At 40.8% G+C, this 72,089-nt stretch overlaps 4 protein-coding genes and 1 pseudogene across 4 annotated transcripts in view; 3 read left to right on the forward strand and 2 right to left on the reverse strand.

Annotated features, from left to right (window-relative positions):
* Positions 1-1,334, forward strand: part of LOC104425597 (subtilisin-like protease SBT2.3) — an 8,005-nt gene extending 6,671 nt beyond the window's left edge. The window contains 1 exon segment of the mRNA XM_039313154.1: positions 722-1,334. Within this exon segment, the coding sequence (XP_039169088.1) occupies positions 722-1,149 (428 nt within the window). The 3' untranslated portion in view covers positions 1,150-1,334.
* Positions 1,335-20,706: 19,372 nt separating this feature from the next.
* LOC120293813 lies at positions 20,707-21,579 on the reverse strand. Its single transcript, XM_039313569.1, has 2 exons — positions 21,348-21,579; positions 20,707-21,263 (listed from the first exon to the last, which is right to left on the reverse strand). The coding sequence occupies exons 1-2, from the start codon at positions 21,577-21,579 to the stop codon at positions 20,707-20,709; spliced, it is 789 nt and encodes a 262-aa protein (XP_039169503.1).
* Positions 21,580-32,269: 10,690 nt separating this feature from the next.
* On the forward strand, positions 32,270-35,161 carry LOC104429221 (annotated as a pseudogene).
* A 7,051-nt stretch (positions 35,162-42,212) lies between these two features.
* LOC104429220 (disease resistance protein RPP5-like) lies at positions 42,213-58,403 on the reverse strand. The gene is made up of 5 exons (XM_039313570.1): positions 57,637-58,403; positions 44,587-45,355; positions 44,240-44,386; positions 43,838-44,125; positions 42,213-43,010 (listed from the first exon to the last, which is right to left on the reverse strand). Exons 1-5 carry the CDS (start codon positions 58,401-58,403, stop codon positions 42,213-42,215), a joined length of 2,769 nt encoding a protein of 922 aa, XP_039169504.1.
* Positions 58,404-63,212: 4,809 nt separating this feature from the next.
* LOC120293814 (subtilisin-like protease SBT2.2) overlaps positions 63,213-72,089 on the forward strand; it is a gene marked incomplete at its 5' end in the record, with an annotated part of 13,728 nt that continues 4,851 nt past the window's right edge. Inside the window, one exon of the mRNA XM_039313571.1 lies at positions 63,213-63,341. Within this exon, the coding sequence (XP_039169505.1) occupies positions 63,213-63,341 (129 nt within the window). The remainder of the gene's footprint in view (positions 63,342-72,089) is intronic.

Consider the following 72,089-nt stretch of genomic DNA (forward strand, 5'->3'; position numbering starts at 1 on the left):
AATGACTATTAATTAGTTTGTCATTTTGAGAAATTTATTCAACGGAAGGATATCCTCAAGGACAGTAATCAAATGTTTAATTATAGTCAACAGTTAATGTACGAGAAAAAGTCCTTAAAGAATAGATTACATTTTTATAAGTTTCTGTTGTGAACAGATTTCTTTCAACACTAAAAGGATGGCTTTCTTGAATAAGCAACTGATATTATACTCAGAATACAGAAACAATGTGCCTGATTTGAGTATCTTTTCCTTGTCTGGTAAGGAACCAAACAATGTGCTTCGTGTTATGACATATTTTCTCGAGTTACTTTTACCTCTAGAATAAAATCTGCTGTGTCTGTTCTACCGAAAGATTGACATCACGAAAATGTCCACATTGTCTATGTAAAATCTCTAGATAAATCGATTTTTATACATCCAACTCATCAATTTGGTGACCCGGTATTGACCCAAGACCATAGAGTTTTCTTTCTTTTCTTGATTTTTAAGTTCTGTCAATTCCTCTGAAACAACATAACATCAACTTATGTTTTCAATTAATGAAGAGCCTTCACCAGATTTTCAAGCTGTACATGTGATAGGTATCCTGGTTCTCTCTAATTGACAAGTAGCAGAGTAATGGACCGTTACATCATCTCTCTTTTGCGGGTTCTTTGTTCTGTTCGATGCTTGCTTACGTAGGGGGCTAACATGAGCCTGTCTGATGCTGTTCTTGTAGGTTATGATGATTACATGTCATTTCTCTGTGGCATTAACGGTTCGGCTCCCATTGTTTGGAACTACACCGGCCAAAGTTGTTGGGCTTACAACAACACTATTAGCGGTGCCGACCTGAATTTGCCCTCTATCACAATCGTCACGCTCAACAGTTCTAGGACAGTTCAACGTACAGTCACCAATATTGCCGGAAATGAAACTTACAGTGTTGGTTGGAGCGCCCCTTACGGGGTCTCCATGAAGGTAGCTCCAACTCGCTTCACCATTGCCAACGGCCAGAGGCAGGTACTGAGTGTCTCCTTTAACGCGACAGTCAATAGTTCCTCGGCCACCTTTGGGAGAATCGGGCTGTTTGGAACTCAAGGCCATGCTGCAAACATACCATTGTCGGTCATCGTAAAGATCTTTTATAACTCTACTAACAGCTGAGTGTAGAGATTTTTTTTTTTTTCCTTTCATCTATCTTGTCTGTAACCTTTTGTGCTTCCAGGTTTTGATTTTTTTGCTCCTCCGATTTGTGGCAAGATCTGTAATGTAAGTCGAATGTTTGTTCATAGTCGTGTAAATGCTTAGCAGATCATGTAACAGTGTTCAAGTACGCTGCTTCACTTCAATGCTTCTCTTTCTTGTCCATTGCCTACATTGGCAGGAAAAGGGGCGGGTCGTGACCGGGAATCTCAGTGAATCGGGATGTGGGTAGAAAAGATGAGACCATGGATAAAAATTAACAATCTCTCTAGGCAAAAAGACAAACTGATGAAGGGTAAGACGATATCTTGTCGGAAGTAGTTTGTGGTATTAATATTGTGAAACTGATGATAGAGACCGCAAAAACAATATTAACTTTTCTTGGTTAGCATGATTGAAAAAAAAAAGAAAAAAAAAGAAGACATATCAAAGAGAGGGGAATTTCAGACACTTAATTCTGCAATTCTTGGAGGAATACCAGCGTTTAACCTCCCGGAGGCCAGCCTCTGTATGGAATGGAAGGTGGGGAGAGTGCATGCAGAAGCTTATGAAGGAACTCAATTCTCTTAATGTAATCTAAACTTGATTAATGTAGACTTAAATGACTGCTTTTGATGATAGAATTTTCCTTTTTACCTTGCACTTTTTATTTTTTCTTTTTTTGGGAAACTCCGCTGATAATTTGTTTGTAAAACAAACAAAGAGATACCTTATCTCGTTTCAGAAATATGAGTGTGCGGGGCTAATATATAAGTGTGGAAGTCTTCTAACATTATAATTGAGAAAATTATGGGCTAAGTGGGCTGGACCTTACAATACCCATGTGCACGACATTCATGCAAATGATTTTGCATCTTCTGGATCCTGAGTTGTGCACGACGTTTATATAGATGATATGTCTGCGATGTGCCATAAAGAAGCAAGTGCTCTTTTTTTTTTTCCCTACGCTTCACGGATAACTGGAGGAAACTCATTGTTGCTGAACAGTGAAATATTTGCTTTGCAAATATTGTCAATATTTGACGACCTATAGGTGTTTATAAATCCGACACAAATAAAACATAGAAGTATGATGAGGATAAAAATGTCTTCCAAGCTTTCTCTTATATATAGAGACGCACTTCTTTGTAGTTCCTACCCCATGCACGATTGATGATGGTCACGTTGAAACAGGCCGTTGGGGTTTTCATTTCAAATTTTTAAAGCCAATTTTCCATCGAATTGGGCTGTGCTTGGGCCCTCATTCGGTTTGGGCCTAGCCCTGTTAGGCCCATAGGCCCTAATGTGCTAGCCTCGGCCCGATAGATTGTTTTTTTCTTTAATGGAATATGGCCGAATCCAATTGTCGGACACAACATGAAATGTGACCCCAAAAACTCGTCAATTGCTGGCGATCATCCCTAACTGGCAACAGCTGGCCATTGGGCTTAAAATATATATGTAGATCGAATAGTCACTTACCAATGATCATTGAACACCCTACAATTGACCGTTGTGGTTTCAATACATTAGATCCATCCTATACAGGCTTCAAGAGTTGGAAGTCCTATGCATAATATAGAGAAGGCGAGTTGAGAAATTCTCTCCGGACATAAGAATGAGGTGGAATCCAACGTTAAAAATTGCTAAAGAAGGAATGCAAGGAGATGGGTGTGCTGACCCCTCTATTCCAACATTGCTAGTAGAAGTGTTGGTTACTCAACGTTGACGTGATAAAATTGGAGGGTTGGTGAAGTTTTTAAAGAATTCTTGCGTGATTATAATGATGGGATAGATAATTTGTCGGTCAACGATTATTTAGTGAGCAATTTGCCATATCATTCTATAGGTGATGTTTGTTGAATAGATGAATAAAGATGGCAAATTCTTCTTCAACGAAGCAATCCTTGCCATGAAAGCGAAATTCCTCAAACATTACAAAGACACTTTGCCTGTATTTTGTTTGTTTTAATTCGTTGTCTTGGATCCGAGGTGTTGGAGGAGCTCAAAACCCTCCCTGTTCCATATGACGAAAATTTAGGACCGGAGAAGGAGGTCCGATTGGAGCAAATATTGGAGAAGGTAAGGATTGGCTTCATAAAATATATACCGCATATGCTAGTCGGTTCAATATATTCCAAAAACGCAAGCAGGCTCAGAACTCTGTGTGTTCTTTGCTTCATAAGAACCCCCAATAATCTTCTGCTAGCTTTTTCTTCATCTATCAATGAGGCGGAGATGTACTTAAGAGTAAACTGCTCCAGATGCATAGAAAGAGATGTCAAAGAGAACGCTGACGTTTTGAAAAGATGGAAAAGCAGAATTTAGCTTTTGTCAATTCTTTTCAACATGGATCGTGACTTACTAATCTCACTGGCATTTACAATTCCATCCAATTCTATGTTCATTGGCATTTACAATCCCATCCAAGTCTATGTTCATTGCTAGCCAATGGATCATGGAAAACAATAGGTGTAACTTGACTGTGAAAAATATGGAAATAATGATTCCAGCTGATGGTACCTGACATGAACAAGATGACAACCACAACACTTTATCATCCGAATCACGGTAAGGGACATGACATCTAACGACATTATATTATTAGACATTTTTTTGGGTGTAATTTGTATTTAAGCATTGTTACGGCACTAATACGTGTAATATTTTCTACAAATCATTTGGAGATGTACTTTTACTCAATGCATGTTTAATTGAATGAGTTCTGCTCATTAATTGTCCTCAGTAATTTTTTTGTATTGTTCTTAAGATTTCGATACTAAGAAGAACCCGGCTCGGGCCAACCACTCCTGGACATGGCACGTGGGCCTGGCTAGCCGTGCCTAGCCCAGCTTAGCCCGGTGGCCACCTCTAGTCCCACTAGACATTTTCTAGGCAAGACAAGAATCGTCAATCCCCACCCTCCCTCAGTGACGAAAACTACATGCCTAAGCATGGCCAATTCGAAGCGAAAGATCAGTCGGTTTGGATAAGTCCTTCCCTTTTTGGCCTAGCTTGTCCAATTGTATGGCCGTCAAAGCTGTCTAGACCGATTCAATTATAGTATTTTCAGGACAAAAGTACGCCTTACATGTGAGGGGAGTGCGTATCATCGGAATTCAATCTCGCATGTTTGATCCATTTCATGGCAATTTAATTTTTTCAGGTCAAATTGTATGCTTTTGTTGCACTCTACAAGTTTGTAAAACGTCCTAGCAACTTGAAAAGTGAGTCTAACATTTGATTGTTAAGGGCACGTATGTTTATTTTTATTCAAGAATTATTTTTCTATTCCAAAGTTGTTTTCAAACAAAATCCGTTTAGTAAAACTAGTTCACTTTTCCATTTTTGGAATAGATTTTTACTTAAGAAATAGTTTGAAATAGAAATAAGAAGTGAAAATTTTTTACTTCTCTATTTATGAAACAAAAATGAGAAATAAAAACTCTTCTCATCTTCGTCCTCGCTAGTAGTCGGCCGCCACCTTGTGTACACCCGACCGTCGCCCACTACCCATTGCTCACTGTCAATCGTCGCCGCCACTCGCAGTTTGCCTAGCCACCATTCGCCACTACCCACCACCACCGGTCACCATTTGTCGATCACCATCCACTGCCCGTTGTACGCCAATTGCTGCCCATTGTCCGTCATCTCTTAGAAGAGAAAAATTTTGTGTTGTTATCAAATGAATTTCTATTTTGAAAGTTGAAATTTTGTATCATTATCAAATGCGAATTTTGCTTAAAAACTCATCTAAGAATAGAAATAGAAAAATGTATTCCTCTTCTAGATATTAATTTTTAGCCAGAATGATTATCATTCACGCCTTAAGTCATACTTGTACTTTTCAGAGAAAATTATCCAAAAATCCTAAACCTATTGTATAACGATCGGTTCAATTGTAAACTTTTCAATTTTATCATAAACTTTTTGACAATTCATTTCGGCCAATTTTCACCCAAAATCGTTGATTCAATGATCAAAATGATTATTGGAAAATTGTCAAAAGGTCTAACACTAAATTATCCAAATTGAAAAGTTTAGAATTCAATTAATGGTTGTATAAAAAAATACCAAAAAAGTCTTAAATCTATTGCACTATTGTCAATTTAGTCATAAATATTTTAATTATTTCAATTAAATCCTTAACATTTTTCACGTTTTATCAATTGAATTCATTCGGTTAATTTTGAATGGAAATCATTAATGTAGATGTCAGCTATCATACATGACACAGTTGATGCTGATGTGGAAAATATTTAATTATATTTTAATTTTAAAAAATTGTACTAATTTCTTCCTTTCTTTTCTTTCCTTTTCCTTGATTTTTTTTTCAACTCTGGTTGATGAGGGTTGGCAGACCTCGCCTGGGCTGGGCAAGGGCCGACGCCCTTGCCTATTGATTGGTGGTGGTCAGCCAACCCATAGTTGGGGAAAGAAAAGGAAGAAAAGAAAAGAAGAAAAAAAAATAAAAAATAATAAACTAATAAAAATATTTCAAAAATACTTAAAAATTATTCAAATTTCTAGTCAAAATTTCTCGGATGAACTCAATTAGCAAAACATAAAATATTAAGAACTCAATTGATATAATTACAAAATTTATGACTTTTATGACAATTTTCTCGCTATCATACAATAGATTTAAGATCTTTTGGACAATAGAACAAGTAGTATTGTCTAGACTCTTTCTACGAAACCAGGCCAAGCATACGTCTAGAGCACGTGGATGCTCGTTTCAATCACTAGACTGTCTAAGCCAACATGTGTACTTGACTTTGCTAAGTTCCTCACCGAATCTACTGTCGTCACGAACTATTTTTACATTTGTTGCTGCTTTAAAATCCCTTTGAATTCGAAAACGATGTGTCAAGGCTGCTCCTGAATATGATCCGTCCTTATCAGGCAAATTCAATGTCGGGCACAACCATCAAGAGGAGTCCGAACTTCAACACAAGCAATTCCTCTATAAATCCTATGCACAACACACCAAAATTGTCTTGCAAAATTACAAGCAAAGCTCGAAACCCCTCTTCTCCTCAAATCTCATTATTCATGGCTCGTCTAGCTCCCGTGGCATCGCCAATCGGTCGTCTTCTGGTCCTCCTAATTCTGATCGCCCCAGCTCGGGGCATCATCACCAGCCGCCGCATGCTGCAGACACCGCAGCTGAGCCCGCTAGGCGCGACAAAAGGCACGGCTCGAAATGCCGGAGATGATGATCGAGTGAACATGGTGAAGAATGATCACAACAATGAGGTGCATGGCGATCGCTCGGGCTTGGGAGAGAGGAAGGATTTGCTTCCGTTTCCGAATTGGCCGTTCGCACCCCCGATTCCGGCATACTTACTCCCCACCGATCCCTCAACTGCCGTTTGCGCCTCCTTTCAAATCCCACCAATTCCTAGTGTTCCTTCGTGGCCCCAGTTTCCATTCCCTCCTCTCCAAATGCCTCCCTTCCCTTTGTTAATCCTTCTCCTCCAGCTTGAGCCTCTATCTGCTGCTGTTCTTCTTCTTTCTTCTTCACCTTTGCTAATGGAGGGAGAGTGGCGTAGGGTTTGTAACGCACGTGAGTTATTTTCGCGTTAAAATAACGGCCATGGCCGCATCGATGGAAGTACTGTTATCCTAAGAAGATCTGTACATATTTAAAAGAAGCAGTCGTGTTATCGGAATTGAATGTCGTGTATGTTCTTCGTTCAATATTTCTCCGCCCTCATTTAGATTGGATGTGATATAAACCTTAATATTCGTGAGTCTTAATCTCCTTTCTTTTATCTTTTAACTATAATTGGTTTAATATTCTACGAAAGCAATTCATAGCGACTTATAATTGATAATATATACAACAATTTATGACCATCCAATTTGAATGCTCCTTAAGAAATAGTGTCTGTGTATCATCCTCGCCTTTAGGCTCAGGCCGTGGAAAATGCAGGTTGCATGGGCATTGTATTCCAACGATTTCTGTACATCAATGATCTCCTGAATTCACTTCAAGGGAAATTACCTAAAAAGTTTGAAACATACCGTAATTGTATCAATTTAATCCTAAACATTTTAATTTGATCAAATTAGTCATATATCTTTTGCCACTTTAGTCTATCAAGTCAATTTTGGCCAAAAATTGTCGACGCGGATGCTGGTCGTCCTATATGGTGTTGCTAATGCTGACATTGATAATTTTTATAATATTTTAAATATTAATTATTTTATGATTTTTTTAATTTTCCTTTTCTAATTTTGTTCTTTCATTGTCGTCGGCAACCCTCGCCGTCATTGGACAAGGTCAACGAGACTCAACCCTCGTAGCACAACCGGTGGTGAGGTCGACCTTGCCTAGCAACAGCAAGGCCAACCCTTGTTGGCCACAATGAAGAAACAAAAAATAAAAAGGAAAAAAAGATAAAATAAAAAAAATTGTCAACGTTAAAACCAGTAGCATCACGTAGAATTATTAGTGTCCACTTCAGGGATTTCTAGCTAAATTTGGCCAGATTGATTGAATTAATAAATTGTCAAAAGATATAATACCAAATTGACCAAATTAAAATGTTTATGATTGAATTGGCATAATTGCAATAAATTTAAACCTTTATATATATATATATATATATATATATATATATAATTTCCTCATCCATTTTGACAATGATATGTCCATTTTTTTCTATTAATTAGTCAGTGTGGAGAATAAAAACAAGACAAATTCACTCACTAAGGCCTATTTAATTCAGATTTAACCTCACAAATAACTGCAGTTGAATTTCCCGTTAAAATAAAATTATTATCTTATTTGTAAAAAGTTATTAAAAAAAAAAAAAAAGAATTTGGGTCGACTGAAAATGCTAAGATTTAGGTATTTTCACCTAGTAAACCACCATTAAATTGGCTAAAAACATTGTGGTGTTGGAGGCCGAATTTCGAGGGTAGTCCCAAATATGTTGGGGAAAAGTACCCGCTTCATGACCCTATTTACCCGCTCTCAGGCCTGATCCTCGCGTTGAATTCAACGTTATTGTCTTAGGAAGAAGAAACCTTCACCGCCCAAACAAGATGCACAAATACTTTTTCACATCATCACCTCATGGGGCGATTGAAGGCCTTTGTGAAAATGGTACTAATCACAAAATCCTATAGAGCCACATCAAAATTGGCTACGTCAAAACTATCATTAATATAATATTCTATGCAAAATAAGTTCAGTAAAGTCACTAAAACTTTCTTGAACTTCCCACAACAAATTGTAAATTAACATACTAATTTACAACAATAAATAACATTGAACTTTTAATAATTAAACATATATATTACACTAAGTAATATATTCAGAGGAAAAAATATCAACATAGAAAGAAATATTTACACCTAAAACATCTCAAACTAATCTAAAAAATAAGGGAAAAAGCCACAAAAAACCCTGAATTTTGCCCAAAGTGACACATTTACCCCAAACTTCTTTTTGTGGCGTGAAAAACCCCAAACTTTTCAAACCGTGACACATTTACCCCATCAAGGGCATTTTTATCTTTTTATTCTTTTTTCCTTTTTTTATTCTTTTTTTCTTCTTCTTCCTCTCGCCGGCCATGGCGGAGCTGGCGGAGGGAAGTCGGCATCGGGGAGGGTCGCCCTTGCCGGCGTTGGGCGAGACCTCCCTCGCCGGCGTCGGGCAAGGACGGCCCTCCCCGAGATCTCGGCGAGGGGGACACCCTTGCCCGACACGGCGAGGGTGTCCCCGCCGTCCTCGCTCGTCGCCGGCGAGGGCAGCCCTCGCCGTAGACACGGCTTCCTTCATCGGCCCGGTCGGAGGGAAAGGAGAAGAAAAAAAAAGAAAAATTTTTAAAAATGAAAAGACCAAAATGCCCTATAATTTTGGGGTAAACGTGTCACATAATAAAATTTCAGGATTTTTTGTATCAAAAAAGTTTGAGGTAAATGTGTCACGGTTGGTAAGTTCAGGGTTTTTTATGTTACAAAAAAAGTTTGGGGTAAATGTGTCACTTTGGGCAAAGTTTAGGATTTTTCGTGGTTTTTTTCCAAAAAACAAATAGGGAAAGTCTCTTCTAATCTCTTAGTAAAGTTCTCTAAGAATTCTGAAGGCACATTGGTCAACCACAGAAATACCTTTAGAGAGCTCTCATGCCACCTCCAAGGCGCATTCACTCTGCGCCATGTGACACTCAACCCAAGGGTTGAAGTTTTGATTAATGCGATTCTATAGTACCCTCTTACAAAAGCTACTGCAAGCCTCCTATAATCTGCGACCACGTTGACTTTCCATAGGCGATCTAACGCTGCTTGCCATTCAGGTGGAAGAGTGTTCATTTAGGTTGGCACATTCTCAAAATCCGGCATAAGACAACCAATCCAGATGATTTCTTATATCATCTGATTGACTCTAACCATGTGTGATACTATGTCACTGTCATTCCACTGATAATTTGCTATCTCTGTCATTAGCACTTTAAGTCTTGTATGTGTGCATAATGCATCATAGTTCTTGCAATAAATGCAGAACAAAAAATGATTACTTATAATCCACAATGAACAAAACGGAAAATACATAATTTTCCATGATTCTTGCAACAAATGCAGAACAAAAATGGAGTACTTATAATTCACAATGAGCAAATTGGAAACTACAAAATTTTCCTCTTTTTTTTGGGCTAGTCAACGCTGGTCAACGGAGGTCAATGCCGATTAGTGATGGTCAATGCAAGTCAACGGTGGTCAACGCAAGTCAACGGTCAACAGCCTAAGTCAACGGTCAAAGTCAACGATCAAACGGGTCGGGTTGGGTCGGACGGACCGACTTGGCACATGCCGCACACATGCTCGGTTGACGTCATGATGATGTCATCTAGGACGGGCCACATGCATGCGTTGATGACGTCATGATGACATTAGCTGGTGCATGCGTCACATGCGCCTGGCACCAAAACGGCGTGGGCTTCGCACGTACTCGGGGTAAACTGTATCAACCACATCTCAAAATCTCAACCGCTATCCATGAAGTTACAAAACATCATATAAACTCACAACACAAATTATTAAGGAGATCCGATACAGCGGATCACTTGTAGACATCACACAATCAACTGCAGAAAATCAAGGATATCAATCTAACATCTGACCTTGTCGAAAGCTCCAATACTATACTGCTAAAAGCTTGCATGTCTTAGAAAGAGCTCAAGAAAATAGAGATACCATCATCATTTACAACCATGACTTATGTCCTTATTCTCTAGCATGTACATATCACCTAGGAGGTGCAATAAAAAAAGACGTAACAAGAAAAAATTCATAACTACTGTCAACGGCCTCTGTATCAATAGAAGAACAGCTGATACAAGTAGCGTCAGGCAGGCAAGTTTGAAGTTAATAGCAGGAATGTCGTGAAGGTAAAGTAAGTTACAACCATTGCGATGAGGGATAGCATAAGCAGTAGCCTGACGGGGAGATCTTTGGTGACGCAAATGATCATCTGGACTGACAGAAAGAACCCAAATGTGTTGCCGCACATGAAGAGACCGTACACCATGAGCTTGACATTATTTGGAGGAGTGCCATAACTTAGAGTAATTCTAGTCACATTATAGTTATAGTTGTTCTGCTCAACTTCCTTGGAATTTTCGTCATTGACAACTTCTACGATTTTTGGAGGCTGAAGCATGGATTGTGTCGCGCTCACAATGAGCGTAGCGACGACCAGCAGGGCTTTGCGTATTTCGCCCAAGGACTTTCCCCCTTAGTTTAATTTTCTAGATGTTGAATTTGATGATGATTAAGGAGCATTTGCGACTGGTTCCCCATCTAATTGGCGACCGTTACCTCCCTCCATATCATCATCATCCGCTGAGACTAGTGTTGAAGCGGGTGAGTTTGATTGTCCTTCTCTGCGCACAGCTCTGGCTCGTGTGAGAATTTCTTTGATCTCTCCATCTTGTGCTCCCCTTGGCGAGGGAGTTGAGACATCTAGAGGTGTCAACCGCTCTCGTTCAAGGCGTTCACCTCCACGACCTCATACTCCAAAGCATGTCCACGAAGCAAGAAGTCAACCACCTACAACTCTTTCCCATCTTTGTTTTACTCTCATTGATTTTTAGGCATTTAGATACAGCAGAAATGTTTTTGACATAGACGAGACATCCTATATTTCCGTGATGATCAAATAAGTTCTGTTGCTTAGAAGATTTTTGCATATGATAGGGACCTAAAATAACACCCTCACTGAAATATGCACACAGAAAAGTGCGATAAAATAAGCAAACCGCGAGGCTTGCCTTGAAATTTTTGCTGGCGGCAACGAGATGCAAGGCAGTGTCGCCTTTGTAGTCATTCCAATTGATCAATTGCTCTTTCTTGTGCCGCTTCAGATGCACCACCAACCGAACCAGCACTTTAAACCGATTATTCTGCACGGTGAGGTGAAGCGCGGTCTCCTCTCGAGTGGTTGTCAACGATCAAACAGGTCAGAGTAAACCGAGTTGGGTCTGGTCGGACGAACCGACCCGGCACGTGCCACGCACGTGCCACGCACGTGCTTGGCTAACGTCACGATGACGTCATCTGGCACGGGCTGTGTGCATGCGTTGATGACGTGACGATGATCTCAGCTAGTGGGTGCCGCGCACGAGCCAGTGACCACGCTCGTGCGTAGCACGCACCTTGCATCGAAACTGCACGCACGTCGCACGTGCCTTGCACAGAAACTGCACGCATGTTGCACTCACCCAGGGGAGATCGTATCAACCACATCTTAAAATCTCAACCGCTATCCACGGAGTTACAAAACGTGATAGAAACTCACAAAACAATTTATTAAGGAGATCCGATACAGCGGGTCACTTGTAGACATCACACAATCAATTGCAGAGAACTAAGGACATCAATCTAACATCTCACCTTGTCGAAAGCTCCAATACTATACTGCTAAAGGCTTGCATGTCTTAGAAAGAGCTCAAGAAAAGAGAGATACCATCATCATTTCCAACAACAACTTTTGTCCCTCTTCTCTAAGTCCTTATCCTCTGAGTCCTCATTCTCTGAGTCCTTGTTCTCTAGCTTGTATATATCACCTAGGAGGTGCAATCGAAAAAGGCGTACCAAGAAAAAATTCATAACTACCGCCAACGGCCTCTATATCAGTAGAAGAACAGCTGATACAAGAAGCGTCTGGGGCCCCGCGAGCGAGTGTGAAGTTAATAGCAAGGATGTCGTGAAGGTAAAGTAAGTCACAACCATTGCGATGAGGGATAGCATAAGCAGTAGCCTAAAAGGGAGATATTTGGTGAGGCAAATGATCATTTGGATCGACTGAAAGAACCTGAAAGTGTTTCCGCAGAGGAAGAGGCTGTACACCATGAGCTCGACATTACTTGGAGGAGTGCCATAACTTCGAGAAATTCTAGTCACGTTATAGTTATAGTTGTTCTGCTCAACTTCCTTAGACTGGTGTTGAAGCGAGTGAGTTTAATCGTCCTCCTCTGCGCACAGCTCAGGCTCGTGTGAGAATTTCTCCGATCTCTTTATCTCGTGCTCCTCTCGGCGAGGGAGTAGAGACATCTAGAGGTGTCAAGCCACTCTCGTTCAAGGCGCTCACCTCCACGACCTCAAACTCCAAAGCATGTCCACAAAGCATGAAGTTGACCATCTGGCACGGGCCACGCGCATGCGTTGATGACATCACGATGACGTCAGCTGGCGAGTGCCGCGCATGCGCCAGCGACCGCACGCTTGCGTTGCATGCGCCTTGCACCAAAACTACATGCACGTCGCACACACCCGGGGAAGACCGTATCAACCACATCTCAAAATCTCAACCGCCATCCACGAAGGTACAAAACGCGATATAAACTAACAACACAATTTATTAAGGAGATCCCATACAACGGTTCACCTGTAGACATCACACAATCAACTGCAGAGCATCAAGGACATCAATCTAACATCTGACCTTGTCGAAAGCTCTAATACTATACGGCTAAAGGCTTGCATGTCTTAGAAAGAGCTCAAGAAAAGAGAGATATTCTCATTATTTCCAACCACGACTTTTGTCCTTCTTCTCTAAGTCCTTATCCTCTGAGTACTCATTCTCTGAGTCCTTGTTCTCTAGCTTGTACATATTACCTAGGAGGTGCAATCGAAAAAGGTGTACCAAGAAAAAATTCATAACTACTACCAACGGCCTTTGTATCAGTAGAAGAACAGCTGATACAAGCAGCGTTCGGGGCCCTGCAGGCGAGTGTGAAGTTAATAGCAGGGATGTCGTGCAGGTAAAGCAAGTCACAACCATTGCGATGAGGGATAGCATAAGCAGTAGCCTGAAGGGGAGATATTTGGTGAGGCAAATGATCATTTGGATCGACTGAAAGAACCCGAAAGTGTTTCTGCACAGAGAGAGGCCGTACACCACGAGCTCGACATTACTTGGAGGAGTGCCATAACTTCGAGAAATTCTAGTCACGTTATAGTTATAGTTGTTCTGCTCAACTTCCTTGGAATTTTTGTCATTGACAACTTGTACGATTTTTGGAGGTTGAAGCATGGATTGGTACGTCGCGCACACAATTAGCGCAGCGACGACTAGCAGGGCGTTGCGTATTTTGTCCAAGGACTCCCCCTTGGTTTAATTTTCTAGATGTTGAACTTGGCGATGATTCAGAAGCATTTGTGACTAGTTTCCCATCTGATTGGTGACCGTTACCTCCCTCCATATCGTCATCGTCCGCTGAGACTAGTGTTGAAGCGAGTGAGTTTGATCGTCCTCCTCGGTGCACATCTCCGACTCGTCTGAGAATTTCTCCGATCTCTTTATCTCGTGCTCCCCTTGGTGAGGGAGTTGACACATCTGGAGGTGTCAAGCCGCACTCGTTCAAGATGCTCACCTCCACGACCTCAGACTCCAAAGCATGTCCACAAAGCATGAAGTTGACCATCTGGCATGGGCCACGTGCATGCGTTGATGACGTCACGATGATGTTAGCTGGCGAGTGCCGCGCATGCGCTAGCGACCGTCCGCGTGCGTTGCACGTGCCATGCACCGAAACGGCATGCACGTTGCACGTGCCTTGCACCGAAACTGCATGCACGTCGCATGCGCCCGGGGAAGACCGTATCAACCACATCTCAAAATCTCAACCGCCATCCATGAAGGTACAAAACGCAATATAAACTAACAACACAATTTATTAAGGAGATCTAATACAGCGGTTCACCTGTAGACATCACACAATCAACTGCAGACCATCAAGGACATCAATCTAACATCTGACCTTGTCGAAAGCTCTAATACTATACTGCTAAAGACTTGCAAGTCTTAGAAAGAGCTCAAGAAAAGAGAGATACTCTCAGCATTTCCAACCACGACTTTTGTCCTTCTTCTCTCAGTCCTTATCCTCTGAGTCCTCATTCTCTAAGTCCTTGTTCTCTAGCTTGTACATATCACCTAGGAGGTGCAATTGAAAAAGGCGTACCAAGAAAAAATTCATAACTACCGCCAACAACCTCTATATTAGTAGAAGAACAGTTGATACAAGCAGTGTCTGGGGCCCTGCAGGCGAGTGTGATGTTAATAGCAGGGATGTCGTGAAGGTAAAGTAAGTCACAACCATTGCGATGATGGATAGCATAAGCAGTAGCCTGAATAGGAGATATTTGGTGAGGCAAATGATCATTTGGCTCGACTGAAAGAACCCGAATGTGTTTCCGCATAGGAAGAGGCCGTACACTGCGAGCTCGACATTACTTGGAGGAGTGCCATAACTTCGAGAAATTCTAGTCACGTTATAGTTATAGTTGTTGTGCTCAACTTCCTTGGAATTTTTGTCATTGACAAGTTGTATGATTTTTGGAGGTTGAAGCACGGATTGGTACGTTGCGATCACAATTAGCGCAGCGACGACAAGCAGGGCGTTGCGTATTTCGCCCAAGGACTCTCCCCCTTGGTTTAATTTTCTAGATGTTGAACTTGGTGATGATTGAAAAGCATTTGTGACTAGTTTCCAATCTGATCGGTGACCGTTACCTCCCTCCATATCGTCATCATCCGCTGAGACTGGTGTTGAAGCGACTGAGTTTGATCGTCCTCCTCCGCGCACAGCTCTGACTCGTGTGAGAATTTCTCCGATCTCTTTATCTTGTGCTCCCCTTGGTGAGGGAGTTGAGACATCTAGAGGGGTCAAGCTGCTCTTATTCAAGGAACTCACCTCCACGACCTCAGACTCCAAAGCATGTCCACAAAGCATGAAGTTGACCATTTGGCATGGGCCACGTGCTTGCATTGATGACTTCACGATGATGTCAGCTAGCGAGTGCCGTGCATGCGCCAGCGACTGCGCGTGTGCATAGCACGTGCCGTGAACCGAAATGGCATGCATGTCACACGTGCCTTGCACCGAAACTGCACGCACGTCGCACGCGCCTGGGGAAGACCGTATCAACCACATCTCAACATCTCAACCGCCATCCATGAAGGTACAAAACGCGATATAAACTAACAACACAATTTATTAAGGAGATCTAATACAGCGGTTCACCTGTAGACATCACATAATCAACTGCAGACCATCAAGGACATCAATCTAACATCTGACCTTGTTGAAAGCTCTAATACTATACTACTAAAGGCTTGCAAGTCTTAGAAAGAGCTCAAGAAAAGAGAGATACTCTCATCGGTTCCAACCACAACTTTTGTCCTTCTTCTCTAAGTCCATATCCTCCGAGTCCTCATTCTTTGAGTCCTTGTTCTCTAGCTTGTACATATCACCTAGGAGGTGCAATCGAAAAAGGCGTACCAAGAAAAAAAATTCATAACTACCGCCAACGGCCTCTGTATCAGTAGAAGAACAGCTTATACAAGCAGCGTCGGGGGCCCCGCAGGCGAGTGTGAAGGTAATAGCAAGGATGTCGTGAAGGTAAAGTAAGTCACAACCATTGCGATGAGGGATAGCATAAGCAGTAACCTGAAGGGGAGATATTTGGTGAGGCAAATGATCATTTGGATCGACTGAAAGAACCCGAATGTGTTTCCGCACAGAAGAGGCCGTACACTCACGAGCTTGACATTACTTGGAGGAGTGCCATAACTTCGAGAAATTCTAGTCACGTTATAGTTATAGTTGTTTTGTTCAACTTCCTTGGAATTTTTGTCATTGACAACTTGTACGATTTTTGGAGGTTGAAGCACGGATTGGTGCGTCGTGCTCACAATTAGCGCAGCGATGACTAGCAGGGCATTGCGTATTTTGCCCAAGGACTCTCCCCCTTGGTTAAATTTTCTAGATGTTGAACATGGTGATGATCGAGAAGCATTTCTGACTGGTTTCCCATCTGATTGGTGACCGTTACCTCCCTCCATATCGTCATCGTCCGCTGAGACTCGTGTTGAAGCGAGTGAGTTTGATCGTCCTCCTCTGCGCACAGCTCCGGCTCATGTGAGAATTTCTCCGATTTCTTTATCTCGTGCTCCCCTCGGCAGGGGAGTTGAGACATCTAGAGGTGTCAAGCCGCTCTCATTCAAGGCGCTCACCTCCACGACCTTAGACTCCAAAGCATGTCCAGAAAGCATGAAGTTGACCATCTGGCACGGGCCACGCGCATGCGTTGATGACGTCACGATGAGGTCAACTGGCAGGTGCCGTGGATGCACCTTGCACCGAATCAGCACACACGTCGCACGCGCCCCGGGAGACAGACAACCACATCTCAAAATCTCGACCGCCATCCGATACATTGGGTCACTTGTAGACATCACACAATGAACTGCAGAGAATCAAGGACATCTATCTAACATTTGACCTTGTCGAAAGCTCTAATACTATACTGCTAAAGGCTTGCATGTTTTAGAAAGAGCTCAAGAAAAGAGAGATACCATCATCATTTCCAACCACGACTTTTGTCCTTCTTCTCTAAGTCCTTATCCTCTGAGTCCTCATTCTCTGAGTCCTTGTTCTCTAGCTTATACATATCACCTAGGAGGGGCATTCGAAAAAGTCGTACCAAGAAAAAATTCATAACTACCGCCAACGGCCTCTGTATCAGTAGAAGAACAGCTGATACAAGCAGCGTCCGGGGCCCCGCAGGCGAGTGTGAAGTTAATAGCAGGGATGTCGTGAAGGTAAAGTAAGTCACAGCCATTGCGATGAGGGATAGCATAAGCAGTAGCCTGAAGGGGAGATATTTGGTGAGGCAAATGATCATTTGGATCGACTGAATGAACCCGGAAGTGTTTCCGCACAGGAAGAGGCCGTGCACCACGAGCTCGACATTACTTGGAGGAGTGCCATAACTTCGAGAAATTCTAGTCACGTTATAGTTATAGTTGTTCTACTCAACTTCCTTGGAATTTTTGTCATTGACAACTTGTACGATTTTTGGAGGTTGAAGCACGGATTGGTATGTCGTGCTCACAATTAGCGTAGCGACGACTAGCAGGGCCTTGCGTATTTTGCCCAAGGACGCTCCCCCTTGGTTTAATTTTCTAGATGTTGAACTTGGTGATGATTGAGAAGCATTTGTGACTGGTTTCCCATCTGATTGGCGACCGTTACCTCCCTCCATATCGTCATCGTCTGCTGAGACTCGTGTTGAAGCGAGTGAGTTTCATCGTCCTCCTCTGCGCACAGCTCCGGCTTGTGTAAGAATTTCTCCGATCTCTTTATCTCGTGCTCCCCTCGGTGAGGGAGTTGAGACATCTAGAGGTGTCAAGCCGCTCTCATTCAAGGCGCTCACCTCCACGACCTTAGACTCCAAATCATGTCCACAAAGCATAAAGTTGACCATCTGGCATGGGCCACGCGCATGCGTTGATGACGTCACGATGAGGTCAGCTAGCGGGTGCCATGGACGCACCTTGCACCGAATCAGCACACACGTCGCACGCGCCCGGGGGAGACTGTATCAACCACATCTCAAAATCTCGACCGCTATCCGATACAGCAGGTCACTTGTAGACATCACACAATGAACTGCAGAGAATCAAGGACATCTATCTAACATTTGACCTTGTCGAAAGCTCTAATACTATACTGCTAAAGGCTTGCATGTTTTAGAAAGAGCTCAAGAAAAGAGAGATACCATCATCATTTCCAACCACGACTTTTGTCCTTCTTCTCTAAGTCCTTATCCTCGAGTCCTCATTCTCTCGAGTCCTTGTTCTCTAGCTTGTACATATCACTTAGGAGGCGCATTCGAAAAATCGTACCAAGAAAAATTCATAACTACCGCCAACGGCCTCTCGTATCGAGAAGAACAGCTGATACAAGCAGCGTCCGGCCCCGCAGGCGAGTGTGAAGTTAATAGCAGGGATGTCGTGAAGGTAAGGTAAGTCACAATTGCGATGAGGGATAGCATAAGCGAGCCTGAAGGGGAGATATTTGGTGAGGCAAATGATCATTTGATCGACCGAATGAACCCGAAAGTGTTTCCGCACAGAAGAGGCCGTGCACCACGAGCTCGAAATTACTTGGAGGAGTGCCATAACTTCGAGAAATTCTAGTCACGTTATAGTTATAGTTGTTCTACTCAACTTCCTTGGAATTTTTGTCATTGACAACTTGTACGATTTTTGGAGGTTGAAGCACGGATTGGTATGTCGTGCTCACAATTAGCGTAGCGACGACTAGCAATGGCCTTGCGTATTTTGCCCAAGGACTCTCCCCTTGGTTTAATTTTCTAGATGTTGAACTTGGTGATGATTGAGAAGCATTTGTGACTGGTTTCCCATCTGATTGGCGACCGTTACCTCCCTCCATATCGTCATCGTCCGTTGAGACTTGTGTTGAAGCGAGTGAGTTTGATCGTCCTCCTCTGCGCACAGCTCCGGCTTGTGTAAGAATTTCTCCGATCTCTTTATCTCGTGCTCCCCTCGGTGAGGGAGTTGAGACATCTAGAGGTGTCAAGCCGCTCTCATTCAAGGTGCTCACCTCCACGACCTTAGACTCCAAATCATGTCCACAAAGCATAAAGTTGACCATCTGGCACGGGCCACGCGCATGCGTTGATGACGTCACGATGAGGTCAGCTGGCGGGTGCCATGGACGCACCTTGCACCGAATTCCGCACACACGTCGCACGCGCCCGGGAGACTCAGACAACCACATCTCAAAATCTCGACCGCCATCCGATACATGGGTCACTTGTAGACATCACACAATGAACTGCAGAGAATCAAGGACATCTATCTAACATTTGACCTTGTCGAAAGCTCTAATACTATACTGCTAAAGGCTTGCATGTTTTAGAAAGAGCTCAAGAAAAGAGAGATACCATCATCATTTCCAACCACGACTTTTGTCCTTCTTCTCTAAGTCCTTATCCTCTGAGTCCTCATTCTCTGAGTCCTTGTTCTCTAGCTTGTACATATCACCTAGGAGGGGCATTCGAAAAAGTCGTACCAAGAAAAAATTCATAACTACCGCCAACGGCCTCTGTATCAGTAGAAGAACAGCTTATACAAGCAGCATCCGAGGCCCCGCAGGCGAGTGTGAAGTTAATAGCAAGGATGTCGTGAAGGTAAAGTAAGTCACAGCCATTGCGATGAGGGATAGCATAAGCAGTAGCCTGAAGGGGAGATATTTGATGAGGCAAATGATCATTTGGATCGACCGAATGAACCCGAAGTGTTTCCGCACAGAAGAGGCCGTGCACCACGAGCTCGACATTACTTGGAGGAGTGCCATAACTTCGAGAAATTCTAGTCACGTTATAGTTATAGTTGTTCTGGTCAACTTCCTTGGAATTTTTGTCATTGACAGCTTGTACTATTTTTGGAGGTTGAAGCACAGATTGGTACGTCGCGCTCACAATTAGCGCAGCGACGACTAGCAGGGCATTGCGTATTTCGCCCAAGGACTCTCCCCCTTGGTTTAATTTTCTAGATGTTGAACTTGGTGATGATTGAGAAGCATTTGTGACTGGTTTCCCATCTGATTGGTGACCGTTACCTCCCTCCATATCGTCATCACCGCTGAGACTGGTGTTGAAGCGAGTGAGTTTGATCGTCCTCCTCTGCGCTTAACTCCGGCTCGTGTGAGAATTTCTCCGATCTCTTTATCTCATGCTCCCCTCGGCGAGGGAGTTGAGACATCTAGAGGTGTCAAGCCACTCTCGTTCAAGGCGCTCACCTCCACGACCTTAGACTACAAAGCATGTCCACAAAGCATGAAGTTGACCATCTGGCACGGGCCACGCTCATGCGTTGATGGCGTGACGATGTCGTTAGCTTGCGGGTGCCGTGGACGCGCCTTGCACCGAAGCTGCACACACGTCGCACGCGCCCGGCACCGAAACTGCACGCAGGTCGCACACGCCCGGGGGAGACTGTATCAACCACATCTCAAATTCTCAACCGCAATCCGATACAGCGGGTCACTTGTAGACATCACACAATGAATTGTAGAGAATCAAGGACATCTATCTAACATTTGACCTTGTCGAAAGCTCTAATACTATACTGCTAAAGGCTTGCATGTTTTAGAAAGAGCTCAAGAAAAGAGAGATACCATCATCATTTCCAACCACGACTTTTGTCCTTCTTCTCTAAACCTTATCCTCTGAGTCCTCATTCTCTGAGTCCTTGTTCTCTAGCTTGTACATATCACCTAGGAGGTGCAATTGAAAAAGTCGTACCAAGAAAAAATTCATAACTACCGCGAACGGCCTCTGTATCAGTAGAAGAACAGCTGATACAAGCAACGTCCGGGCCCCCGCAAGCGAGTGTGAAGTTAATAGCAGGGATGTCGTGAAGTTAAAGTAAGTCACAGCCATTGTGATGAGGTATAGCATAAGCAGTAGCCTGAAGGGGAGATATTTGGTGAGGCAAATGATCATTTGGATCGACTGAATGAACTCGAATGTGTTTCCACACAGGAAGAGGCTGTACACCACGAGCTCGACATTACTTGGAGGAGTGCCATAACTTCGAGTAATTCTAGTCACGTTATTGTTATAGTTGCTCTGTGCAAGTTCCTTGGAATTTTTGTCATTGACAACTTGTACGATTTTTGGAGGTTGAAGCACGGATTGGTACGTCGCGCTCACAATTAGCGCGGCGACGACCAGCAGGACGTTGCGTATTTTGCCCAAGGACTCTCCCCCTTGGTTTAATTTTCTAGATGTTTAACTTGGTGATGATTGAGAAGCATTTGTGACAGGTGTCCCATCTGTTTGGTGACCGTTACCTCCCTCCATATCGTCATCGTTCGCTGAGACTGGTGTTGAAGCGAGTGAGTTTGATCGTCCTCCTCTGTGCACAGCTTCGGCTCGTGTGAGAATTTCTTCAATCTCTTTATCTCGTGCTCCCATTGGCGAGGGAGTTAAGACATCTAGAGGTGTCAAGCCGCTCTCGTTCAGGGCGCTCACCTCCACGACCTCAGACTCCAAAGCATGTCCACGAAGCATGAAGTCGACCATCTGCAACTCTATTCCATCTTTGTTTTACTCTCATTGATTTTCAAGTATTTAGATACTGCAGAAATATTTTTGACATAGACGAGACATCCTATATTTCCGTAATGATCGAATAAGTTCCTTTGCTCAGAAAATTTTTGTATATGATAGGGACCCAAAATAACACCCTCACTGAAATAATGCACAGAGAAAAGTGCGATAAAATAAGGGAACTGCGAGTCTTGCCTCAAAATTTTTGCTGGCGACTGCTAGATGCAAGACAGTGTCACCTTTGTGGTCATTCCAATTGATCAATTGCTCCTTCTTGTGCTGTTTTAGATGCTCCACCAACCGAACATCACTTTAAACCAGTTGTTCTGGACAGCGAGGCCAAGTGCGGTCTCCTCTCTAGTGGTCGTCAATGATCAAATGGGTCAGAGTCAACTGGGTCGGGTCGAGTTGGATGGATTGACCTGGCACGTGCCGCGCGCGTGCTGTGCTGACGTCACGATGACGTCATCTGGCACGGGCCACGCGCATGCGTTGATGACGTCAGCTGGCGGGTGCCGCGCACGCGAGAGCGACCGCGCGCGTGCCTTGCATGCGCCTTGCACCGAAATTGCACGCACATCGCACGCGCCTTGCACAGAAACTGCACGCACGTCACACGCGCCTGGGGGAGACCGTATTGACCACATCTCAAAATCTCAACCGTTATCCATGAAGTCACAAAACGTGATGTAAACTCACAACACAATTTATTAAGGAGATCCCATACAGTGGGTCACTTGTAGACATCACACAATCAATTGCAGAGAATCAAGGACATCAATCTAACATCTAACCTTGTCGAAAGCTCCAATACTATAATGCTAAAGGCTTGCATGTCTTAGAAAGAGCTCAAGAAAAGAGATACCATCATCATTTCCAACCACGACTTTTGTCCTTCTTCTCCAAGTCCTTATCCTCTGAGTCCTCATTCTCTGAGTCCTTGTTCTCTAGCTTGTACATATCACCTAGGAGGTGCAATCTAAAAAGGCGTACCAAGAAAAAATTCATAACTACCGCCAACGGCCTGTGTATCAGTAGAAGAACAGTTGATACAAGTAGCGTCAGGGGCCCCGTAGGCAAGTGTGAAGTTAATAGCAGGGATGTCGTGAAGGTAAAGTAAGTCACAACCATTGCGATGAGGTATAGCATAAGTGGTAGCCTGACAAGGAGATATTTCGTGAGGCAAATTGTCATTTGGACTGACTGAAAGAACCCGAATGTGTTGCCGCATAGGAAGAGGCCGTACATCATGAGCTCGACATTACTTGGAGGAATGCCATAACTTAGAGTAATTCTAGTCACGTTATAGTTATAGTTGTTCTGCTCAACTTCATTGGAATTTTTGTCATTGACAACTTTTATGATTTTTGGAGGTTGAAGCACAGATTGGTACGTTGCGCTCACAGTGAGCGCAGCGATGACCAGCAGGGCATTGCGTGTTTCGCCCAAGGACTCTCCCCCTTGGTTTAATTTTCTAGATGTTGAACTCGATGATGATTGAGAAGCATTTGTGACTGGTTTCCCATCTGATTGGTGACCGTTACCTCCCTCCATATCGTCATCGTTCGCTGAGATTGGTGTTGAAGTGGGTGAGTTTGATCGTTCGCCCTGCGCACAACTCCGGCTTGTGTGAGAAGTTCTCCGATCTCTCTATCTCGTGCTCCCCTTGGTGAGGGAGTTAAGACATCTAGAGGTGTCAAGCCGCTCTCGTTCAAGGTGCTCACCTCCACGACCTCAGACTCCAAAGCATGTGCACGAAGCATGAAGTCGACCACCTGCAACTCTTTCCCATCTTTGTTTTACTCTCATTGATTTTCAGGCATTTAGATTTGCATAAATGTTTTTGACATAGATGAGACATCCTATATTTCCATGATGATCAAATAAGTTCCGTTGCTTAGAAGATTTTTGCATATGATAGGGACCCAAAATAACACCCTCACTGAAATAATGCACATAGAAAAGTGCGATAAAATATGGGAACCGCAAGTCTTGCCTCGAAATTTTTGCTGGCAGCAGTGAGATGCAAGGCAGTGTCTTCTTTGTGGTCATTCCAATTGATCAATTGCTCCTTCTTGTACCACTTCAGATGCTCTATCAATTGAACCAACACTTTAAATTGATTGTTCTGCACGGCGAGGTGAAGCCCGGACTCCTCTCGGGTGGTTGTCAATGATCAAATGGGTCAGAGTCAACCGGGTCAGGTCGAGTCGGACGGACCGACCCAGTACATGTTGCGCGTGTGCTCGGCTGAGGTCACGATGACGTCATCTGGCACGGGCCATGCGCATGCATTGATGACATCAGCTGGCGTGTGCCGCGCGCTTGCGTCGCACACGTCTGGCACCGAAATGGCATGTGTGTCACACGCTCCCGGGGGAGATTGTATCAACTACTTCTCAAAATCTTAACCACTATCCATGAAGTTACAAAACGTGATATAAACTCACAACAAAATTTATTAAGGAGATACGATATAGCGGATCACTTGTAAACATCACATAATCAACTACAGAGAATCAAGGACAACTATCTAACATTTGACCTTGTCGAAAGCTCCAATACTATATTACTAAAGGCTTGCATGTCTTAGAAAAAGCTCAAGAAAAAAGAGATACCATCCTCATTTACATCCACGACTTTTGTCCTTCTTCTCTAGCTTGTACATATCACCTAGGAGGTGCAATTGAAAAAGGTGTACCAAGAAAAAATTCATAACTACCGCCAACGGCCTCTGTATTAGTAGAAGAACAACTGATACAAGCAGCGTTAGGGGCCTCGCAGGCGAGTTTGAAGTTAATAGCAGGGATGTTGTGAATGTAAAGTAAGTTACAACTATTGCGATGAGGGATAGCATAAGCGGTAGCCGACGGGGAGATCTTTGGTGAGGCAAATGATCATCCGGATTGACAGAAAGAACCCGAATGTGTTGCCACACAGGAAGAGGCCATACACCACGAGCTCGACATTACTTAGAGGAGTGCCATAACTTAGAGTAATTATAGTCATGTTATAGTTATAGTTGTTCTACTCATCTTCTTTGGAATTTTTGTCATTGACAACTTCTACGATTTTTGGAAGCTGAAGTACAGATTGGTACGTCACACTCACAATGAGCGCAGTGACGACCAGTAGGGCGTTGCGTATTTCCCCCAAGGTCTCTCCCCTTGGTTTAAATTTCTAGATGTTGAACTTGATGATGATTGAGGAGCATTTGTGATTGGTTCCCCATCTGATTGGTGACCGTTACCTCCTTCCATATTGTCATCGTCCGCTGAGATTAGTAAATGAGGTGGGCCTTACATCAATTCTAATGATGGATGTGAGCTGGACTTATATCATTCGAATGCACTTAATACTTCTTGTTCAGGGTCAGAATGTGACAAAAATGAATAAAGGCAAAGACAACTCCGAGAGAGTGACGCCCATTTGTCAGCAATTGCTGCTTGTCGTTCCATTTAAATTGGGTAAACAAATCAAGCATCATATGGTTTTTTTATTCATGCAACAAACAACAAATAATTAGACAAATTGGACATGCCATATGGTGCAATGGCGCAATATTCTCGTACATGGCCCACATAATTCAAGGTCGGTTTGTTTAATACACTAAAAAAGGTAAAATGGATGACTAGAGCTAATGTTCCCATCTAAAGTTACTATAAAGGTCTTACACATCCTACAAAATATTCAATTTAAGTCACAACTACTCTGTATCGCCACAAACTCAACAGTTCGATGATGGAAAATCCATCACGATAATCGAATCGAAATGCCAACAATTAAGATATATTTCAATATGTTGCAACTAGACAACATGGTACGAGCCACCTGTGAGAATTTGATGGGACCACAATCAATTGTTCTAAAAGCATAAATTGTTAGATGAATGTGTGGTTTATTTTTAAAAATATTTTAATACTCATCCTCATGCTTAGTCTGGTCTGTTGCCTAAAACTAAGCATCGAAATTTAATTGGGGAGACAAATAGGGCCTGGAAAGATTTAAACTCAAGATCTCCAGCTCTAATACCATGTGAGAAATTGATGGGACCACAATCAACTGTTTAAAAGTTTAAGCTGTTAAATGAATGTGTAATTTATTATTTAAATTTTCTAAGATGTCCAAACATTTACTCACGAAGTGAATTGAACTCGTGATCTCATGAAATATAGGAGACCCATATATCGCCCGGCAAACCGGCTTGGCGGTTGTTTAATCAAGGGATGTATGTAAAAGTACTAGTATATATTTCTAGAGAAGGTTCCTCCCTTTACCTTTGATACAAGCCAACTTGACAGTAAGATTACTGTCAAATTTCCTCCTAGCGTGGCCAATCGCATTTTTCACCTAGCGTGACAGTAAGATTCCTGTCAAATTTCCTCCTAGCGTGACAGTAAGATTACATTATAGTGACATGGCCAATCGCATTTTTCACCTAATGATTGCAATAGACGAATCAAATTTCCTCCTAGCGTGGGAGTCATCGTTTGACAAAAATTGTGCTTGCCATGAAATAAAATCTCGAAAGTCCAGAGTTTATTCGTAACGAAAAGAAAAAGTGAATTAGTCATTGATCATTCTGTAATCATTTTCTAATTAAATTTTGGTTTGGAAAAAATACAATATGTTCAACTTGTGAACGTGCACCTTTAGTAAGAATTTCGCCGTGATTTACAGCGTGTTATTTATGATTATATGCGTTCATCCTATTCCAAGCAAATTATATTTTGCCCCTCAAGTTTTTCGCGTTCATGAAATAAGCCCCGTGATATTTTAAATATGTGCCAATCTACAGAATTGAATGACAATGCAAAAACTAAAACGAAAAATGAATATCTGCAAAAGAGGAAATATTCAATCAAAACGTAGTAAAATATATTAAGATCATGTATTAGTGAAAACAATAGATGTTTGAACATCACTTCACAATTCACATCTCACCTCATTTCTAGTTAAGAAAACTGGAGAAACAAAAAAAGCTAGACTAAACTACTATGAAATGCAAGAAAGGTTTCGATGTAAATGAATGGCATTTTTTCTTTTTTTATTTTATAAAATGACATTACCTAAACATAAAAACCTAAAACTAAATGCTGATATATATATAAATGTAATGAGGAAACGGAAAAACTCTAAATTCCTCACGGGAAAATAGCATTTTAAAACCAATGTCTATTCAATCTCTCCATGTTATATCCGAGCACATACGAATGAATATAAATAAGCATGAAATAAATGAAGATGCAAAGGAAGCCCACCGAGGTACAATCCTACCTGAACCCGAACATCGAGTCATGATTGGAATTTTCATTTTCAATCTTTGTATTTGCATATGTCTATCATTTAGTTTCGAGATCTTCTTTTATGCCCATCTTCATTCTTTCCGTCAGAGGTGGTGATAGATCGTCCAGGTTTCATGTTATTTCAACGCTAAAATCCCCTGCAATCCATATGAGTGACTATGTAGCTCTGCGCGATGCTAAAATGGATGAATTCCTATAGCTAGAAATGTCGTAAGAAACGGAAGTTCCAAGCTCGGAGCTTCGCTGCGATGAAGAAATCAACCTCGACTGCAACGAATGCTCCCTGCCCATGATTCGATCTCATGACAGGAACTTATGCTGCTGTTTTTACCAAGTAAGTCTCCTTGGCTGTGTTCTATGTGTAACGACCCGGGCCCCACTGTGTAATATTGTCCGCTTTAGACACTAAGTCCTCACGGCTTTAAAACGCGTCACACAGATTAAAGGGACCCCACGCCTTATAAACTAGCCCCAGGACTCCCCCTAAGCAATGTGGGACTAGAGAGGACCCCTCTCCTTCCCTGGGCTGTCATACTCTCCATCCCTTAAGAGCACAGCGTCCTCGTTGTGGCCCTCACATGTGGTCGGGAGTCGGCTCTGATACCATTTGTAACGACCCGGGCCCCACTGTATAATATTGTCCACTTTGGACACTAAATCCTCACGGCTTTAAAACGCGTTATACATTATACTTTTAAGTGCACCGACACAAGGTACTCCATTTAATTAGATTTTCTCAATATCTAAATAAGGACAATGTGATAGATTTAGTCCATCACCCTTAACAACAGGAGCAATTCCTGGCTTGCAATAATGTATATTGAATATTTTCAAAATACAATCAGCAAATGTCCTCCGAGAAAATCTAATATAATATGGCAAAAACAATCCTTATAGACCTCAGTACATAGGATATAAGATGTCTCAATGTCATAACTTGTAAGCAAAATATTATGTACATAAAATATGAGAAAAAATAAATTTCCTCCCACTAATCTTGCAGTATATTGAATTACTTTGTTCCCAATTGAACAAAATAACAACACTATGAAACTTTAATAATGTTGTCTGGAAACTTGCTTAAGACTATAAATAAGACTTTTCAGTCTACACACAAGTTTACTTGAAACATTTGTTACAAAATTCTCCAATTGAACAATATAAATTTTGTATCTATTTGGCGTAACTTTATATCAAAATAAATTATTAATGCCACGTTCACTGTGAAAGAATATTTAAAGAAATAATTATTTCTTCACTATAAACAATCCACCCCTCTTTCAGAGTGAAAACTTTAGTTACCAATTTGGCTTTAAATTCCACAATCTTTCTTTGAAATTCTTTTAGTTGTACGCTAATTTGCAACTAATGAACTTATGATCTTTAGGCAAGTAAGTTAGTTTCCAAACACTATGATGTTTCATAGATTGTATACCACATTTTATGGCATCTAATCACATACTTAATTGAGAACAAGAAACGACATTTATATAAGTTGCTAAAAAACCATGTAGTGGATATTATAATCATGCTCTTACAAATAGACTATATAGTATGATGATATAACTGATCGTCTTTCCCTAACAAATCTCCTTAATAAAGCTGCAACCACTTCATTCTGCCCTTGAGATGTTTAAGAAATTTCATTATAAACTATATCAAGAATAGTACCTTGAACCTCAACAAGTTTAGTCTATGGTACAGGAGATTCCATAATTATCTATATAGGTAAAGACAAAAACATAGTAACCTCCATCAAATTATTCTGAGAGCAGCTATCCTCTACAATTACGTCAATATTTAGAAACTTTAGAGTATGTGATTCCATAATTCTCGTACTTTCTTTAGGGTCATAAAATCAATACCCATTTAACAATCTAGCTAAGATACACAATAATTCCAAGTGGATCTGAATTCCGATGCACTTAATATTGGATTAGATAACCTCACTTTTGCATGACACCTCTAAATTTCATATGATTCAAATAATTTATGGACAAATTTCATATGATTCAAGTAATTTATGTCCAATCTTGAATTCAAAAGAAGTTTATGAAACAACTTTGATAAGAGACACCTTTTGTATGTGAAAAAGTTGCTTTCATAATATCAGCTCACAGAAGACCACATAAATTGGTCTTACTGATCATACTCATCACCATGCTCATTATGGTGCTTCATGCCTTTTAGCCAAATCTTCTTGTTAGGATTTTCAGGCATAATAATTAAATTACCACCCCAGAATTTACCAAGTATTTAACAAATGACCCTTTAAGCAATTCGGTATGGTTATACTTACCAAAATACTCATAACCACTGTTAAGCCTGACAACCTTTTAAGACTAATTGTAATTGTTTTATTCTTTATCTCGGTCATTTTCCTTAAATAGAAAACTTTCAGAAACAACCTTTTAATCATATACGAGATGTATATGTCATTAGGACTTAAACACAATCTTTGCAGATATGTCCTAATTTCAATATCAGACAAGCATAATTTCAAGCAACTAGGCTTCCATCATTTTATAGCAGTGCAGTCCGCGGGCAAATCTTTTTTCAAGTGTTCCAAAATGGAACACGTCATGGACAATAAGCAAATTCAATGGCTCTTTTCTCAATAATAGTGGAGTTATAAATTACATAAAAGGTGACTAAAAAACAAGCAATGTATATAATTAGCATCATGTGAGCATCGTATAACTTGACGTACAAGTACACATCTAGAGAGTTACATGCATAATCATATAATCACCTTTGGGCATAATACATGACATGTAGTTGTACACTCCCCACATGATAGCGATTGTGAGAATATATTCCAATTCTTCGTGAATTCATCACCTTTGGGCATATGAATCACTAGAATCAGTCACTCCTCCACCACACCATCATGTATCCCTCCATGAACTAATACACAATCACCTCCTTTAGGAGTATGACTACGCATTAGACCAGGAGACATCCCAATAATCATACGAGACCGAAATTTCTCAAACCCAATCAAGTGTGCCACTTTGGCGGTCACTACTCAATTGAATCCTTGAAATTGAAATTCTATCATACCAGGGATATAAACTTTACTTCTCACATACACCATATACATGTGATTTTAACTTCAATGATAGGGGCATCATATCACCAAAATCACTTATCATGCTAATTATATTACTTTATAAAAAAAATCATATATCTTTAATAGTCTGAAAGCATACTTACTTGCCTGGAATAAATGCAACACATGTTGGACGCAAATTGTGCAACCCCAAGATCTCCATAACTAGAACAAGAACATATATAATTGAGTAGAAAGATTAATGCACTTGTTTTGGGATCCATCGAACATAAAGCGGAAGCAGAAAAGGGATTACCCACTCATCAAGGGGATCTGCTATTCTTGAAGCGAAAGTTGAAACACAATGTTCCACGCGCAAGTCCTTCTCCTCTATTGCCCTCCGTATCACTGGCTCAATGAGGCCGCCCCCTCACGTGTAGCGTTAGGTAAACGCCTCTTAGGTGAGGATACATGTGAGAATTAAGGTTAGAGGAGAGACTTGAGTACTATTTATAGAGTTTCCAGCCAGTCTCCCTCATTACGGGCCAGGCTCAACTCAGCCCACACTAGCCATCCCATATTAGACTAATTAAGAAACCTTCTATCTCACCTTAGACCAAACCCCGTAAAATGGTAAACATTAAACGGTAAGTTATAATATCAATTAATGTAGTCCACAATTAGAAAAACTCTTACACTATGCACCTCACATACAGCTTAAAAGATGAGGCATAAGAGGATCTACAAGCACTTCATAAAGGAAATACAGTAAACTAGGGGTGAGCATGATCCAAGTGAGCGGTTCCCACCTTTGAATTAGGAACCGTCCACTAAGAACCGATTCCAAAAAATTGGAACCGAGATTTGCCCTTTGGTTCCACCTGGGAACTAAACTATTAGTTCAATTCAATTCCACAGTGGGTCCATGGAACTGGTCCCCAATTCCTACCAAGTTTGTTCGGCCTTATATTCGGGTTAAATTGCGAGCCATTGAATTTGATTACGGATTGAAAATAATAAAGCAAAACGAATAGACAATATTTGTTAGTTAAAAACTTAATTTCTTTGAAAGTCATAGTGTGGTCTTCTTAAAGTTTCCCGACACCGGAAACATGCAAAGAATTGGACTCCACGTTAAAAGTCCTAACCTCCATAAAAGTTAAAACATCGATCACTTGATTAATCTTTTTTCAACGTCAATCTAATTTAATAATGGGAATGGTTAAGGAGAGATCTAATTATACTCTTAAAAGGAGCCATTGGCTCTTTTGAACATCTCTAATCAATTCTCTCCTTCTTTTACATTTATTTATTTTATTTTGTTGAAAAAACAAGTAAATGGATTATTAGAATGAAATAAAAATGTAGGGGTATCCCATTACATTAGTCAATAATGTCCAGTAACCACAAATTTACATATATGTACATATATATTTGGTGGAAAAATCATTAAATAATTAAGTAATTGAGATAAAATTTCTTTTTTTAAATATATATACCGGTCCGGTCCGGGTGGGTAGGCAATCGAATGTCTGTTTGCTATGTCATTCGGGATGTCCGCCATTTTCTGCAGCTTTAGAGCTTCAACCATGTGAAGATTAATCTGCCTCTCTAATGAGGATGGCAGATGTGGGTGACTTGCGAAACTCGAAGAGGACCGCGTTGAGACTTGGAAGACTTTCCATATCACCAAATCAACGACAAGCGCCCCTACTAATTCCTCGAACTTTCTTGAGATTTTCATCTCTCTTTCGTTACAATTTCTTTTCCTCTATGTCCGAATTCTTTCCAAAAAGCTATGTACTCTCTGCTCTCTTAAGTAGGGGCATGCAACTGGATCGGGCATACCCGGGAACCAGACTGACCCACCCAAAAAAAAGGATCGAGAACCGGTTCCCAAAATTCGGAATCAGTTTAAACCAGTCCAGGAATCAAGTCCGATTGATTACCCATTTCAGACTGGTTTTGGGATCGGTTTGGGAACCGCTTTTGTAAGTATAGGTCCAAAACCCTAATTTTCCCTTTATTTCTATTTTTACTCCCGCAATTACATGGCATTTTTCCTCTTGGCTCTCTCAAACACGCACGACACTCCTCCTTCGTCGTTCCTCTTACTCACTGCTTCCCTCCCTCATTGGCTCCCTCTCTCACTGTCCAACAGATGGATGGTGTTCGTCGCTACCAAATTCTTGTGTACCACGTGGATTGGCTCACTTAATTTCTTTTTTGTAGGAGGAGTTACACTTGTATAAATGAGTAGCTTCATGTAGTAGTTGTGGGAATGAGACTAATATCAGAATAATATCATGATGTCCTTCCTTTTGATGGCCTTTGGATCAACATGAATGAGTTGTCCAACTTCATAACTTCTCCACCTCTTCCTTCCACTCTTGACAATCCTCCCTACGAAATGAACAATTCAGGAGTTCATCAGCTGATCAACAACAAAACTATTCCTGTGACGTCACTTCATTTTGGCAATATTTCAGATTACAATGCTCATAACCTCTATGGACTCTTGGAAGCCAGAGCAACAAACAAGGCCTTAGTCAATGTTACTGGTAAAAGGCCATTCATTCTCTCGAGATCAACTTTTGTGAGCTCTGGCAAGCAAATTGCACACTGGACAGGAGACAATGCCGCCACATGGGATGACCTGGCTTACTCTATTCCTGCAATTTTAAATTCTGGGCTCTTTGGAATTCCAATGGTAGGAGCTGATATATGCGGTTTCTCTTAGAACACAACCGAAGAGCTCTGGAACAAGTGGATTCAGGTATATATCTTTTGTACCTTTTTTAATTTATATTAATTGAAGTGCTTTGCAACTGAGTAGCTTTAAGATTTTTCTGAGTTTATATTCACAGATAGGAGTCAATCAATATTCTTTTTCTTTTTCGGGGAGGAATTTTACTATCTTGTGAGGTTAGGGTGAGGTGAAGTTCAGTATCTTTCGTGCTTATATTCATGTCATGTTGAATATATCTCAATCTTCTACAGGTGGGTAGATGTCAAGTAGCTACTGAATAGAAGTGTATATCATGTTTTTCTATCATACACCTTTAAGCACTTATTTTAGAGCTTGTACTGATGCAAGTGGGGGCCTTTTATCCCTTTGCAAGAGACCACTCTGACAAGAATACTATTCGTCAAGAGCTCTATATTTGGGAATCAGTTGCCGCATCCGCTAGGAAGGTGCTCAGGCTTCGTTATCGCTTGCTCCCATACTTGTATACCTTGATGTATGAGGCAAATAGAAAGAGGATACCCATTGCCCGGCCCCTATTTTTCTCATTCCCGGAGGATACAATGACTTACAATATCAATTCCCAATTCTTAACTGGAAAGGGTGTGATGGTGACTCCTGTACTAAAATCAGGTGCCCAAACTGTGGATGCTTAGGCCCTGTTTGGCAACACTCCAAACAGTGACTAATTCTGATTTTTTGTTCCCATAATCAGTTTGGGACGAGAATCGCGTTTGGTAAAAATTTTGTTCTCGGGAACAAATTTGTTCACAGAATCAGTTTTGGAGTAGATTTGAGAATAAAAAAAAAGTTGATTCTACGTCCGAGAATCAAAAAAAGAATCAACACAATAAAACTCTTCTTCTTTCCTTCCGCCATCACGCGACCGTCGCCCGCCGCCGCCCGCCACCGTCCGCCGCCACCACCGCCGCCGGTCGCGGCCGCCGCTGGCTGCCGACGCCGGACGCCGGAGGCTCGCCCAGCCCACCGGCGAGCCTCGCCGGGCCGGGCGAGGCCCGCCCGCCACCGGCCGAGCTCGCCTAGCTCGATCGGTGGCCGGGCGGGCCTCGCCCGCCCCCCGGCGAGGCCCGCCGTCCACCGGCGAGGCGAGGCCTCGCCTGGATCCGGCGAGGCGAGGCTCGCCGGGGCTAGGCGAGGCCCGCCTAGCCACGGCCGGGCTCGCCTAGCTCGACCGATGGCCGGGCGGGCCTCGCCCAGCCCCGGCGAGCCTCACCCGCCCCGGCGAGGCCCGCCCGTCCATCGGCGACGCTCGGCGGGGCTGGGCGAGCGTCGCCGGCGGTGGCGAGGCTGCCGCGGCGCTCGGCCGACGAGGGCCAGCCTCGGAGCGGCCGCTGGTCCGGTCAGGCGACCGGCCACAAGAAGAAAAGAAAAATATGAGAAAAAGGAAAAAATGAAAAGAAAAAATGAAAAAGAAAAGGAAAAAAAGGAAAAAATGAAAAGAAAAATGAAAAAGAAAAGGAAAAAAAGGAAAAAAAAAGGTAAAAAAAAAGAGAAAAAAAGTAGAAAAAATTATTTAAAAATAAAAAAAAATAATTTGGAACAGAATCAATGGACACGTTATCAAACGCAATTCTATTCCGAATAAAAAATTTTAGACAGCTACCAAACACGTTCTTTTACTCTGAATCGCTTCAGGAACAGAATCAAAAATAATCATTTCTTGTTAGAATCATTCAGGAACAGAATCGTTGCCAAACGCGCCCTTATTTTCCAAGTGGAAATTGGTTTGATTTGTTCAATTACTCGAATTTAGTTAATACAGCTTCCAGAATGAATGTGATGCTCAATGTGCCGCTTGATCATCCTTATGTGCATGTAAGGAAAGGTAATATATTGGCAATGCAAGGAGAGGCCATGACTATGAAAGCAACTCGGAGAATGCCATTCGAGCTCTTAGTTGTGGTTGATGGGAATGTGAATAGGTCAGGGCAAGTGTTCTTGGACGATGGAGAGGACGTCAGAATGGGAGGGGAAAGAAATAAGTGGACTCTGGTGAAATTCTATTGTGAGAAAACAGGGAATGGTGTTGTTGTTAGATCAGAAGTCGTTAATGGGGAATTTGCTCTAATTGAGAAGTGGGCAATTGATAAGGTGACCATTCTAGGATTGAGAAAAGGAACTAGGATGACGGAACCGAGAGGGCATGAGTTATCCAATGGTGTCGTAGGAATGTCCAGACGGATAACATCGAGTACAGTGGGAAAATCGAGTGATGGTGGAGAGTTTGGGATTGCTGAAGTCTCAGGATTGTCACTCCCGCTGGGAAAGACATTCAAGTTGGAAGTGAAATTACGCCAATCCTACGACAGAACATTATCAGAAAAAACTGTTCCAGGTGTAATAAAGAACGAAAGCATTTCTCCAATAAGTTTGTGTGTTTCCAAGAGGAAAAAGCGCACAAGTATCAAGCCACTTCCCTTCCTTCACTAGCTCTTTCTTTTTTCCCCATTTTAATTCGAGTGTGAAGCTTTTGAACTGGTTGAGATCCCTAAATAAAATTTCTTCTTATGTTTTGTTAAGAGAGAAAATGATATAAATGAATCTTGAATTTTGAGTCAATATGCGTCCTTGAATTTTTAATTTATTCAATATAGTTCATGATTATCTTTGAATTTTTATTTTTTTTAATATGACCAATAGTCTTATGGTAAATGTTCAATTCAATCCCTGAACTATATAAAAATATTTAATGATGTCTTTCAATTAATTCAAGCTACCAAAAATATTGAATATTTTTGTGTTTTTAAGAGACTAAGTTGAACGTTTACAATAAAACCAATAAGTTTGGACCCAAAAGTCATCCATAGATTGTTGTTGTGGCTCTAACCTAAGCCTAATGTGTGAGGGGGAGATTGCTTGGGATCGAAGAGGATTGTCATGGGTCTGACCTAAGCTCAATGTGTGAGAGAGAGAGATTGTTTGGGATCGTAGAGGATTGTTGAAGTTTTGACCTAAACATGATGAGTAAGGGAGAGATTGTTGAGAATCATCTTACATCCCTTGTGAAAGGGGCCAGTGGTCATTTTATAATTGTGAGGGAAACTTCACATCTGAAGCTAATTTTTAAGGTGCGAGAAGCTCAATACCATTCATCAATCATCACACATTCTATGATGTAAGTTTCAACATCGCAAACTATATCCTAGGTTGTTGCTATGTAGCAAACTCCATCCAGTAGAATTAGTAATGTTGTTGCTCGTGAACTTGCAAAATGGGTGTTCATCGGTTAGGAACTGCATCTTCTTTTTTTTTTTTTTTTTTAATGATCTCTCATCTAGAGTTATAAATATTGTGTTAGTAGAGTCCTCTTTAATTTGGCATCTTGATGTGGGCTCTAGTTTCTCCTTGCAATAGTTGAACTATTTTGATGCAATGAAAGGTTTGTATTAGGGGAAAAAAAACCTCTCCACATTGCAAAACTCGAATTATCAAGGGGTGAATTGCAATTGCCCAAAAAGAGAAAACTAAGACTGAAAATTCGTAAATCTTCACATAGCAGACGACAGAAATGATCGTATCGTCCGTTTCACTCATCGACACATTCTCACCTCTCCCGATCTCCGCAACTATGCGGAAACGGGACGATTGCCACGCTTCACGAGGTTTCCTCGATCGATAAATGGGTGCGGGCATGAGTTTCTTCCGTGTTGAAAACAAAATAAAACCGAAGCAAACTCAATCAACCCGAAGAAAACTACATTCTGCCATCTCTGTTTTCCTCCTTCCTGAGGATCTGATCGGGATCGCATTGGAATATAAGCCGTATGAAGTCCGACTGTGGCCGAGGAAATCAGCTGGGTCTCCTACCCACGTTCTGTTTCAGTCTTCTTCTTCTGTATTCCTTTCATCACAGGCCTCAGAAGATGTATGCTGATCTTCTTTTTGCCATTGTTGGTCCTAATGAGCTTGGAATAACTGCCTGCTTTTAGAATCAGGGACTTTTCTTCCCGGATCAACCTTCTATCCCGTTTCCCATTGCTGTGTTTTCTCGATCAAATTGGGCTGGGATTTCTGCTTTCTAAAGTCACAATTCGCGCTCTACCACTGGCCGGTGTTTCTAAGATCCGTCCCTTCTGCGCCCTCTTCTTCAAACTTCTCGTCGTAGAAGATTTTCTGAGACGGACTGAACTCGTCAGACTTCCGCTCTCAGCCATCGCCCGAAACAGCTCTCGCCCTCGGCATCCCGACTTCACACGAGGCCAGTCCTTTCACTTCCACTTTCGCTCCCAAAATGGTTCCTCTCCCACTTGCCACTCTGCGAACCGTTTCTTGCGAAATCCACTCACGTGCGAGACCATACCCTTTCTCTTGCGGAGACAGGTGAGCCGAGCATCTGCATCGACGTCCATTCGCATGCGCAGCCAAAGATGATCAGAATCTGGCCGAGAATGCAGAGCAGGGAGCTTCAAAGACCATTTTGGAGTAATAAAATAACATCCTTTATTATTTATAAACCAAAAAAATATTTAAACATATATTTTTAATTAATAATAAAGATATTTTTATGGAATTATTATTTTCAGCGATATAAATAACCATTTTAATCTAAACATTTTCTAAAGGCCTTTGTACCAAAACTTGGGGAAAAAATTATGACTTATTGTACGAATTTTAATTGAGATCTAAACTTCGGAGGGATGGTGCAGTGTCCTTTTGCCCAAATTGATCTGTCGTGAGAGTCCGATTATCACGACCGGCGAAGGCGTGACATGGACTGAAATTACACAAGACAACCTCGTCTTCGCTCAGAAAAAGCGCCATGGAATGACCCTTAAGCTCCAAAATAATAAAAATAAAAGAAATGACATGGACTGAAATTACGTTAAGAGAAAGAGAACACCCCAGCCCATCTTCATCCTCAACCAGCAGACTCCTCTCCCTCCACCTCTCGCCGTGTACTGACGCCGATGCCGCAGCCGCCACTGTAGTGGACGTTCCGACAGACTACCTCGCTGGTAACTTGCTTTGATGGCAAAGTAAATGTCCATTCACGCGACAAATCAAAAACGTCCATGAACAATCCAGTTTGTGCAATTGAAGCCCCATATCGACTGTAAACAAATTGGGTAACACGATTAAGAATTCAATTTAAGATAGATAATGAGAATTGGACATCGGATTTGAAGTTTGCCATCTCAATCAAGAGGAAGAATTTCTGAAATTTCTACCAGTGAAGTGCAATGGCATGGCGAACGGAAGCCCTTGATGCATTTCCCACGAAAACAACCAGAGAAGCCGGATTTCGAACTGACTCCAGCCAAAATTTTCAAGTATGAAATTCCCTACGCATAGATCGAATCACGAGACGACATGTTCGGGATGAGTTCTTCATGCTACGATGGGTAACGAAAGCCCTCTATCAGTTGCACAGAAGAACGAACAGAATAGTCTAATTCCGAAAGGCGTGATGAGTCACTGAAGAATAAACAGAAGCAACATCTCAGACACAGATTAAATAAGCTTTCTTAAACAAAATCCATGCGTGCTCGCTTGCTTACGAGAATGCGTCAGGGAAACAATGGTTGGTAGTTAAGCCCCATAGTCTCAAGCAGTCCCATCATTACGTTTAGATTATGAAGAGTCTGATTAGAAGCTCCCTTCACGAGATTGTCAATCTGTCAAAAGAGATGCAGATAGCTTGCCACCATAAATTGACTTAAATGTTACACGAGTAGTAACCCTTCTGATGGAAAACAGACACTTGGGAACAGACAGGGAATGTTACTGCTGGTGTAGGAACTGTGATGACCTAGACCCTGAGCAGTATGGAGGAACCGACTAAGATTGCCTCGGCAGTACGCGGGCGAGGCTAAGGATATGTCTCCAGTCCCACATCGCTTAGGGGGGAGTCTTGAGTTAACTTATAAGGCTTGAGTCCCCTCTAACTGTACATATGCATTTTCTTGGGGTAGTATGGGCTGCTCTAAGAAGAACAAAACTATGAGGACTTAGTGTCAAAAGATCGCTAGGCAGTATGGAGGGGCGGACTAAGATCACCTTGGTAGTATGCAGGCGAGGCTAAGGGCATGTCTCTTGTCCCACATCGCTTTTGCCCTAAGAAGAACACAACCGTTAGGTCCCCTCTAACTGTACATACGTGTTTTCTTAGCCTAGTATAGGCTGTCCTGAGAATAACAAAACTGTGATGATTTAATGTCTAAAGCGGACAATATCTATACGGTAGAGACCAGGGTCCTTACGGGAACTCAATTAAGAAAGAAATCTGTGAGACAATAATTGGATCCTTGAACAAGTTGAGTATTAGGAACAACTCCTTTTTCTAGCAAAACAACGAATTCCTCATCCTACAAATAGAAAATGAAGTAGGGGATCAATCAGCATGAAGTATGGTGGAAGCAATCCTTAAACACACTCGAGTATATGAAAGGAAGTTGCGGGTCTTGCAAGTTTCAGTCCCCCAACATGGGAAAATTGTCTAAAAAGTCTTAAATCTATTGCAGTTTTGCCAATTCAGTCATAAACCTTTCAATCTTGCCGATTGAGTCATAAACCTTTTGTCAGTTTGCCAATTGAGTCCATCCGGCCAATTTTGGCTGGAAAATGCTAACGTGGACACCGACGGTGCCATGTAGGACTACCGGCGCGACGTTAACATTTTTTAATACTCTTTTAATATTTTTAATATTTTTTGATTTTTTTAATATTTTCTATTTTTTCCCTCTTTTTTTGGCTTTTCCCTTGCCCTTTTCCGGTGGCGATCACCGGCCACAGGCAACGGCCGACCATTGGCCACAGCCAACCGGCTAGCCTCGCTTGCCACAGGCGAGGCCTGACCGAGTGACGGCGATGCCAAGCAAGGCTAGCCACTGGGAGCTAGCCTCGCCAGATCCGGCGGGGAGCCCTCAGGGGCTTGCCCTTGCCCCCGGGTGAGCGTCGGTCTCGCCCGGCCGGGCGGGCGGGCTGGCCACGGCCACGAGGCCGACACCCGGTAGGCCGGGCGAGGGCGGCCTTGCCAGATCTGGTTTGGGCAAGGCCAACGCTCGGGACCGGGCGGGTGAGCCTTGGCGAGCTCCCCTCGCCGGTGGCGGCCGGCCCTTGCCGGGCTAGGGCTGGCCTCACTCGCCACAGCGAGGCCCGGCGGGCGACGGCGACACACCGGTGAGGGAGCCCTCGCCCTCACCCGAGCGGCGTCGGCCTTGCCCGGCCGGGCTCGCCAATGGCGGGCGAGGCTAGCCGGCTGGGCGTGGCCGGTGGCAGTGGTCGGCCACCGGAAAAGGGCAAGGGAAAAGTCAAAAAGAAAAAAAAAAAAAAAAAACAAAAATATTTAAAAAATAAAATAAAAATTTAAAAATATTTAAAATATTATTAAAAATGTCCACATCAGCGCCGGCAGTCCTACGTGGCACCGCCGCGTCCACGTCAGCATTTTCCCGCGAAAATTGGCCGGATGAACTCAATTGACAAACCGACAAAAGGTTTATGACTCAATCAACAAGATTGAAAAGTTTATGACTGAATTGGCAAAACTGCAATAGGTTTAGGACTTTTAGACAATTCTCACCTCCATCATGACTGGTTTACCAAGCTCTATGAAATAAATTATATGCTTTGATTAAGCCAACCGTGAGTACTGAAAATAATTACTTCAGCATATAAAAGCTAAGGTTAATATTTAATACATTGAGGCATTGAATGCCTAAGCAGAATAGGACTGTCAGCCAGAAAGAGTTGCTCATATAGATCCCGGACAGTTTCATCTTAAGACATTTCAACATGAATAGTTGATTGCATTCCATGACTCTGCATAAAGAGATGAAGAAAGCTGATCATTATGGCTGTAGAAGCAGAATTTCAACTTTAGAGATGTGAACTTGACCAAAAAAAAAAAAAAAAACTTTAGAGATGTGAACATTTGAACATTGCAAACCATTGGCATCAAAAGTCGAGTAAAGCTGACGATCATCTTTGATTGTGTAGCATCAGATAATCCTTGCTGAATCTCTAAAACTGCAGGAAACAAAGATATAAAAGTGAACAATCTAGGTTATCGAATTTACCTTATTAGTTTATAGTTATCAAACGCCCAGACCTTGCTCAAGAAAAGACATGTCATCAGCACAACAAACAATCACTCAAGAATGTAATTGTCTAGTTGGACAGATATTACTTGAAGCTCATTTCATATAGACCCGAACAATGAATCTGACGGAACTTGACTGGAAGTAATTCCGGGTAGAGTACTTCTGGAGGTACACCGCTCCTAGAATGCTAACTAAGCAGAAACACTAGATTTTCATAGCTCATGAAACAATCGCTCAGGTTAGACTTCTACATTCGCAAAAATTACAGTCAGTTAGTGCATAAAGGCCAGCATACTCCCCTTATTCTTTTCTAGTCAATGCAGATCTCATTCATGCAGAAAACTTCTCAAGGATATGGAAAACTAGCAATATGAAATAAATCTTGCCACCACCACTCCGTCTCAATACCTTAGATTCAAACACAAAAACAAAAATGAATGAATTTTCGGAGTTGGAGACTGACCATGCCGATGTCTCATAATACAATAAGAATGTATGCCTTCAGCTATTTCCTGTATAAGTTAGCTTCCTTAGCACCATGTCCTGCAGAAGATTTTCGATATGATGCATAAGACATGCTTAAAAACACTTTATCATAACACTCGACTAGGCTCAAGACCACCTATTGCTCATCTCTGCTGGAGTCTATGAGTGAATTATGCAACGATGGTTACATGTTATCCATCCTTTAGTATTATGTAGTTCTCTTTCTTCTTATTGTATGTTGTAAGCATGAATTTAGGCATATTTTTCGATGAAAAATTGAGATCAAAGGATACTATGAGTTTGCTTTATAATATACACATTGTGATTTGAAATAATAGTATGTAAATTTCTTCTATGGTCGTTTTTTTGGCCAAATTGTATGGAGAATTGTCTCACTCAGTTTCAAAACACATTGCTATACTTGTCTTTTGAGGAGAAATTGCTTTTTTCATGAAGTTTATGGCGAGTGTGGCACATGCATCGAGTAGAGGACACTTTATAGATCCCTCCACTTCAAAATTTCTTCTAGATATTTCATTACATTGAACACAAAATATGTAAGAGATGATCTTCTTCCCTAACTATGTAATTTAAGATGGGAGGGAATGAACGAAAAGTAAAACAAATAGAGAAAAATGTGACTTCACTCTCTTTTGGAGATGAACATTGAAGAGGAATAATGTCGAGGGAAATTGTGTTAAGTTGATTGTGCAAAATACCTTGTCATACCAAATTTTATATCCTTCTTAATATGCCTATTTTCTTTCCATGATAACCCATAATAAATTTCAATGTTGACAATATCAGGAACTGAACAACACAAGTCAGTCACTCAATTCGTTTAATCAAGCAAAGTTTTAGCAACCACACATGCACGCAAATTAAGTGTAAATAGATGCTATATGCAGGCTCAATGCGGGCTTACCATCATCGACTGTCTTTGCCAAGCAATGCTAAAGAATTTCTCCGTCTCTGTAGGACCTGTAAGGGCCATCATAATCATGTAACCTTGGGCACTTTTCTATGGTGAGATGAAAAGATGTTTTCATGTATGGCAAATTCGGCAGGCTCTCCAGCGATTCGCACTCACAGAATTTCAAGCTATTCAGACTCTGTAAGCGAGACAAATCAGTTTCACTTAAACTTCTAATGGAAGTGCATCCGCAGAAGTACAATTCACGCAATGATTTCAATTCTCCTAAACCCTCAATCTCAGTTAGCTGACGATTGAAGGTGAATGACATACGCCGAATCTCCTTCAAACATGGCAAAACAGGCAGCGTCTTGATCCATGGACACTGTTCCAACCTAAATTCATTGAATTTCCTTAGCTTTCCGAGCACATCAAATCGAATCTCTTCTAGCCGATATCCAGTGAGAGACAGAGTTGACAAATTTTCCAAGTTGGAAAAGAGTGACCAATCTATTGGTGACTGGGCATCCCATAAACTCAAACTTTGAAGGCTGGATGGAAGTCTGGTGAGAGATTGGGGCTCAACATAAGTTAAATTGAGGTCTTGTAGCTGAGAGAGGGAACTCAAATCCATTGGAGGCAAGGCCATATCTTTAACAACCAGGAGCAACGTCCTCAAAGCACGTAGCCTAACCAGCCACTCTAAATTAGGCTTGTATACTGGTGTTCCCCACATTTCTAGATCAACTAAATTGGTCAGGTTTGAGAGGTCGGGAATTGGGGTCACCGACGTCAATGAAAAGCTTAATTTTGTTAGACTCTTAGGAAGCTTTGGCAACTGTTGAATATAATCGCAGAAGGATAAGTCAAGTTCTTGGAGATTCATAAGCTGATTGATGGTTGTCGGCAATCTACTAAATTTACTATATGATAAATGTAGAATTCCTAATGAGGATAGTGCCCCAATTTCACTTGGAATTTCCCCTTCAAGTTAGAGCACCCAAAGGCACGTAGCTCTTCTAGATTTTTTAACATTCCTATGGTTTTTGGAAGTTCACATATGCGGGTTTCCTCTAGATTTATTACCTTCAACTTTTTGAGATTTCCAATACAATCGGGTAACCTTCGAATATATGATTCTGACAGATGCAACTCAATTAATGATTGGAGCCTCCCGATTGAGTCCGGTAGCCTTTCTAAATCACATTCAGTGATACTTAAAACTTCCAACCTTTCAAGGTTTCCAATGGAATAAGGTAATGCTTGGATTCTTGAAGGTCGGACAGCCAGCTCAAGTAGTGACTCCAATTGTCCTATAGAGTCTGGAAGCTCTTGAAGCATCGGGCATTGCAAGATTAGATGCTTCAACTTCACTAAATTACCAATCGAGCGAGGCAACATTGAAAGTGTCCCAGATTGTATTTCTAGGTAATCAAGATGTTTTAGATTGCCGATGGACTTGTCAATCTTTCTTAGTTGAGTGCAATTTCTAAGGATCAATCTCTCTAGTCCCGATATTGCGAAGAACTTGGGTGTCTTTGTAAGGGATGGACAATCCACGAGTGTTAGGACTTTCAATTGTTTTGTTACCTATAAAGCAATTGAGTTAAAACTCAGAAAAGATGAAGAGTAAACATAATACAAAAGTATGTTGTGATATCATACCATGAGAAGCAACCATCCTCCCCAGTCTTTAGTAATATTGACCCCAGAAAGCTTGAGAACCACTAGATTCTCCAACCCAAAGTTAGTAGCTTGGAATTCCGAAGGGCAATTACTCCAAGAGAGCCATCTTAGCTCGAAGAAAAGATCCTTAAAGTCTCCTTCGAAGTTTCCATGGTCCAATTGAAGGAACCTAAGGTTGACCAACCTCACAAATTCCTGGCGTTTAAATCTATATGTTGCACAAGGTTTAGGTGTGCCGAGATTGAGCGCTACTATGTTTTCTATTCCCTGGAAGATAAATTTAGCAATAAATGAGTGCATGTATCAATGTGACCTGAAGTCAAATTAATAATGTAATGATGCTAGTGGAACAACTAAAAACATTTAGAGGTGAATAGATACCTTTTTTCTCTTCACTGCATGGAAGGCATCCTTGGGACACCACAATCTACTACCTCTTTGATCACTGCTGCTATTTTCTGAGTGGACGATATCCCTTCCAAGGTCTCTAAGTTGATCATGCATCCATAGTTTATCATCGTTGATGATCTTTATCAAAGACATATGTGTGAGGAACTTGACATCGATTCCAAAGTGGGATACTCAAAAATTGCATCCCAATATTTAATCGCAATTGTTTTCTCTTGGCTGATGAAGAAACATGCAATATCAAGATAAATTTGTTGTCGACGAAAATCCAATGCTTCGTAACTTATCATCAACTTTTCTTTGACATCCTTATCCATCACCTTCTTTATCCTCTGTAGGAATTCTTCCCATGTAATTCGGGATTTTCCACGGAGTGTGGAACCTATGACATTGAGAGCCAATGGAAGTCTTCCAAGAGCATTGATTAGTTCATTTGAAATGTTCACATAATCAGAAGGAGGCTTGGCAAGTCCCAAGGCACGCTCACAAAAAAGTTGAAGAGCATCATCCCGATTCATCTCCGGCATATCGTAGAATGAAAAATTTTGATAATGTGAGGCATTGTCATCTTCACTTTCGGTTACCAAGAAATCAATATTCCTTGTCATTATGATGATTCTACTTCCCTCACCAAACCAGTGAGCATGGCCTACAAGTCCCCTGATTTGGTCCGGCTTATCGATGTCATCAAGAATAATAAGGACTTTCTTGTCTTTGAACCTCTTTTTGATCATGTTAGTCCCTTGATCAATGAAGGAGAGGTTCGTGCAACTGAGATTGAGAATGTCAGATAACAATTTCTTTTGTAAAATTACTATATCATGACTCCGGACATCTTTAAGAAAGCAGCAATGACCTTGAAATTGAGGGGAGATTTGCTCGAAGACGGCCTCAGCCAATGTCGTCTTTCCAATGCCACCCATACCATGAATCACAATAAACCTTACATCAGAAACTCCTAGATCTAACTTCTTCATAATGTCATCCATTCGATCCTTAATTCCCACCAAATCATTAGGCACATCTGTCAACTTTGTCCATAACGAACTAGTAACCTTTTCCACCACAAGCTTTACCAGTTTATCTTCACTGCCACATACATAACATGCAATCATATCAGGTTGAAAAACCACATATGAAATTGGTGCAAGCATGACGTAACACTAGAAGGTTATCATCAAATTCAAAGTAATTTGCTTTGAAAGCAACCAACATAAAAAAACGAGATCTTTCAAGTTATTGTTGGGGAAATCCCTTATGATGTTTTAAAGATGACAAAATAAATCAAAGGCTACTAACGTGTTTAATGGTTGAGTAATAGACTATGCAGATGATAGAATATATAAATGATATTGTCGAAGTCTATACTTGAAAGAACCAGAAGATAGACTCTATACTGAAGCCAAACTTATTCAGACTGTGTCCAGACCTTAAGACTAAATATGTTCAGAAGCAGATTATGTTCAGACTTATGTCCAGATTGTAAAATCTACTTCATCCAGAACGAGACACAAGTCTAGAACGTGACAAGGTCCAGAACGAGTCACAAGTTCAGAACGTAATGGATTTCGAATGAAGCATGTTCGGAATGAGACAACTTGACAGAACGTAACACAAGCCCCAAACATATAACAGCTAGTGATCTGGTTTGCTTGATCAAGTTGTGGACCTCTTTTCAGATCCCTTCCATGTCATTCCATATTCACATTTGAAAGCTACTAATATCAAGGTTCTTTCTATTGGAGAAAACTTCCTTGAGTGTTATTTGAAGTTGACAAAACGTTTCCATCAGCTAATCAAGACTTGCGTAGACTCTTCCATCAAAGTTTGAAGACCTTCGACCGCGACTCTTCCAAAGCAATCATAATTCCATTCTCCTTTCATCTCTACCTTTTTAATGTTGACAAAAAGGGGGAGAGATGTGGTGCATATTTGAGATTTAAACTCTTGAACTCTTGACTTTTGTGTTTGATTGACTTTACTTTTGTGTTTGGCTGTTTGGCTGTGACTGGATTTGGATTTGGACTATTTAAACGTTTGTTTATCTTAAGCACTATTGGTATTTCATGGCAAAGATAGTTGCTCATTTACAGAACTAACCTACTTTCTGTTGATGCAGATTTTAATGTTATCTTTACTAAGCCAATTATCTTTTGTGAAATATCCATGTTTGCTTGAGTATTGTTTTACAGGTCAAAGTTATCCAAATCTGCAGGAAAGTTTTGTCACCATAAAAAATGGGGAGATGGTTGGAGAAAACTTCCTTGAATGTTTTGAAGTTGACAAAATGTTTCCATCAGTCTAGTCTGAAAACTTGCAGACTCTTCCATCAAAGTTTGAAGACCTCCGGACTGCCAGACTCAATATCCAAAGTCTGTCCTCATTGACAGTTTCTAGACCGTCGAAAAAGATTTATCCAAAATTGAGTATTTTGTTGAGGATTTGATTCTATCGACTAAAGAAGATCTCTTGGCTAGATACAGCATGTCGGAATCCATTATTCAAATTGAGATTGATTCAGGGATTTTGGATCCGTTGATTGGTAAAGTATACTTGGAAGGTTCTACTTATGGAAACCTAGATCCTGATTGTATGGACGAGCAAGATTGGTGGGCTATCGTCATATTCCTTAAATAACTCGAAATCTCCCTAATTGATTCTGTCCAACAGGTAGATTGGAAGAACTTCTTTGGTAAGTGCCAACGGGTGTGATGGCATGAAGGAGTATATAAGGAAGACGTTCCAGTTGTTCGAGTGTGTGCGCGATAGAAGAATTCCAAAGTCCGAAGCTCCTTGTTCTTAGTCAATTCAATTGTTGAGCGAAATCTTGTTCTCGAAGACAGCTTTATATCTTTGTGAGACCTTGAGGAAGTGTAGTAGAGTCTCTACACAAAGGGAATCAAGGAAGAGCTTTACTATAACAACTCTTTTGATTCATAGTGAAATCCAGCCAGTGGGCTGTCAGTGCGGAAGAGTGGACGTAGGCTTGGATTAAGCCAAACCACTATAAACCCCTTGTTCTTATTCTCTTCCCTACGCTCTTTTACTTTGATCGTAACTCAATTTTTTTTACAAGAGTCTAATTTCCTTTTCATAATCTATTGTTGATTAGAGTTGCACACTTCTCTCGGAGAAATTTGTTTTTGCACCTATTCACCCCTTCTAGGTGCTCATACTAACTTTCACAATTGGTATCAGAGTTTGTGTACTCACTTAAGTTGAAGTGTTTTACTTCAGAGTTAAAGATCCATGACTAGTATGTTGGCTCCATGTCCGGTTGAAGGGCAAAGCAATACCCATCCGCCTTATTTTGATGGAAATGAATACAACATATGGAAAAACAAGATGAAGGCATTCCTAAGATCAAAGGATCCTCTGGAATGGGATGTGGTAGACAAAGGAATTATTCCTAAAGCTGCACCAGTCTTAGAAAGAGGAAAAGAAGTTGTTAAGTCCAGTGAAATGACTCAAGAAGAGATAACCAAGAAACAGGTTCTTAATACAAAAGCATTTTATTCTTTATATTGTGCATTATCTCCTACTAAATATAATAGAATATCTTCTTGTGAAACAGTTAAAGAAGTCTGGGATAGATTACACATCATCTATGAAGGAACTGATCGAGTGAAAGAAACTAGAATCAACATTCTGCTCGATCAATATGAAGCATTCAAGATGAAACTAGGAGAATCTGTCACTGACATGTTTAGTCGTTTTACAGAAATCGTGAATGGTCTTGAATATCAAGGTCAACTAATTTCTAGATCCAGGAAGGTAAACAAGCTACTGCGTGGACTGTCCAAGGATTGGAATCACATAAAGACCTCAATAAGGGAGATACAAAGAATCATGCCACTCTCTATTGACGAATTGGTTGGGACTCTTCAGTCTTATGGAGTGGAGCAAATCAACGAAGATGAAGATCCTAAATGTAAGAAATCCATTACATTAAAATCTAATGATGATTATGATGTTACAGATTCTGAAGACAATATGGATGATGAAGAGCTTGCTCTCATGATAAGAAGATTCAGAAAACTAAACAGAAAGGGGAGAAGATTCAATCTAAAGAAACAAAGTTTTCAAAAGCAATATATTAAGTCAGTTGAGGATGATGAATTCAATAAAGATGTAATTTGCTTTGAATGCGAGAAAAATGGACACATCAGACCCAACTGTCCCATTCTGAAGAAAAAAAAAAGGAAAATTGAGAAATATCGAAAGGCACTTAAAGAAGAAACTTGGAGTGATACAAAATGTGAGGAAAGTGATGATGATTATGCCAATATTTGTCTCATGGCACAATCGACTCGATTCGATTCGCACTGCACTGCATGGTGAACTCGAGGTCACTATCAAGAAAAAGGTTAAATGGTACTTGGATAGTGGATGCTCAAGACATATGACACGAGACTCAAATTGCTTCATAAAACTTGTACAAGTTAATGGTGGAAAAATTTCTTTTGGAGAAAATAGCAAAGGAAGAATTGTGGGATACGAAATTGTAAAGATTGGAAGCCTCACGATCAGTAATGTTTCCTTAGTAGAAGGACTCAACTACAACTTGTTGAGTATCAGTCAACTGTGTGACACTGGTTTCAAAATCAACTTTCAACAAGGAATATGTTCAGGAACCAGTAAAGACTCCTCTCAGTCTTTCACGAGGCGAAGACATGGGAATATCTACCTCTTGGATATCAAACCAGATGAAACCCAATGTCTAATCTCAATTCAAGAGGAAGCAAACTTATGGCACATAAAACTTGGGCACATCAACATGAAGCAAATAGCCAAAATCTTAGCAAAGAAGCTTGTTCGTGGACTACCCAAACTGACATACCAAAAGTCCGATCTATGCACACCATGTGTGTTGGGAAAATATGTAAGAAACTCATTCAAACCAATAAATCAAGTATCCACTAATCGTGTACTGCAGCTCTTGCACATGGATCTCTTTGGACCAACCAACTCAGAGCATTGGAGGTAAGAAATACTGCCTAGTAATTGTGGATGACTATTTACGATTCACTTGGGTATATTTCTTGGCAAGTAAGTCTGAAACCTTTTCTTATTTTATAAAGTTTGCTAAAAAGGTCCAAAATGAGAAAGGATAAGTTATTTTAAGTATACGGACAGACCATGGAGATGAATTTGAAAATCAAGACTTTGCAAAATTCTATGATGAATCTGGTTTTCAGCATGTGTTCTCTTCACCATATACTCTAGAGCAAAATGGAGTCGTGGAAAGAAAGAATAGATCGCTACAGGAAATGGCTAGAACTCTTTTAATTGAAAATAACATCTCTTCTTGTTTTTGGGCTGAAGCAGCTTTTACAAAGGTGCTATATTATTAATAGAGTCTTTTTAAGGCCTATTATGGAGAAAACTCCCTATGAGTTATTCAAAGGAAAGAAGCCAATTGTTTCGTATTTTCATGTGTTTAGATGTAAATGTTTTATATTGAAAAATGCAAATGATCGAGTTGGTAAGTTTGAAGAAAAATCAGATGAAGGCATCTTCCTTGGATATTCAATTACAAGCAAAGGTTATAGAGTATATAACAAAAAGACTCAATCTGTGGAGGAATCGATGAATGTCAAATTTCAAGACTTTATGCAAAATCAATCGATTCAGACTCAATTTGAAGAATCTCGAACCTCGCTCCGACTCTACAAAGTCTAAATCTCCAAAAGCAGCTCATACTTCGAAGACCAGCAACAAATGATCATCGAAGATTCAAATGAGAAAAATGATCAACAATCTGACATATTAACCAGCAACTTGAAGCATAAGTCCAATCATCCCAAAGATCTCATTATTGGTGATATTAATGAAGGAATTCGCACAAGATCCAAAAGGCGTGAAGAGTCTAGTGCTGTGGCTCTTATTTCTGAAATAGAACCCAAAGGCATAGAAGAAACTTTAACTGATGAAAGCTAGATTGAAGTTATGCAAGAAGAACTCAAGTAATTTAGTATCAATGATGTCTGGGAATTGACTCCTAAACTGAAAGGTAAATCCATCATTGGAGCTAAATGGGTTTTCAGGAACAAGATGAACGAGAAAGGAAAAGTCGTAAGAAACAAAGCAAGACTCGTGGCCAAGGGATATACGTAAGAAGAAGGGATAGACTATGATGAGACTTACGCGCCAGTAGCAAGGTTAGAAGCAATTAAATTATTACTTACTTTTGCTTGTCATAAAAATTTCAGGTTATTTCAAATAGACGTCAAAAGTGCTTTCCTAAATGGATTTATCCAAGAGAAAGTCTATGTGGAACAACCACCCGGTTTTGAAGACCCAAGGAAACTAGACTCTGTATTCAGACTGAAAAAGGCTCTATATGGTTTAAAGCAAGCACCTCGAGCTTGGTATGACATACTAAGTAAGTTTTTAATTCAAAATGGCTTTGTCAAAGGTAAAGTAGATACTACATTGTTTATCAAAAGAGAAAGCAAAAGTTTTTTACTTGTTCAAATTTATGTTGATGATATTATTTTTGGATCTTCTAATGAAAATCTGTGCAAGAAATTCTCTAAGTCTATGTAGGATGAATTTGAAATGAGCATGATGGGTGAACTAACCTTCTTTCTCGGCTTCAAGTGAAACAACCAAGGAGGGAACCTTTATTCATCAAGAAAAATATGCTAAAGAACTTGTCAAAAAGTTTGGACTGGAAAATTGCAAAAAAACTGATATAGCAATGTCAAGTTCTTTGAAGATGGACAAAGATGAAGGAGGAAAGAAAGTTGACCAGGAGCTATATAGGAGTATTATTGGTTCGCTTCTTTATCTTACTGCTTCTAGACCTGATATTTTATTTAGTGTTTGTATTTGTGCAAGATTTCAATTAGACCCTAAAGAATCTCATTTAAGTGCTGCAAAGCGTATTATCAAATACATTGCCTCAATTTCAAATTTAGGTCTCTGGTATCTTAAAGAATGAGACTTCACTCTTCTTAGATACTCAGATGCAGATCTAGCAGGATGCGGAGTTGATAGAAAGAGCACCTCGGGCACCTGTCAACTACTTGGAAACAGGATAGTGTCTTGGTTTTCAAGGAAGCAAAGTACTGTAGCTCTTTCTACGGCGGAAGCGAGAATATGTAGCTCTTGGAAGTTGTTGTTCACAAATTCTGTGGATAAACAACAAATAAGAGACTTTGGAATTGAAGATTCATGCACCGAGATCAAATGTGACAACACCAGTGCAATCAATCTCACCAAGAATCCGATTCTTCACTCAAGAGAAAAACATATAGAGATTCGACATCATTTCATTAGAGATCATGTTCAAAATGGAGAAGTTTTGATTCAGTTTATTAATTCAAAGAATCAACTTGCGGATATATTTACAAAGCCTTTGGAGAAAAATCAATTTGAAGTTATTTGTTCCAGACTCAATATCTTAAAGTCTCGAGAAAGTTCGACTCAGACTAAAAGTCTAAAGACACTCAAACTCGCACGATCAAGATTTACGACCGTAAGTTACTTCTATTTTAGAAACTTATCTCTCAAATAAAATCTTGAAAAGGTACGATCATCTATCCGTAATTGATTGATGTTATTTCCCAGTTTTCGTGATTATTACAATCTTTCCTTTTCGAAAAAAAAGTTATTTTTGAAATGACGATTATCTAATTTTTGAAAAGGCAGTTATTTTTTATAAGGCATTTTTATATTTCCTTTTACGACGATCCGTATGCCTCGCTTCGACTGCCTTATATATCGTTGGTTCTTCTTTGTTTTACTCACAAAACCCTAAGAGAGCACAGATCTTCCACTTATGTTTTCTTCTCTTGTTTAATCCTCGAAAAGTTTTCATCTTTCTTGCGAAACAAGCTTGGAATCTTTCAAAGACTGTGAAAAATGTCGTCTCAAAGAAAGTCTTCGAGGATCGCGAACAGGGGACCACAGCAAATGCATTAGGGACCTACGCATTTTGATCTCACCGAGGAAGAAGAATCTCCTAGACTCTCCTAGACAGCAGCAGAGCCCACAACATTCTCAGCAGAGTCCATCTCCTCCATCTAGACCTCAGAATATTGAACATCAAGAAGAGGAAGAAATCATTCAAGATGCAGAACCTGTAAAAACTCAAAAGCCCGCTTTTACTTTTAAGTTTTACCGTGCTTTGAAGAGGGGTGGTACTCCTTTGAACTATATTGATTAATTTTTGAAAGATAAAGGGTATCGAAATGAAACCTACTTTTTACGCACAATGGAACGATTGGGAATTGCCCCTGCGGGGTCAACAGAAGAAGCATTTGCAAATATCCCAAGCGATCCACGTGTTGGAGGGCTAAGTCAACCTGATGGGAATGATAATGATAGGATGTACACTCAATTTAAACCTAAAATGGGTGTTGCGGCGAAAATCCGAAGCAAAATGACAGATTTGTTTCGTTCGGAGGAACACAAGCAACTGTACTCTAAGTTGCTAAAGCATGGTATGATTAACCCTAGAAGTGTGGACTTTGATTTTTTTGATTCTCTAAATGTGAAGCTGAGAGAGGAATTCAATCTTCTTCAACTAGAACGGTTTTGTTCTGAAACGACAGAGGCTCATGCTGAACTCATTGCTTACTTATATTCGAATCTAAGTTTCTTGGATGCGAATAGATTCTCTTTCAGTGTTCGAGATCAGGACTATGTGGTTGACATGAATACATTGGCTGATGTGATTGGGGTTGAAAGAGGAAAATACCAACCAATTAGTATGTCTATTGGTCGTGCGACGGTAGAGCTTGTTCAGGATAGAACGACGGAAGGAAAGATTTCATATTCGAGGATGAATGCCTCAAATATTTTGCTTCACAAGATAGTGATCAACTGCCTTAGACCCAAATCAACTTTGAAGACCGACGTTTCAAACTCGGAGGCAAAGTTGATGTATGCCATTAACGCTGGCAAAAAGTTCTCTCTTCCACACACTATTATGTTCCACATGTACAGAACGATGGTGAAGGACAAGGGCCAACTTCCTTACTCAGCACTTGTCACCAAGTTATTCAGACATTTGAACATTCAGCTTCCCCGGATTCTTTGTGTTCGAACATGCGATCAAATGGTGGTGGGACTGAAAATGGTCTCTAAAATGCGTCTGAAGGAACTTAACAAGACTCTGGAGCAATTCAAGGTTAAAACCCCTGTCGAGACTCACCCAGTCTCTTCGGCTGCAAAGTGGAAAGGGAAGGAGCCCATGGTTGCTCCATCCAAGAAAAGAAGAGCACTCATCTTGGAGGATGAAGAGGATGAGATCACAATTTTTGCTTTTGCATTGAAGAACTTTAGTCATTCTATTCCAGAGATAAAGGAGAGACAAGAACAAGACAATGAAGAGATCGAATAGAGGACTGGATAGAGAGAATCATTAGAGAAAGAAGTAGAGGAGGAAAGGATTGAGGAAGAAGAAGAAGAGGGCAGAGGTGAACAAGAAGAAGCAGAGCATGAATAGTACTTCTCACCGCTTGAAGACATTGAAACAGGGGGAGATCCTGAGAAAAGAGACTTTCGCAGAGTGCTTGATGTTCTCTTGGAGATGCGAGGCCAAATTTATGCTCTAGGATGCGAAGTACAAAACTTGCAAAATGCAGGTCAAGCCTCTTCGCTTCTTTGCATGATCAAATCCATGCCCTTGCTCTTTAAGTTCAAGCAAATGCCAATGGTGAAGATGTGGCTCAACTGAAGGAGGATTTGAAAAAGCTGGAAGGGATTGTCTAGTCAATGTGAGATTTCCAGCTTGTTCGTGTTCCAAAGCAATCATAATTCCATTCTCTTTTCATCTCTACCTTTTTAATGCTGACAAAAAGGGGGAGAGATGTGGTGCAGATTTGAGATTTAAACTCTTGAACTCTTGACTTTTGTGTTTGATCGACTTTACTTTTGTGTTTAGCTATTTGGCTGTGACTAGATTTGGATTTGGATTGTTTAAACGTTTGTTTATCTTAAGCACTATTGGTATTTCATGGCAAAGATAGTTGCTCATTTACAGGACTAACCTACTTTCTGTGGATGCAGATTTTAATGTTATCTTTACTAAGCCAATTATCTTTTGTGAGATATCCATGTTTGCTTGAGTATTGTTTTGCAGGTCAAAATTATCCAAATATGCAGAAAAGTTTTGTCACCATAAAAAAGGGGGAGATTGTTGGAGAAAACTTCCTTGAGTGTTTTAAAGTTGATAAAACGTTTCCATCAGTCTAGTCTGAAGACTTGCAGACTCTTTCATCAAAGTTTGAAGACCTCTGGACTACCAGACTCAAGACCCAAAGTCTATCCTCATTGACAGTTTCTAGACCGTTGAAGATTTGATTCTATCGATTGAAGAAGATCTCTTGGCTGAATATAGCATGTCGGAATCCATTATTCAAATTGAGATTGATTCAGGGATTTTGGATCCATTGATTGACAAAGTATACTTGGAAGGTTCTACTTATGGAAACATAAATCTTGATTGTATGGGCGAGCAGGATTAGTGGGCTATCGTCATATTCCTTAAATAACTCGAAATCTCCCTAATTGATTCTGTCCAACGGGTAGATTGGAAGAACTCCTTTGGTAAGTGCCAACGAGTGTGATGGCATGAAGGAGTATATAAGGAAGACATTCCAGTTGTTCGAGTGTGTACGTGATAGAAGAATTCCAAAGTCTGAAACTCCTTGTTCTTAGTCAATTCAATTATTGAGTGAAATCTTGTACTCAAAAGAGAGTTTATATCTTTGTGAGACCTTGAGGAAGTGTAGCAGAGTCTCTACACAAGTGGAATCAAGAAAGAGTTTTACTGTAACAACTCTTTTGATTTATAGTGAAATCCAAAGTGGGGTCGTCAGCGAAGAGTGGACGTAAACTTGGATTAAGCCGAACCACTGTAAATCATGTGTTCTTATTCTCTTCCCTATGCTCTTTTACTTTGATCGTAACTCAATTTGTTTACAATAGTCTAATTTCCTTTTCATAATCTATTGTTGATTAGAGTTGCATACTTCTCTCGGGGAAATTTGTTTTTGCACCTATTCACCCCCTTTTGGTGCTCGTACTAGCTTTCACACTTTCTATTACATTCCATATTTTCTTTTTACACCGGTTGGTTGCTTCTCATCAGACAAAGCAAGATCTTGGAAGTTTGGCTAGACATCTAAACCCAATCTTGATCATCTCTTCAAGCACTTGGGATGAAATTGAAGGTTGACGTAAAAGGGAAAAAAAAAATTCTCTCTGGGTAGTTACCTTGAATATGGGAAACAAGGTCAAAAGCATTTTTCTTAACGTACTGAAGGAATAGGATAGTAGCCAAAAATAAGGATCACTTTCTGTAGTATTTATCAAAGTACCAATAAACATTTATCAGAATAAGTTATCAATCAGGTTCGTGTTAATAATTTTTTGTTGATATCACTAAACTAGTCAGTAATTTAATTGGAATAAGTTGGTAAGTAACTCAAACTATGGTCGGTAGATTGACTAATAAGAGCGTGATCTAAGAATGTTGGTAAATGATGCAAATAAATGTTGGTAACTTGTTAACAAAAGTTGTAAAAATTTTGGTAATTTTGAAACAAAAAAATAAATATGCATAAGTGGCTTAAATAAGAGCAAGTAATTTAAAAGTAGTGTTAATATCTTGAAAAATCTCAAACTGGTACATTTGTGACAAATTTACCCCAAACTAATTTTTTGACCACCAAAAACACCAAACTAGTACACATTTCATAAATTTACCACAACCGTTACATTTCGATAAATTTACATTCTGTTAATTTTCATTAAATTTTACTGTCAAATTACTAAGTTAAATGACACATGACAATTGACTAATGTACCAATTTGGGATTTTACTCTTCGTTTGTCACAATTATACAATTTAAGTGGTTTTTTTATAGTATTAATTTAGTTTAACAAATGGTATATTTATCACAAACGTATCAATTTAGGGTTTTTGACGGTCGAATAAATTAGCTTTGGGTAAATTTGTTACAAATGTACCAGTTTGGGCATTTTTTTTTATCACATATGTATCAATTTGGGGTTTTTCATTGTCAAAAAATTAATTTTGGGTAAATTTGTCATGCGTGTATCAGTTTATAATTTTTTAGGGTATTAACACTTAAATCTAAGTACTTTACCAAAAAAAAAAAAACACTTAAATCTAAGTATAACCTCTAGCTGAAACTTGAAACCACTCAATCTAATGATGATTTTTTTTCTTCTTTTGGTGTCGAAATCTGGTGATGATTGAATTTCACACTTTTTGGGTCACAAAGAGAGCTTCATTTGATTTGGGCATTACCTGATGAGCACAAAAAAGGAGCATCATAACACAAAATGTTCCAGTGTTCTAGAGGAGGATAAACTGGCCAATATGCGGCGCCTTTCCTTTCTCTTGGACTGAAAGTGAGGATCAAATTTGGAGATATCAACCAAAAGGGTCTGACACCGAACTGAAGTGCCATCTTGCTGACTTCGAATGTGTTTTGCTCCATCGGTTAAACAAAAAATTAGGATATATAATTCTGAACTTAACTCTAGTTGTCGTCCTTAATGGGATCAATTGTAGTAGAGCATATTTATAGGCTAGGAGAAAATGCTGAGGGGTCTTGGGACGTCATATAGGAATATAATCTAGTACACTAATCGTCTGACACTTGGACAACCAAGGTCCACTCATCAATTTTTATCGCGCACGAAGCCTGTCTCCCTCTCTTGCCCTCTCCGTTGTTCATCTTCCCAACTAATCCCCCCATTTCATCCCAAGTTTGTGGAGATATGGAGCTCTTCCCTACCCTAGTTTGTGGTAGTTTCCTACTAAGGGCATGTAAAACTATTATTATACAAAAGCTCCATCATTTTAAGTGTATTTTTTAAATGCGAAATTTCGTAAAATGAATTCAACAATTCTATCGTATATTTTTGCTTTCTTCCCTTTATCCCACAGGCAAAAATCAATTTTATTCCTTTATGAATACTAATAAAGTAAGATGTGAAGTTATGATATATTTATATACATATGTATATAGACATATATATATATATATATATATATATATATATATAAATTCATGTATATGGCCTTGCTACTTTATCCCATGTTCAATTTCCATGAATATTATGTTTTTTTTTTTCTCATTAGCGATAATTTTATTAAGCTAGTGTTTCCAAAACTTAAGGTTAAAAGTGAATAGTCAATTTGTGCAAGAAACTATGCTTTCTGAGCAAAATTACTTGCTCCCACACTGCGTCCAATCCGACCATACACTACATAAGATTGGACAGCAGCAAATTAAATCTAATTATTCTGAAATAAATACGATAGGAATAAGGTATCAAGAATGACATAAGAAAGTAGAGTCAAGTGGAGGATATGAGAATACCCGTGATCTTTGAGATTCCATCCCTTAATTTTGGCAACCTCCCCTAAAGCCTCCTCCCACTTCCTTGTTAAATCCTTCCTAGAGTTGCTCTTGTGCTTTTGGAGGGCTTTCCGATATAACTCGGTCTTAAGCTTGACATCATCTACATCCACATCGTAGAAGATAGGGAGGATCACTTTCTCATCTGCCTCTCTCGTTCTTTTCCCTATGCACTCCACCATGTGTGCGAGCTCACGAAGGCACCACTTACTTGAAGCATAATTTTTGGAGAAAATCGGGATGTAAATTCTGGAGTTGTTAATCACTTGCAAAAGACTACCTCCAATCTCTTCACCAACTTGAAGCTCTGGGTCATCCTTGAAAGCGCGGATCCCTGCACGGATCATGGCTTCATAGAGACAATCCGCGATAGTTAAGCGGGTATCAGGCCCTCTAAAACTCAGGAACACCTCATAGCCACAGCTATTGCTTGTCAGAGCTCCTGCTGTCTCTTCTCCCTCCTCCTCTCTTTTCATTCCAGCAGGACGATGGAGAGATTGATCTCCGAACTGAGTCCACCCAGTGACATGGGAAGTCTGAGTTTGATCCTTGTCGCGCAAGCCGTCGATGCCCTGGTACGATCCACCCTCGGCAGAATCAACGAGCAAGTCGGAGGAGAAGGGACCAACAACCTCCTGACTTGGTTCGGCAGCGGTGTCTTTATCGCAGGAGGCTCTCGATCGCGTGCTTCCACGGAAACAGCAAGTCAAGAGAGGAACCGTTGACATCGCTGGCATTGAGCAGGGCTCGCAATCTCCCGAGATAATTGGTGGAACTAGTTTTGGAAATCGAATTCCAACAGCGAGTCACGAAGAAGAAGAACGGTTTCGTTTTGTGAGACTAAAATTCGAGAAGGAAGAGGAAAGAAACAGAACGCGTGCGCGAGATCTGATGAAGCAAAAGTCTTAACTCTGATCCTTGTAGCAACTTTGATTGAGCAGCAGAGTGAGATCGCTCCCTTAAAGCTGCGTTCGCCAGGAAGTCACCTGCGGCTTTCCTTCCAAATTAAAAAAAGAAAGGGAAAAAAAATGCAGCAATTCAGATGCTTAGATTCCAATCATCCTCACCTAAACTACAAGCACATGCGTTCCATTTACCCGGAAGTCACCTGTGTCCTTCCTTCATAAGCTAAAAAATTAAAAAAACGAAGCATGCAGACTCGCGCCAATTAGGAGAGGCCAAGTTGAGGAAATAATCTATGAAGTCTTCAAAGGAGGTCGTCTCCAAGATAATATAATATCGATGCATGTTGACGAACAGCTAGCTAGATTTTGGACGTATCTAGACCAACTTCATAGAAATTCCTCTCGGTAAGCAGGCCCTAGGTCCGAATGCCAAGGGAATCGGTCCAACGGACCGGAGGGGTGGAGTCTCCCAGGGGTCGTCGCTTCATGACCAGAGATCCCATTGGTGTGATTATTATATAAAGGTTAATATTACAAAAAATCTTAAATTAGTAAACATATTATAAATTTACTTTAAAAAATTTCAAATTAATATATCTATGATAAATTTACCTGCCATTACTTTCCTTTAAATTTTACTGTCAAATTATTAAGTTGAATAACATGTGATAATTAACGAATATTAATTTAGGATTTTACCATCAATTTGTTACAGATTTATCAATTTATGATTTTTCATTGTATTGGAAACTAACAAATAATAAATTTATCATAAATGTAATAGTTTATAATTTTTAGTAGTTTTCACACATACCAATTTGAAGTTTTTAATGATATTAAGCCCCCCTTTTTTTTTTAATTGTCCATGATTTTATCTTATAACAAAAGCTTGGACCGCTGTTTTCACCAAGTAAAACTCAACTGGCTGTCCTACGCAACTCACATCCAACTTAAAAGATGAGGCAAAACGGGATCTTATCAGCAGTTCATGAAGGAAATACAGTAAAACTGAACAGACAAGAACAGAGGACTGCTCTTAACACAGCATGTTCCGTTGGTTTCAGTAGGACCTGACGAAGGAGAGGGCCCGGTAAGCCGGGTGTTCCAGAATTTTGGCACGCACCGTAACCGAACCAGCAATTTCGCCGGCACCCGCAGTCGAATGTCTGTCGGCTATGTCATCTGGGATGTCCGCTATTTTCTGCAGCTTCAGAGCTTTGACTACGTGAAGATTAATCTGCCTCTCTAACGGGGATGGCGGATGTGGGTGACTTCCGAAACCCGAAGAGGACCACGTCGAGACCTGGAAGACGTTTGCATATCACCAAATCGACGACGAGCGCCCCGGCCAATTCCTTGAACTTTCTTGAGATTTTCATCTCTCTTTCGTTACAATTTCTTTTCCTCTCTCTCTCTGTGTCCGAATTCTTTCCAAAAAGCTCTGTTCTCTCTGCTCTCTTAAGTTTTCTCACGCTCGCGTTCCATCACTTCGTCAATATCTGCTGATCTTCACCGTCATTTTCCCTCTAGTTTCTGATCGAGACTCGCTGATAATGGCCTAAAGTGGCCCGAAAATCATGGTTTAATGCAATTTCGGTCAACAAGACATAGCAATGAAAGATTATTGGATATGAATTTCTCCCTTGGGATCGAATTCCAATGATATGGAATATAGAATGCAAGAAAAGAATTTGGGACGACAAAAATTTAAGGTTCACGAAAAATTAATGACTCGGAAAATATATATATATATATTTTTTAAATTGAGATTTGTATAACTTACAAGATAATTCAAAGAAAAATATTTATCATTCATGAAAATATTTAGACATAAATTTTTATTGGCAATGAAAATAAATTTCATTAAATAATTATTTCAAATAATACAAACGATCATTTAAAAAAAAAATTCAAATTATTTATTTTTCACAAAATCAACGGAACTTAAGTGTCAACGGTCTCTTTCCACCACTTTCTGTCTAGACCTTCGTGGCCTCATTGGGTATCTCAAGGCCTTCATGAAGAGCTTACTTTAGTCATCGATTTCATCCAAAATGATGAGTCACGCCCATTATTATTTTAACTATCCCAACCTATCTTAAATCAGGAAATAATCTTAATTACATCCGGTCCGTGAGAGTTTGACCCATACGCGATGTTAGGTGAGGTGATCCCTCTATGAAATACGTCGAATCTGACGGTAAATGTGAGATTGACTTGCATTATTCGAGTGCACTCGATATTTATTCCTTAGACATGGGCAAGAAGAGTGACCAGAATGAATAAAGAGAGAGATAACGAAAAGAGAATGACGCCCATTTGTCAGCAATTGTTGCTTGCCTTTCCATTTAAATTGGGTAAACAAATTAAAAAGACCATATGGTATTGTATTCATACGAAAAAACAACAAATAATATAAAATAGGATATGCCACACGGTGCGATGACACGATTAGCATATTGTCCGTGGGACACACTCGAGGACAAAATTCTAATAGAGTGGACCCAGCCGAAAAGGTAAGAAGGAGCGATTAGCTCTACCGATTTCTTTTGGACATTATCACAAAGGTCTTTCACGCACTAGAAAATGTTCGGTTTAAATCATAATTATCATGCATCACCAGCAATCCAAAAGTCCGAGGTTAGCAAATTTATCACGATAATTTTACCAAGATTCTAGCAATCAAGAAGTCACTCGATGTGTTGTAATTAGGCAACAAGGTACAAGTCATTAGAAGTCTCCTCCCAAGTCATTAGAAGTTTGCTCTCATTGTGAAGCAAACTTGTGATCTCATGGAACATGGGTGACTCATCTGCCACCATCTTGTCCCAACCCCTTTGAAATGAATCTTGAAGGGGTCAAACAAGAATGCTAGGTGGGCACAAAGTATCCTCTCGTAAGATGGTACGTATGTGTAGGACAGACTCTCCCAAACCATTTTGACCGTAATTTGATTTTTTTTTTTAAATTCATTTCTTCCTAATCACTTTAGATTCGCCATTAACACGTTTACTAGGAGCTCAATGAAGCACTATGAGGCCACTTTGCCTCTATTAGACCCATCAAATGGGTGGGTCGGGTCAAGTTTGGATTGGGTCAAAAATGGGTCGACCCATATTTGATCCATCTAACCCGTTTTGACCCATATTTATATAGTGTAAATCTAGTAATCCATATCCGACCCAATCCATACCCAATTCATACCCGGCCCAATCCGTATTGCTAAAACTTATTAATATTCTAGGAAAATCTACACCTACTATATGCTAATTGGATTAAAACTTCAAATTAAATTAAACATAGTAAATAAAATAAAAATTTTAAAAAACCTATAAATTTAAATATTTATAAAGAATTAAATCATGCACATGCTTCTCTTATTTGAAGCGAACATACTATTGAGTAATTGAGAAATGAATATACTATTAAGCAACTGAAAATTATAACATCAAAAATCTTTAACTAAACCTAAAAAAGTTCATTTTATGATTTTTTTAATAAAAAAAGTATTGCTAAAACACTTTTATGCAATACAAATTTAATGGAAATTTTTTATAATTCTTTTTAAAATAATTTTTTTAAAATGAAATTTTCATTATTTTTATTTTTTAAAATCTAATTTTAATTATTTTTTATTTTAAAAAAATATAATTATTTTTATTTTTAAAATATTTTTTCTTTTTCTTTTTTTTCTTCTTCGACGCTACCGGCCAGGGCGGCCGGGCGACCGGAAACGGGCGAGCTTGAGCTCGCCCAACTGGCAAGCTCGAGCTCGCCTCGAGCCTCGCTCGACGCTGACAGGGCCTCGGCCTCGCCTCTGGCGAGACTCGAGCTCGCTGGCGTCGGGCAGGACTTGATCTCGCCGATCGTGAGGTCTTTTCCTTCCGGGGGTTGGTGTTCTGATAAAACTAGATTTCTCTTCTTTCTTCTTGCTCTGCCCCCACTGTGCGTATACACGGATGGAGAGTGTTTCTTGGCTTTTGCTGGTGTTGGTCTCCATGGGGATGGTCGTGTGCACTTGGTGCCAGAATAGTAGCTCGGAAGCAATCACGGCTGTTTACATTGTGACCTTTAAACAAGCCCCTGTCGTCCATGACTATGGTGTGCTGAAGAAGGAGACGAATGTGTTCAGGCATGGAGGTTCGGGGAAATCCAACAGAATGGACAAAGCAAGGTACTTTCTTGCTTCCCTTGTAAATGCGGGCTGTGGTTGGATTCTGTTTATTCGTTTGTAGAATCGGGAGACCAAACTGGGAATTGGTTTATTTACTTACTTCCTTTGGCAATAGCTACTGAAAGGGTTGAATTGCAATTTTCGAAAGTTGATTTTTGCTTCGTGAGGTAAATTTTTACCTTTGTTTTGTAGCCTCTCAAGTTCGGCAACTACCTCGTGGGGGTCCATTCATTTCTGTTTCTGCAGTGTCTATAACTATCTTTTACGTTACTATGGCTGATATCGTCGGACGTTCCTTTCTTGATTGGCAGTATAAAGAATTGTTCATGTGTAATTTATTGGAGACTTTAGTTTAATGAGGGCGCAATGACGGGAACTTATCTTGATTAAGCTTCATTTTTTAGCGTTTGATTGGTTTTATGAGCTTCCTACTCTAAATTCAGGCACAGGAACACTTCTCTGGTTCTTATATTGCTCGAGTTCATGATTCGTTATTGAGGAAGGCACTGAAGGGAGAGAAATATCTGAAACTGTACAGCTATCACTACTTAATAAATGGATTTGCAGTACTTGTCACTCCCCAACAAGTATATCAGTACCCAACACCGTCTTTTTGTCACGCCCCGATCCTCGAGCACGCACACATCCTTCTGACTTGGTCGATTTTATAATGCGATATCCCAGGACTATGTATCGCTGACCCTTTCATTTATTAAGCACATCCAGAAGCAGTTAAAATCCCTAGACAATAAAACGATGAGATAGAAAAGCAGGGTCATATTTTTCATATTAAAATTTATAACTAAACTTTTATACAGAACACAAACCGCTTCATAACTATTCACTTCAAAAGGAATTCTCAAAAGAAGATAGACTCTCAGTCCATCCAGGCCGTACTCAAGGCCCCTCTCGGGATTATCTTCTTCTTCCAAAATCCTTCTCCTCAAGTTTTACCTCTGAGTCCTCCTTCCCAGACTTCTCCTCCTCAGTTTCTCATCGGGGTCTTGAAATGTTTTCCCCAAACTGGGATGAGACTACATCTCAGCGAGTTCTACCCCACTAAGGCCTGATTAGTAAACCATTATACTATAGGCTATCTAAACACGCACAGGGCAAAGGACTTACCTTGGCCTCAGATCCCACCTGCAAGTCAGTACAATTCACAATAGGCACCCATTTACTCCAAACAAATCGAATTAGTCGATTACATGTCACACAAATCATTCTCCACGGACGAGTATCTAAAAGCTAGGCCACGTGCATTCTCTAGGACGACATTCCAAGTCTCCAAGCCATGTGCCTTGAACCTTGGGCCCACGTGCATTCTCTAAGGCGACCTCTTCGCCAAGGTGGTACATCAAGTCACCGAGCCACGTGCCCTTTTAGATGCTATTATCGAAAACTGGACCCACGTGCATTCTCTAAGGTGACCTCTTCGCCAAGGTGGTACATCAAGTCACCGAGCCACGTGCCCTTTTAGATGCTATTATCGAAAACTGGACCCACGTGCATTCTCTAAGGCACTAGTTCACCAAAGTGACGCATCAGATCACCGAGCCACGTGTCCTTTTAGATGCCATTCTCAAACACTGGACCCACGTGCATTCTCTAAGGTACTCTCTTACCAAAGTGACGCATCAGATCACCGAGCCACGTGTCCTTTTAGATGCCATTCTCAAACACTGGACCCACGTGCATTCTCTAAGGTACTCTCTTACCAAAGTGACGCATCAGATCACCGAGCCACGTGTCCTTTTTACGATGCTCGGGCCCACATGCCTTCTCTTAGGTGCTATCTCACCAAAGTGATGCATCAATTCACCGAGCCACGTGCCCTTTTAGATGCCAAACTCTGTCACCGAGCCATGTGCATTCTCCAGGAGGACATACCGAGTCTCCGAGCCACGTGCATTCTCTCAGGTGACCTCTTCGCCAAGATGATATATTCAACCACTGAACTCACATGCATTCTCCAGGTGATATTCTAATTCACCGAGCCCACGTGTTTTCTTTCAAGTGATTACCAATCTACTTTCAATATTGACAACCAATGCCCAATGATTTCTCAATCAAATAATTAAATCAACTCAACAAAGCATTATAAATGCTGAATAACATACTTGACCATTTACCAATCAACAATTCAATCTCAATCAATTTCAATCAATTTAGGGTAAATCCCTAAAATATCACAATTTATTTAATTCCATGCAACATGGAGCTCAAATAAATAAACGGACTGCACCACGACAATTAGCATGAGATTTTGGTAGTCGGCCATCAAAATCTTAATTTCCGAAAAATAATTAATTAATAATTATTAAAAATTCAATTTAGCACAAAATAAAGTCCAATTAAATAAATGGACTTCACCACGGTCATCAGCATAATATTCTGGTCCCGGGCCATCTCAGTTGAATTTTCGAAAAATAAATAATTATTTAATTTAATTCCGAAAATTAATATTTAAATACTAAAAATTCCACTTAGGCTCGAAAAGCCTAATTGAAGCCCACGAAGGGTTAGAAAAATCCTGAGATGCTTCCAATAAATAGTAGACCACGTCTACTTACTAATTACACAATCAATTTATCTAAATTGCATCACAATTGACTAATAACCGCTAATCTATTCTAATCTAACCACCTAAACCTAATTAATTAAAAATAAACCAACCTTAAGCATAATTAGCCAACTAATCAGGGATTAGTGAGATTACTCACTGGAATCGCGTGCAAATCGGATCAATCCGACCGGGGCGACGCGAGGAACAAAACTTCCCAAAGCATGGCTTGGGTTTGGGGCCCGGAAACGGCTCAAAAGCGGGCCTAAAGCCGCTGGAAACCCACTTTGTGGGTTGTGGTTCAAGGCTGGCCGGAGCTTGTCCGGCGGCTAGGGCGGCGAGGGGAGGCCGGCGGAGGGTGAGGGGAGCCCCGGCGGGTCCGAACGGTGGCCGGACGGAGCTGGGCGGTGTCCGGAGGCGTCGGGCCGAGCTGGACAGCGGCGGAAGTCGTGCGGGAGAGGGATGGCAGGCGCAAGCGGCGCACGGGCGGCGAACAGCGGACGCGCGGCGTGCGCCGGCGTGCGGTGTGGCGGCAGGACGGGTGGCGACGGTGGCTGGCTGTTGCTTCCGATCTTCTTCAGCTCGCTGGTTCGCACGCGAAGAATGAAGAAGAAGAAGAAGAATGCGGTCACGTGGGGTGGGGAGAAGAGAGAGAGAGATAGATAAGGCTTGACCGGTCAAAAGGGAAGAGAGAGAGAGAAGTCGGTGAGGGAAAGGTTGTCCGCACGAAGGGGAGGGAAAGGGGAGAGAAGAGAGAGAGAAAAGAGAGAAAAAGAGAGGAAAAGAGAGAGAGAGAGAGGAGAGAGAGAAAAATAAAATAAAAATACTACAATTATTCTTTTTTTTTTTTTCTTTTTTTTCTTTTGGTCTTCAATTTTTCTTCCGATAATTTCTTTCTTGAAATTTCGGACTCGTCAATAAATTGACGAACGATGAGACAATGTCCTAAAAAAAAGAATTATGACGCGCTTAAAATTCGATTCCCGAATGGTAATGCATTTCAGCTTGGGAAAATTTTCTACTTTTATGGGCACAAAGGAGTCTCTTACCATCAATTTCTTCGAATAGAACGGCTGCCCAAAAGATTCATCACTGGCGTCAGTTTGAAGAATTCTTTTACCTGTTGATGGTATTTGTAGTGGCGGGAGATTCTGCATAATCTCCTTAAGCTCAGCGACTGCTTTGGTCTCGAGTCTTTCCCAAGGTGGGAGTGCTTTTTTTAGCATGATTTGCAAAGGGATCGAAGCTTTGCAATATTGGGGACGAAATCTCTGAGATAATTAATTATCCCAAGAAATTGCTGGACTTGTTTCGTCGTGAAGTTGTCTTCTGAAACTTTAATAATTCTTGAGCAATATGTGGCCCGGGGTAGTATGTACCTTTGTTGAGGTGCATACCAAGAAATTCAATTTCTGTTTGGGCAATGTTCATCTTTCTTTGAGAGAGCATAATGCCATGCTTTCTCACGATTTCTGCAAATTGTTCAAGGAGTTGACAGTGTGACTGTTCATCCGGGCTGTAGAGCAGAATATCGTCGATATACACAGCTGCACTTGATAGTATTGGTTGGAAAATACGGCACATAGCCTTTTGGAAAAGGGATGGTGCTACCTTTAAACCAAAAGGAAGAACTTTCCACTGGAAGTGCTGGTTTGGGATACAGAATCCTGTTTTGGATCTGTCTTCAGGGTGAATGCCCAATTGCCAAAATCCTGCTTTGAGATCGAACTTGGAATAAATGTGGGCTTTGGTCAAACTAGTAAAGAGAGAGTCTCTGGATGGTAAAGGGAATTTGTCATCTTGGAGAAAAGGTTGAGAGGTTGATAGTTAATCACTAATCTCATTTTTCCTCTGTTTTGCTCGGCTCGCTTATTGACATAAAAGGCTTCACAAGCCCATTGTGAATCGGAAACTTCAATAAGACCTTGCTGCAAAAGTTCCGAGCATTCCCTTTGAGCCAAAACCAAATGTTCTGGTTTCATTCCCATGTGGCTAGCCTTGGTTGGATTTATGTCTTCATTTTTTTTGAAAGGAAGACGAACAAAGAACTCAGGGTTTTGCCATAAGGGATGAGAACATTTCTGGGCAAATTCTGAATGAGATTCTGAACAAGATTCAAGCAACTTTTGCATGATTGGATCTAGTAAACTCATCTCAATGGAAAAGAGTCTTTGAATATTGACAAACTCAGAGAATTGGTCTTTAAATCGAGACCTTTTCCAGAATAATTCGAAGCCGAGAGATTTGAGTCATGATATCCCACCCAATTATCAAATCTTTATTGGGAAGGCTTGATCCAAAAATTCTTGTGGTTATGGAACACCGAGGAAAAACTGACAAGATCGGTGTGGTTCGACATTTGTGGAGAAAGTATCTCCGAAGCAGAATTGAAGTATCCGATGTAAGGAGTCCAGAATTCTTCAGCAGAACTTTTGTGTCTAGAATGGAACAACTTGCTCCTATGTCGATAAGAGCAATGACGTTGATAGGTTTGGCAAACTTCGAGGTGAGGATTTTAACAGGGAAATGGGGACAAGAGTATGACTTGAGAATATGTCGGGATTTGGTTACAAGATGATGTGGGAGATATGTGAAAAATATCTTCAGATTCCGAGTCAGGCTCAGAGTCACTAGCAGTTTGGTAAAAAGGGATGGCACAAAGAGTTTGTTCAGTTGGTTCATCATCAGCAGAGAATAAGGATTCAATATCATCATTTTCAAGTGATAAACCTGTTTCATTCTCTATTAGATGAATCTGACCTTTTTTCGCCTGAGGACAATTTTTGGCAAAATGTCCTTTTTTGTTGCAGATGTAGCAACGACTTGACTTCGTATGGCCTATGCGATCCTTCCTTTTGTGTAGATATCTCCATTTCTTCTTTTTCCGAAAATGCTTGGAGCCATGTTTGGATTTCTTGATCGAGTATTTCTTGTAGTGCTTTTTCTTTCGGGAATACTGGCCACAAGTACCATCACAGTCTTGTTTGGAGCATTTGATCTTTAGCTTCTGAGAGGAACAAGCTCCTTCAAGACGCTTGTCATCCGTGATGTATGTTCGGACCATTCGACGTTTTAAGCATAATTCTTCAAGACATAGATGGACTTCTTGCTGAATTTCTCCCGAGGAATATCTTGTATTCTTCTTTGCTTTCCGAAGAAAGATCTTTCAACCATTTGCGATAGCTCCTTGGGGATAGAAGTAAGGAAGACATGCTTTAAATTTGGATCTGCTCCAATTTGGTAAAAGAGCTGAAGCATTAGTCGATAATGCTTATCAAGATGCTTTTTCTGAAGGGAGCAGCATCTTCTTTCGAAAAATTCTCTTCTTTTCAGCTCCTTGAGATCTCCCGGGGTCCCCACAAAAACATGATATAAATAAGTCAGGGCATGGCTGAAATTGGGTGACATTAGGAACGTAATTTGGTCTTGTTCCGAGAGTGACTGCCACCAGAATTTAAGGCTCCCTGTAAATCTTGTAACGAAGTTGTAAAGGACATCATTCATATCATGGTTGGTAATGGATTGTGTACTCAGCCAAGTATGAAATTCTTCAAGTCTTTCTGGCCATTTTGGATAAGGAATATCATCAATGGAGAAGAATTGTTTTGATGCCATAGACACATGTCTGGTGGAATCATTTCGGGTGGGATTACTTGTCCGTCCAAATTCGGATCAGCATAATTTGATTCCATTTCATAGTCATAGTCCTGGAGGAGTGTCTGCCATAAATATATGTGAGGTTGGTGGAACAATAGGGGGAGAATCAGTGGTATGATCTGAGAGGGATGGGAAAGAGGAAAGGGATGATGAGTCGATGTAGCGAAGAAATTTGCTCGGCTAGCATAATCTGTTTTCCGGGATAACAAATCGGGCTCATGTTTGTTGGGTATTAGGCTCAGTTTCTTGCTTACCCAAATCCTTCAAAAAGGATTCTAATGGATTGGATAGCATCATCTGGCCTGGCTTTTCCCTTATAACAATTGATCTTGATTCTGTTGGTGGCGTCTTTTTGTTTCCCTTTTTCCTTCTCGGGGCTTTGAGTCGATTTCGTAATTCCACCATATCTGGTTCTCTTACGGAGGTATCTTAGGAATATTGGCAAAAACAGATACTTGTGGTCCGGAGGTATGTACCCGGTTCGAACAGAGGTGCCGGTGGATCAAAAGGTCTGAACCTTCCTTCCTCAAGAAGTTGAATTTGCTTCTTGAGCTTCTCTATCTCTCGGTTTTGGACTTTCAAGATAGTGGTACCCAAGATGTTGTCCCGATTCCAAGGCATGAAGCCTTTTCTCGGAACTCGAAAGTATCTTCTTGGTATTCTCATCATATCGTCGGAGGTCTTGTTGCACGTTTCCAATTTTGGAATCAATAGCCTTGAAGGCATTGTTCATGCTAACAGTCTCCGATTGCCAATTTAGGGACGGCCTCGAGCGGCGGTTTTCTTCGTCTCCCATGTTCATCCACATCGGTGGGAGTAGGAACTTTAGGAACATGGCGGTATCGCCATGAGGATCAATAAACTCTTCCGTAGCAGGGAACGAGAGTTTTGATTCTTCCTTGACAAGGGGAGGAAAATCAGTTTCTTGGAACATGGTTATTGAAGAAGTGGATGGTGCTTCTGATGGAACTTCGAGCGGGTAAGAATGTTTCTTAGCCCACTTAAGGATTGGCTTATAGAATGGAGAGAGAACTTGCTTTTTCCGAGGAGGAGATGGAGGTGGTGTTTTTGGTGGATCTCGGTAAGGATTGAGATATAGTCTCGGGCTCGTGATGGAGATGGTGCATAAGAAACCATGAATTGGTATTTATCACATTCACCCAGAGTATCAACGGAGGAGTCTCCGTCCAAGTACCTTTGGAAAATTTTATCTTTTGGCTTTTTTTGTCGAGGTGGGGGTCTTGTAAAAGGATCTACCTCATCGGGGGAATTTGTACAATAGGAACATTGACAAAAAGGGTCCCAAAAGCAATGACCATATTTGTCTTTGTAGTAATGAACAGGATGTCCATTGCCATCAAAGTGTCGACATGCTTTTTGGATCTCGGCTCAATAGATTGAGGAACACATGGTTCAATCATAAAGAGGGTTTGGAAGATAGAAGGGCTTTCTTCCTTTTCCTTGCCAAATTTGATGGAAACAGTTCCATCTTTTTTTTTCCTTACGAACTCCGAGTCCGTAGACCGGAAAGGCTTGTTGTGCTGGTGTAGCTTTTCATAGTTGGTAATCCAAGTTTCTGGAAGGAGTTTGGCCAACCTATCAACGTCATTGCTCTTATCGACACAGGAGCAAGTTGTTCCATTCTAGACACAAAAGTTCTGCTGTCAAGAATTCTGGACTCCTTACATCGATACTTCACTCGCTTCAGAGATACTTTCTCCACAAATGTCGAACCACACCGGGCCACCGTCCCGGTTTTTCCTCGGTGTTCCATAACCACAAGAATTTTTGGATCAAGCCTTCCCAATAAAGATTTGATAATTAGGTGGGATATCATGACTCAAATCTCTCGGCTTCGAATTATTCCGAAAAGGTCTCGATTTAAAGACCAATTCTCGAGTTTGTCAATATTCAAAGACTCTTTTCCATTGAGATGAGTTTACTAGATCCAATCATGCAAAGTTGCTTGAATCTTGTTCGAATCTCATTCAGAATTTGCCCAGAAATGTTCTCATCCCTTATGGCAAAACCCCGAGTTCTTTGTTCGTCTTCCTTTCAAAAAATGAAGACATAAATCCAACCAAGGCTAGCCACATGGGAATGAAACCAGAACATTTGGTTTTGGCTCAAAGGGAATGCTCGAACTTTTGCAGCAAGGTCTTATTGAAGTTTCCGATTCACAATGGGCTTGTGAAGCCTTTTATGTCAATAAGCGAGCCGAGCAAAACAGAGGAAAAATGAGATTAGTGATTAACTATCAACCTCTCAACCTTTTTCTCCAAGATGACAAATTCCCTTTACCATCCAGAGACTCTCTTTACTGGTTTGACCAAAGCCCACATTTATTCCAAGTTCGATCTCAAAGCAGATTTTGGCAATTGGGCATTCACCCCAAGACAGATCCAAACAGGATTCTCGTATCCCAAACCAGCACTTCCAGTGGAAAGTTCTTCCTTTTGGTTTAAAGGTAGCACCATCCCTTTTCCAAAAGGCTATGTGCCGTATTTTCCAACCAATACTATCAAGTGCAGCTGTATATCGACGATATTCTGCTCTACAGCCCGGATGAACAAATCACCTTTGTCAACTCCTTGAACAATTTGCAGAAATCGTGAGAAAGCATGGCATTATGCTCTCTCAAAGAAAGATGAACATTGCCCAAACAGAAATTGAATTTCTTGGTATGCACCTCAACAAAGGTACATACTACCCCGGGCCACATATTGCTCAAGAATTATTAAAGTTTCCTGAAGACAACTTCACGACGAAACAAGTCCAGCAATTTCTTGGGATAATTAATTATCTCAGAGATTTCGTCCCCAATATTGCAAAGCTTCATCCCTTTGCAAATCATGCTAAAAAGCACTCCCCACCTTGGGGAAAGACTCGAGACCAAAAATGAGCTTAAGGAGATTATGCGACTCTCCCGCCACTACAAATACCATCAACAGGTAAAAGAATTCTTCAAACTGACGCCGGTGATGAATACTGGGCAGCCGTTCTATTCGAAGAAATTGATGGTAAGAGACTCCTTTGTGCCCATAAAAGTGGAAAATATTCCCAAGCTGAAATGCATTACCATTCCACTTTCAAAGAAATCTTAGCAGTCAAAAAT

The sequence above is a fragment of the Eucalyptus grandis genome, chromosome 5, assembly GCF_016545825.1.
Source record: "Eucalyptus grandis isolate ANBG69807.140 chromosome 5, ASM1654582v1, whole genome shotgun sequence".
Taxonomy (NCBI): domain Eukaryota; kingdom Viridiplantae; phylum Streptophyta; class Magnoliopsida; order Myrtales; family Myrtaceae; genus Eucalyptus; species Eucalyptus grandis.

Coding starts and splice junctions, on each gene's coding strand:
- LOC120293813 (XM_039313569.1), bottom strand. CDS start 21,579: ATGGTCGACTTCATGCTTCGTGGACATGCTTTGGAGTCTGAGGTCGTG. Junction 21,264..21,347: donor CGATGACGATATGGAGGGAG/GTAACGGTCACC, acceptor AATTAAACCAAG/GGGGAGAGTCCTTGGGCAAA.
- LOC104429220 (XM_039313570.1), bottom strand. CDS start 58,403: ATGTCAACGGTTCCTCTCTTGACTTGCTGTTTCCGTGGAAGCACGCGA. Junction 44,126..44,239: donor ATGCAGTGAAGAGAAAAAAG/GTATCTATTCAC, acceptor TTTATCTTCCAG/GGAATAGAAAACATAGTAGC. Junction 43,011..43,837: donor GAGGATGGTTGCTTCTCATG/GTATGATATCAC, acceptor TATATTCAACAG/TTGCCAAAGCTTCCTAAGAG.